This window comes from Gastrolobium bilobum, unplaced genomic scaffold, assembly GCF_033153095.1.
Source record: "Gastrolobium bilobum isolate Gb01-03AN ecotype WA unplaced genomic scaffold, APGP_CSIRO_Gbil_v1 utg7242, whole genome shotgun sequence".
Taxonomy (NCBI): Eukaryota; Viridiplantae; Streptophyta; class Magnoliopsida; order Fabales; family Fabaceae; genus Gastrolobium; species Gastrolobium bilobum.
The window spans coordinates 258,062-329,067 of NW_026898428.1; the positions used below are offsets into that span (position 1 = coordinate 258,062).

Consider the following 71,006-nt stretch of genomic DNA (forward strand, 5'->3'; position numbering starts at 1 on the left):
CTGTTGAGTACATATATAATTGGGAAAAAGAAGTATCATTTTAAAGGACACAAGTTTGTGTCATTTTAAGTGATTTACACAAGATATGACCTGTCATACTTTGTGTAAGTTACTAAAAAAACACAATTTGTATTCTTTTAAATGACACACTAAGCCCATTATAAATTTATAAGAGAAACATTAAGAATTCTATAATGACAGTGTAGAATTCTTAATCCATAGCTAATATAGGGTATTGGTGAATGCAGTCAGCCCATGGGCCGTTCCTTGACTCACCAACTATAGGCCTAATACACTGCAAAATTATGCTGTTGCATTTGGGCCCACTTCCCATTCCCAGTTGCCAAATGTTGTCACCCTTCTGCACTCTTTCCTTGGCTTCCAAGTAAGCTAGTTCATACCACAGTGATGAAGAAGACTGGTTTCCAAACCTGTGCAGTGTCATCAAAGCAGGTTCAATGTCTCTCTCTGAAAGCTTCAACCCTTTCCCTACTTCTCTTATCACTGGCCTCCCTGAACAAGGCAAGCAGAAGTGTTGTATCACTGTCTTAAAATTTGGAACGTAAATTCCCTCAGACTTTATGAACCTCTTCTTGATCACAGAAACCCCATACCAAAACTTCTCTGAAAGAGGCAAAATTTCATTACCCAGAATGGAGATGTTTGCACGGAGGGTTTCACCAGCTACCTGAAGTAAGTCCCTCTTGAGTGTCACCCCAAGTTTTCCATCTGAATCTTCTTCCATAATGGCAGACAAATAAGCTTTGTCTTCAAAGGCTCTCTGTGTTCTGAGTGTCCTAATTAGCCTGTATTTTGAAATTTTCTTTGCTTCTTTCTTGTTTGAGAGAAGCATTGCTGCACTTCCCATCCTAAAGAGACAGTTAATCAGCAACTTGGACCGTTCATTGCCTGAATACCAACCTGTTGACAAAATTTCTGTGCTAAGAACAATGGCATTAGAGTTCTTGTGAACTTTGAGAAGATTCTTTGCCAAATCAATACAGAGGGCACTTGCACTGCAACCCATTCCAGAGACATTATAGCTCTTAATGTCACTTCTCATAGAGTATTTGTTGATGACAATGGAGGTTAAAGAAGGTGAGGGACAAAAGCCACTACAGTTTAGGATAAGTATGTCAATATCTAGGGGTGAAATATTGGTTTTTGCAAAAAGATCGTCCAAGATAGGGAAGAGAACCATATGCACCTCCTTGATGGATTCAGTTTGATGGGTCTTTGGAGGAATGTAGTGTAAGGCAGGGGGGAGGCAAGTCTCTTCACTTTGTCCTGAAGAATGGAGAACTTTGGCCATGAAAGCTAGACTTTCACTGTCAAAAACTTCAAACAAGGAACAACTTTCCAGAAATGTTCCAAAAGGCACCCTGCAATAGCTTGGTGGTTTGAGACATGAGAAATCCACAAGGTGAATTGGAGAAGGCTTTGAGAGGAAGTGTTTCACAAGGAAACAAAGAAGGAAAGAACAAAGTAGCAGAAAATGGAACATCAGTTCACACTTTTGCAAAAGTAAGAAGGCTTCAGCACATGTTACAAGTATGAAGGTACAAGCCCATAGAAAATCAGAGAGTTTTGAAAGGAGATGGTTTGATAAGAGAGTGAATTGGTCAGGGGTGAGAGGAACATGGTTTTGCTTGGAAATGGCTTCCATTATATGATTATTGCAGCAGAGGAGTTGTGGTGGTATGTTTTAAGGTCTGCACAAGAAGTAGACCAATAAATAGAAGGTGTAAATAAGGGGGGGAACAATAAAATAAAGAGTGTTCCAAGGGAGATTTTTTTACCACTAGGTGTTGCAGTTGGCAGTTGAGGTTCACCAGCAGAGTTATTGGTCACATAGAAAGAACCAATTTTTATCCTTTCGTTTATTTTATTTATTGTATGTGGCCTGCGGTCATAATCCTAACCATTCTGTTTTGCCAATGGTCATGTCATATTATAAAAATTCCCAGTAAAAAATAAAAAACACCCCAACCCCATCCTTTCAGCTTCTTTTCATATTTTTATATGGTCATACTAGAAAAAAGTGTGACTGGTTCAATGTATAGATATTATTACGTCTTTAATAACGACAAACGAAGGGTCACTCCATCACTACATGGCAGGGAAGCACATGCAAAATAAAGAGAAATATATTTTTCTGTTTTATCTTTATTTACATAGTGTGTCAATTTTTCATTAATATCCTAATTAAGGAATATTCTAAAAAGACACTTTAAAAGAACAAAGTTATTATCAAGGACCTGGCTTTAGCAGGGTTTGTAATCCCAATTATCCGTATTGGACATAGAAGGGTGGTGGTTTTTAAGTTTAGTAACGATACATATATAAAGTTGTCCCATGTCACCAGATTCATTAATGGATTCGCTGACATTTTTTCAGCGAAGGGGTTTGCAGGGTAATAGAGTATAACAAATTATGGCAAATTCCAACAGATTGTTGACGTTGGGCTAAACTGAGTTATGGTTGAAGTTATTGCAGCTTATATCAATTTGTACCAATTTTACAACAAATGTATGAGCAAGACTTGGCCTTATATATAATTATAGAAGAAAGAAATCAGGACTTTAAATACGGAGTTCAATTAACGGGGCAACTGGTGTTTTCTTTTGATAAAATTTAGTAAACCCCTGGTCCCCCAACGTTATTGGTAGAGTTACAGGGAGGACGAAATCCTAAGCAGGAACAAGCGGAAAAAAAAAATTGTCACATTGTCTTGGAAATTTACTGGATAGTCTATACATTTCTGAATAGTTAATTTGGTCAAAGCATAACATTTGTTCCCCGTGGTAAAAGTTGGGTGTAGGAACATTGGCATTTTGACCATTTGAACGTTATTTTAAAAAAATAATAATAATATAATTCAATTCAAAACTGAAAAAATTACCAAAATAATGTAGTAAAATGAGTATTGTGAGGGTGTGTGACTGAGTCCTGCGCGGGATGAGTGTGCATTTAAGCATTAGTCGAATCAGCGACGTAAGTTAAATTAGTCATGGTGAACCAATTGCATATCTATCTCATGCGCCACTGGTTAAGATGACAAAGTATCCTCTCCCTTGAACAAAATTTCCTCACGGTTATACCGTAACAAAATAATCATGACTGATCTAGCTTGCGCTACTTAACCATCATTGATTCAACTAATGCCTAAACACGCAACAGTCTTTTGCGCGACTCAAACATGTATCCATTTTTACTATATTATTTTGATAATTATTTTCAGTCTTAAATTTATTTATTTTTTTAAAATGACATTACATGTGGGAGTCTGTCTTCTTCTTCTTCTTTTTTTGGTAAAAATGGAGTTGTCTTTTATTTGTTTGAAATTAAGTACAAACAGTCCGTAAACAGTCCAGAAAGGCTTACACACAGTGTTGTTAAATCTTACTCGGACATCGACCCGGTCGAGGTACTGGGTCACTGGTTGGACCGGTGGGTTACTGGTCTGACCGGTTGACCCGAATATATATAGATATATATAAATATGAACCATATAAATTCAATTATATTCTTCATATCTAAAATGAATTAAACAAGATTCACTAAATAAGCTAAAAAATATGAAACATAAATAAATAAAAGTGCATGCTATTACTATGTCAATTTAAATTGCAACTCAGAATCCCCATAAACATACCTCTCAATAACATTGAACTCATATTTTTCAAATTCAACTACATTAAAATGACATATGTCACATTCTCTAATTTATTATTCCACAAATTGCTTCAGTGTTGAAAACTAAGAGGTCATTGTAAAAGAGTATACTAACAAATAAAATTACAAAAAAAATTTAAAATAAGTATTACATTTTTTTTATAAGACGAAACAGTTTTGGTTTTTTTTTTTTAAAAAAAATGCATGACCCGACCGGGTCACCGGGTTTGTCCGGATTTTGACCGGGTTTGACCGGGTCAATGCATGACTGGTCTAATGCTTAACCCGAACCGGTCTGATGACCGGTTCACCGAGTTCCGGGTCGACCCGGCCGGGTCGGGCCGGGTTTTGCAACAGTGCTTACACATAATAAATAACGAGAAACATCAACTTATAGGTGTCCAAAAATAGCAAATTTTGCATTTGACCTACTTGCCACTAGTTGCTTGATTTCATACTATCGAGAATGTGGATCAATTGGTAAAAGATTGTTTCAGTTTAATCAGTGATTTTGAGTTCCGAGCACACAACTACCTTAAAAATTTGGTAGGAAAAGTTTTGTCAGCCTTGTAATCATGTTCGGTTTGACCAAATTAGTCAATTAATCAATGATATAACAAAAAACAAGTTGCTGGAATTTATTGAGTTATATGTTATAGATAATATGACTATTGGATGTTCATAACCCCAAATATGACGTTGGATATTTAATCCCCAATTATAACCATTGAAGAAGAGTAATTGGTCATTTATCTTAATGTAACTTTATCTTGTCTTGTGAGCCTATAAATAGACGCATATACAAAGCTTCATGGTATACTACAGCACAAGGAGAAGATATTTCACCAAATAATGGTAGCTCAATTGGCGCATGAGAACTGAGCAGGTGATGGTGGTTTGGTTTTCATGTTGGATCGGTCAAGTAACAAAACCGGTGCGACCTGACTGGTTTTTGAGAAAATCGGTGACCCGACCCGGCCATATAACCGGTTTGGTTTTCATGTTGGATCAGTCAAGTAACAAAATTGGTGCAACCCGGCCGATTTTTGAGAAAATCGGTGACCCGATCGGATAACCAGTGACCTGACTCGGTTCATAAAAAATTTTCAAAAAAAGTATCATAAAGGATAAATTTCTTTTAAATTCACAAATAAAATTTCACAACATTAATATTATCTTGGTTATGCACTATGCAATGAATTTTGATTCAAGTTATAGCTAGAGATGTCATTTACTGAACATGAAGCACCAGTATCACAAGCATTATATGTTTGTTTGATCTTTTTTTTTGGTAAATATGTTTGTTTGATCATTTGTTGGATAATAATGTGTGATTTATTATTTTTCATATTAAAATATTTAGAATTGGTACCTTTTTTATAGATATTTGAGTATGCTTATAAATTTTTTAATATAAATTATAGATTTACATATACTTACCAGGTCATGCGGTTGAACCAGTGACTGAGTACCTCGACCGGGTCAATAACTGGGCCAGATTTAATAACATTGGATGAGATCATATGTTCAATCCTCCTCAGTACCATCTTTGTGAGGAGTTTAAAGTCTTAATCCTGGACCTACCCCGAACATGATTGCCTCCCATGGAAGATATCTGTGATTTTCAAAAAAGAAGAAGAAGATATTTCCTTTCCTTTCTCTCTTATGTCTATATTTTCTTATAGTTATTCCTTCCTAGTTACTAACTTTACCATTGTTTATTTTTCTCCTTGTTACCTTTTTTTTACAATATTTCAATTAATTTATTATTTTTAATAAATTATTATCATTAAATATAAATACATCCCCATCAGACATAATGGGTGTAAATTTGTCTTTTATATATATATATATATATATATATATATATATATATATATATATATATATATATATATATATATAGATCAGAGTAAGATTTAAAAGTCTTACTCCTCATCCCAACCTTTGATTTCTGTTTATCCAACGGTTATAATTTAATAAGTTACAACAATTAATTAATTATTAATTTCAAATAAATGATAACCATTGGATGAACGGAAATCAAGGGCTGAGATGAGGAGTAAGACTTTTAAATCTTACACTGGAGTCAAATGATCTCTCCCATATATATATATATGACAGGGTTCTTTTAATTCCAGAGTAAGACTTAACTCAATCATTGTTGGATGGAATTCAATTGTTGTCATTTATAGTGTAATTACTAATTAATTAACTAATATAACTTTCTAAACTATAACCGTTAGATGGACAAAAATCATACAAGTCTTACTCTGGAGTCAAAATATCTTTCTCACACACACACACACACATATATTATAAAAAATAACTTTGGAGAGTTTTTTTTTTATACAATGATGACCTGAGGTTTGAACCTATAATCCTATACAAATTATCCAAATTATTCACTACTAGACCAATCTTAATGAAATTTATATAGTTAATATTAAGACTTTAACTTTTAAGTATATGTTCATTTTTTAATATTAAAGAGTTGGACTCTTGGTTGGCCCATCTATATATGGGGGATTACTTCTCTTATGTAATAGAAGAAAAAATTTCTCATGTTAAAAAACAAATAAAGTGAAGCTCACTAATTTTTAAAAAAGAAAAAAGATAGGCATATTTTTCGATGTGAGTGCAAAGATCAATTTTATATAACATGAGAGTATGATTTTTCTATATATATATATATATATATATATGGGGGTTATATATGTCAGGCGGGTCCAAGGGGAAGCCCGTGGCGGGGGCCACCACCAATGAGCTAAGGCTACACCAATCGTAGCAAGTGGATCCGACACCATGTCTCAACCCAAAACCTTAAGGCATTGGGTTCATGGGTCCCTTCCAATTATATACTCTTCACTTAGCTCATTACTAACCAATGTGAGACTCATCACACTTGAATATCCCAACAATCTCCCCCTCAAGTGTGAAACCCACCATTGGTATGCTCCCCCTCAACCGAGTACCTGAAGCGCAAAAAACTCGACCCGCCTCCTAGCCACCAGGCTAGCTCGAGCCCAACCCTGGCTCTGATACCAATGTCAGGCGGGTCCAGGGGGAAGCCCGTGGCAGGGGCCACCACCAATGAGCTAAGGCTACACCAACCGTAGCAAGTGGATATGACACCATGTCTCAACCCAAAACCTTAAGGCATTGGGTTCATGGGTCCCTTCAAATTATATACTCTTCACTTAGCTCATTACCAACCAATGTGGGACTCATCACACTTGAATATCCCAACAATATATCTCTTATGTAACAACATATGGATGTTTTTCCAGCAGACACAAAAAGCAATGGGCCCACTTGTGTTGAATTTTCTCTTTCCATTGCCTGTGATCCATACTTATGAATTGTCTCTGTAGCAAGAGATTTATAATTTTGCTGTAATAGAAGAATTATAAATCCACACACACACACACACACATATATATATATATATATATATATAAAAGGTTGGATCATTTGACACCGGTGTCAAATTTGAAATTTGACACCGGTGTCAAATTTGAAATTTGACACCTCATCTGAGAGCCGTTAGATAAAATAATATCAACGACTCTGATTTGTAAGCATGTGACACTATTGATCTTGTTTTATCTAACGGCTCTCAGATGAGGTGGCAAATTTCAAATTTGACACTGGTGTCAAAGGATCCTACATTCCTACCTATATATATAAGAAGGATTTAATGTTTTTACCGTGAATGTAGATAAGTTATCTACATTTGTTATTAAAATGACGTCGTTTCGGATTGAAAAATTAAAAAATTATAATGAAAAAGACTATTATAACCCTGAAATAAATTATAATTACAAAAATATATTGGTTTCTACCTTAAAATAATATCATTTTAGATGTAATATAGATAAATTATCTACATTAATGATAAAAAAAAGTGAACAGACAAAAGAAATGTATGACATGGGCATTTGGGCATTTTTTTATTTTTTTGGATAACATGCATTTGGGAGCTAGGCATTACTTGTATAAATGGACAGGCTTGGAACAAAAGACTGTATCAACCATGTGTAGTTGTGGACGCTTTTGGGATGCTGACCACTGGTTGGGACTTGTGATTATTCTTCACCTCCTGCGCCACTCGTACTATATATGCCTCCGCGTTTCTCCAAGGGGCCAGGGTCCAAGTTACCAATGAGTTTTTCATTTGAAAAAATTATTTTATGCAGAACTTTTACTTTCGTGCCATTATACTGTGAAATAATTACCAAATCAATACATAATTTTTTTTAAATCGTATACTTGAATAATTTATGCATATAATAATAATAAAGCCTGTAATATTATATGAGTTAAATGTTGACCAACACAAAAGTAACCTGAACATAAAATAAAAGTAACTGAAATGAAGATCTTACGTGGATAAGATAAAAAATAAAAATATTCGATTAAATATAGAAATAGTATTAGCGATTGAAAAGATGAGAGAACATAAATTAAGTTGGTTTGAGCTCATAATATGAAAATCCTTAGATGCTTTTTTAAGAACAAAATTTTATTACCAATAACTTGACAGAAAGAAAGAAGTTCACCGAAACTTACTTATGAAAATATAGTAAAATAAGACTAATGTAATGGGATATAAATTGACGGATATTATGTTTTAGAATGGATTTGAATAAAGCTATTAAAAATGTAGAATTAGACCTGTATTTTTTTATGCTCCGGAATCATACCATTTTTAGTCATTTTCTCATATAACTTCATTTATTTCTTACTTTTTTTCCCTTTCTATTTTTCATCTCTTATTTATTCATTTGTTTGTTTGTTTATTTTTTTCCTCTTATTTATTTTTTATTTCCTTTATTTTTATTTTTACTTTTGTTTCTTATGTATTTTTTTCTTTTATTTATATTTATTTTCAATTTATTTTATTCTATTTTTTTAAATTGTTAATTCTTATTTTTATTCTATTTTATTTTATTCTATTGTTAATATTATATGAAATATTAACCGAGGAACGTTAGTTATGTACTTTGGACTGTAGTTATACAGGCAAAAAAATTAATATATTATTATCCACAAAAAAATTAATATATTAATATTTAAATAACCAAATTATGAAAACATAGCAGTTTGGAATCAATTTACGAATTTATTGCACTCAGTCTCATCTAAATAAGGCAAGACTACTCCCGCCCAAAATGGGCGGGACCCCTTACAAGAACTTGCCCAAATAAGACGATACCAGTCTTGCCTAATTTGGGCGAGACCCAACACCATTCACGTGTTGACAGGTGACACAAAAAATCAATAATTTGATCGTAAAATTTTGGAAGGCCATAACTTTGGACTCGAATATTCAAATCAAGTATTTTTTTATTCCATACAACATTTCGAGATTTAAGCAATGACATCTCATTGAAAAAGATTTAGTCACAAATTATTTGGGGTGTCCTCGTACTTTTGTCCTTTTTCTTCATAAAACCAAGGGGAGAATTAATTAATATCAATGCCATTGTCAACACAAGGTTGAATTGGCATGAGAAAAGTGACAAAATCTAAACTTTTTTTTTTTTTTTTTTTTTGTAATAAAATCTAAACCTTTTTACTTATACAATTATATGAACTTTTTACTCTCCATGCATGCTAGAACTTTAAGTACGATTCGCAAGGGATGCATAGAATCTAGAAACAAGGCCAAACAAAGCAACAACCATCAAGAAATTTAAAACCATTAAGATAAGGGAAATTCCCTCTCGAATTTTGCGAACAACAACCTCCTATTATAAACTCATTAATTTTTGGGGGAAAACTTTTTTTATTTTACATAAATAAAAACCTTATCTCCTGTTGAAACAAAATAGTGGGACCATTGTTTTTAAAAAATAATAAAAAATAAAAATAAATTTGACACGTAGTTTCATGTATCAGTAGGAAAAAACTCTTATCACATGTGGCTGAAGACAATCATTGCCCTAATTTTTGTGCATTGTTTTCTTTTTAAAATGCTGGTCCCCACCGTTTGCTGTCTTTGTAGGAAATAAGGAACTTCTCCTATTGCAATATATATATATATATATATATATATGAGGTAAGATTCTTTGACACCAGTGTCAAATTTTAAATTTGACACCTTATCTTATAGCCGTTAGATCAAAAAATATCAACGACTCTGATTTGTAAACATGTGACTCCATTGATATTTTTTGATCTAACGGCTATAAGATGAGGTGTCAAATTTAAAATTTGACACCGGTGTCAAATGATCCTACCTATATATATATATATATATATATATATATATATATATATAAACAACTTAGCTGTGTTTTGAATTCTTTAATATAAAAATTTGTGTGCCTTCGTATTTTAAACTTACGTCCTTATGCATTGCTTAGGTTCATTTTCTTATTGCGTAGATCGCGAAATGTTATATGAAATCAAAAAAAAAAGTACCTGATTTGGACACCCAGTAAAAAATTATGGCCTTTTAAAGTTTTATAGTCAAATTATTGACTTTTTGTGCCACGTGTCACCACTAAATGGTGCTGGGTCTCGCCCAAATTAGACCAGACTGGTCTCGCCTTATTTGGGCTAGTTCTTGCAGGGGTCCTACCCATTTTCAGCGGGAGTGATCTTGCTCATTTTGGACGTGTTTGAGTGCAATAGATAAATTGGTTTCAAACTACTATGTTGTCGTAATTTTTTATTTAAATAATAATATATTATTATTTTTTGCCTAGTTATACATGTATATTATAAAGAAAACTGGGAATGTAAGTTTTACTAAAATTGACTTTTATTGCGATGTAAAAGTACATGTTACAAACCATGAAATCAACCTAACCAATATAGGGTATTAAGTTATCCTTACAAAATACAACTACTACAGACAAAATATAATTTGGTAGGTAGTATAGATTTTCACAAATAAATAAAAATGTAGAAGTTATTGGATAATACTTTTGCCTTAGGCACACATAGCATCTACTTTAGCCTCTGTTCTCCACATATGAAAATACACATTTAATTAGTTATTTATCTTAGTAAAGATAACAATTAAACCCTAAACCCTAATGATAATTGAATATTGTTATCAATTAAATATATACATAATACATGTATAATATTTATCGCATATATGATATTATTCACTTATACGTTACTATACACATATATGATAATTATAAATTATAGAAAAATAAATTACTGAAATATAAATTGCGAAATTATAAATTAATAAATAAATATATTTCTGTATTTTATTTTTAGAGGGTGGAAATATATATAATAGAAATATAAATTGATTAAGTATGATTTTTCCAAAAGTAAATTTTTGTAATATGAATTCCTGTAATATAAATTGCGAAAATTATAAATTATTAAAATAAATAACATACAAGAAATAGAAATGCGATGTCTCATGGAGAACGGTTAGGAGGAGAATTAAGAAAAAGAAAAGTAAAACATGATAATAAAACAACACTTCCATAATGTTTATATTTTTTTTTTTGGTAGAACCATAATGTTTATATTTTAAAAGAAAAGAAGATAACTTCTCCCTTAATATTTACTTTTATATTTTCTTATTATCAAGTTTTCTCACTTCATTTATTTTCTTTTTTTTTTTCTTTATCTCCTTTAGTAGAGTTTTCTCTAAATTTTCCAATACCCTAATTGATCTCTCTTAATTTTGAAGTAATGGCTAATGACTCCTATAGCCTCTATTTATATAAAAATATATTATTATGAAAATGATAAATTTAATATTAGAACAATATAATATTATTCATCTAGTAATTATTAAATAAGATATTCTCATTGTGGAATATCCTGGAACTTGGTTTGTTAACAATTTATTTATAATTGGATTAAGATTTTTAAAGTGTTATTTATAATAATTTATGATGAATTATATATTTTAGAGTGTTATTTATAATAATTTATGATTGAATTATTATTATTATTTTAGGGAGTTACATTATTTATATTTTTTTAATTTTATTTCGCCCCTTAATTTTTTATACTGTTCGTTTAGGCTAATCAACCACCTATCCTAGTTAATTTGGGTTAAAGATATTGTTATCCACGAACAATTCAGTATTTTATAGCTTCAAAATAAACCAAATCTCATGCAATAGTAATGTTGCCTCCATTCGTAATTGCATTAATTAATTGCATATAAGGTTCTATTTAAGTTTTCAAATTCTTAAGTTTGAGTTACGGAATAGGATATAGACCGAGGTTTTCTGTCGGGGACCTAGGTACACATAGTGATTGCTCTGTTATAGGGTTTTACTTGCAATGATTTTCTTTAATGCTATATGAAGCTGAAAAAGTGGAAACGTCCATGGTCACAAATCTTTTATCATTCTTCACCTTCGTTATTTTAGAAAGAACCTAGTCACGAACAACAACCATTAACAATTTTTAAGATCCTTGGTCAAAGCAACGCATTTACATTTGTTCCACATGGCAGAAGTTTTATGTAGGAACACAGCATTTTTTTTTTTTTTTTTTGATAACAGCAACACAGCATTTTTAGATGGGGAGACTCTCTTTTATTTGTTTGAATTTACATCGTAGTAAATAGTAATGGTAACGATGATAGTGGAGTTAAATACAAACAGTCAGTGGACGAGAAATAAGGAGAAATATCAACTTATACGTGTATAAAAAAAATTGCAACTTCATTTACAATGTATTGAGTTATATTAATTAATTAGTTATTAAATCTTAATAAATTACAGTAATTAATTATGAATAAATTGACATCGGGTATACACGTTCTTAGAATTACATTCGTATAAGTTATCCTTGTTATATAATCATAATAATAATAGCAATAATAATATAAAAAATATAACTTCGTATATTTTAATTTCTTAGGCTATGAAGATTTAACAGTTAAGTATATATTAAAATTTTAATATTAAAGGCTTGGACTCTTGGTAGGCCCATCTATATTTATAACCAGACGGGCATTTAAGCGACCAGCTCGGCACTATATGCCTCCTCGTTTCCTCCAGGGTCCAAGTTGCCAATGGGTTTTTCATATGAAACAAATGTTATTTTATGCATTATTCTACACTTACACATAACTTTTACTAAGTTGCCATTACAGTGTGAAAAAAATTCTCAAATCAATAACTATATAGTTATAAAAAATATTTATCAACTCTATACAAAATAAATTTGTGCTTCGTATTTTTTCCCGTTATATATATAAATTTATCATAAACTTTTTCAAAAACATAAATATGAATAATTCATGTATAGACTAATAAGAAGACCTGCAATATTATATAAAACTGAATGTTGACAAATACACACCAATATGAGCATAAAATGAGAATAAGTAAAATGAGGATATTAAAGTGGATAAGTGGTCATACAAAGATTAATAATATAAGAAGTGAAGATATTGAAATAATATTGGTGGTTGAAAAGATGAGAAAATAAAAATTTAGGTGATTTGAACACATAATGTGAAGATTCCTAAATACTTGGTAAGAATAAAAAATTGTTACTGAGAGCTTGACAACAAGAGGAATACGTCAATCAAAACTTATTTGGAAGTAAAACAAAACTTAATGGAATGAGATATAAATTGGCTAGCCGTGTGTCTTGGGATAGATGGAAGGAAAATTAATAAATTGTTGAGGGTTAGATCCCTTTTTTTCATATGCAATAATCTCTTTTTAGTTTCTTTTCCCCAATATCTCCCTTTTTTTTCTTATTTTTTCCTCTCCATTTTTTTATTTTGTTTATTTATTTATTTGTCTTTTTTCTTTATTTTTCATTCTTTATCTCTCTTATTTCTTATTTATCTTTATCTCTCTCTTTTCTTTTTCTTTGCTTTATGTCATTACTTCTATGTATAAAAAAAATTTCTTTTTCTTTTTAAATTTTTAATAATTATTTTTAATTTCAAGTGTTATTTACATTTTTAATTTTTTTTTCATGTTTTTCATTTGGATTCATCTAATACCTATCTCAAATAATTTGAAATAAAGATGATATTAATATTAACGTGGGACGTAATTAGTACTTGCACGCATAGTGAGTTTTTGCGTAAAGCCCCGTGTGGAGTGGGAATCCTAGAATATGATGATCCAACTTGGTTTCATCCAAATCGGATTTCGTGGATTCTTGCAATGTGTTTCAACAATTTCTTGCTCTGTTTTAGTGAGAAGATAAAACTGTAAAAAAATCATTTCAACCTAAAAATTTAAGTTGTTGGGTGATGTTACATTAATAGTTTTATATATCTCTAATACGCTTCTTAAGAAGAGAATCCATTGAACTTGAAAGATGAATGATGTATCAGGCTCAACCTATTTATACTAAAAAATTTCACAAAGAAAATGGGAGACGACGAGAATCGAACATAGGACACCGATACTCTGATACTATGTAAATAATCATTTCAACTCAAAAACTTGCAAAACGACCATACTAGCAATATTTAAAAAATGTATCTCCAACTCAAAATATTTTTGAAATGTATAACTAAACTAAGGCACAAGACCGTCCATAAACACAACATTGTCCATGCCTTTCTTGTAGTAAACAGGATTGTTCATGCCTTTGTTCTTTGAGTATAATATATAAAGGAAAAAGAAGAATAATGTTGTAGGAAAATTGTTAGGTTGTATTGTAGAGATAGGGATTGTGGGACCCACACTTGTTTTCAAAAAACAAAACAAGTGTGGGTCCCACAATCTCTATCTCTACAACATAACCTAACAACTTTCCTACAACATTATACTTCTATTTCCCAATATATAATCTGCTGTCTTTGTTTTCTGCCTTCTCTCTTTCTATTTTTCAATGAATTTTTTCTTTATTAAATATAAAAATAAAAAATATTAAAGAATAAAAAGATAAAATACTATATTTATCTTTTTTTCAAGCCTATTTTATTTCCCTACTTACATATAAATAGATCATAATCTTAATTAATAAGGAGAGAAGAGAAATAAAATAAAATAAATTACAATAGTAATCGAGCGGTATGAGAAAAAATACAATAAATACAAAAAATAAGTAGATATAATATATTTTTTTTTTCAAAAATAAAATTGTAAAGGTCAAAAATCACCTTATTTAAGTGAGACATATGAAGACACATGTATCTGAGTTTCCAATCTCGATATTGGGTCCATTCATCTTGCATAATATAATTGACATGTTCAATATCTATAATTAAGTAATTGTAATGAAACATTAATTGCTTGTATGTTACCTGATATTTATGTCGCTATGCTTTTTGTGATAAGGATTTGTTGTATTAAAGTTAACATGCCATAGTAAGCCTTTGAGGATTAGGAGTGGATAATCCCTCAGAATCAGTTGTTAATGTTGGTCAAAAAAAAAAAAAAAGCAAATATTTTTATAGCCAAATATTGTCCTAGTTGAAATGAATTGCCCGAGTTGGAGTTGAAGTTGAGAGCAGACCTGATGCGTGTTGTGATAGTAAAATAACTTAGAAAGAGGAAGGGGATAAATTCTTTTATTCTCGTCAATTTTACTAGTGAGACCTATACGTTGGAAATAAGCTCACACAAATCTTGTCACTTTATGTGGCGGGACCTCACTATGTCAGACCAATACCGTTAACCAAGGTGGCAGGTTCGGGTTCATTAGTATGTGTGGCACAAGTGGCATACGAGTCAACTACCATGACGGGAGTGATGACCAAATTCTCGTCATATATTTTGACGTGTTTGATTGCCTTAGTTTGATTATACATTTCAAAAATACTTTCAGTTGGAAATACATTTCTAAAATATTGTTAGTATGATTGTTTTGCCCCCAAAAACTACATTAATAATTTTGTGTATCTCTGACAAAAACATTTTTATGATGGAACCTAGTGATAACACAACAACCATATGTTCAGTAAATAGTTTCAAGCACTAATTTAATGTCAACGACAACTTTCGAATTTACATAAGAAAACAAAAGCTACGTATAGAAGCAGACCTTTACCTCTTGGGGAAAACAAAAATCAACCCGTGAATGATTGGAGCTCATCTATGGTATAGCGATGACGAAAAAGTAACAACAGAACAAAATGCAAATCCGAGTGTTATCTTTAATTCTCGTGTACTTTTGCTCCCTTTTGAAATCCTGGTCCTGCCTCTACTCTCCATCAACAAAAAAAACCAAACCAAACACCGTTTCCATTTCCTCTACACGAGTATATATGTATATATAAACAAATAGAGAGAGAGAGAGAGAACAAGTAGAAGCACAATCAAGAGCTAGCTAGCATCATGGGTAGGCTGCGGTGCTCTTCTTTCTTAATTTCATTGCTATTCCAACTAGTCAGATTATGCATTTCTGGGCGTGAGCAAGTAGCAACACCCCCACTGCCAATTCTCCCACTCCCAACATATTCCCAGTTGAAATGGCAACAGAGGGAGATCATAATGTTCCTCCATTTTGGTGTTAACACATTCACTGACAAAGAATGGGGCAATGGCCGTGAAAACCCAGCAATATTCAATCCCACAGGGCTCAACACCACCCAGTGGGCCACTGTGGCAGCAGATGCAGGAATTTCATTGATGATATTAACTGCAAAACACCATGATGGGTTTTGCCTCTGGCCTTCTAAGTACACTAAACATTCTGTCATTGGGAGCCCCTGGAAAGGTGGTAAAGGTGATGTTGTTCAAGAGTTTGTGAATGCAGCTACTGATAAAGGCATAGATGTAGGGATCTATCTTTCACCATGGGATAGACATGAGCCTAGATATGGCCATGATTTGCTTTACAATGAATACTACTTGGCTCAACTTCAAGAGCTGCTCAATAAGTGAGTTCCCATTTTGTTCAGTTTCTATTTTTTGTTTTGTAATTGCTTTGTTAGTTACTTTGTTTGATGTAATTGCCTTAACCTTATCTTGTGCATTTTTTAGATATCAAAATGTTAGAGAAATTTGGTTTGATGGAGCAAAGGATCCCAAGACAAAAAATGTGTCCTACTACTTTTCAGATTGGTTTTCTATGGTGAAGGAGTTGCAGAGTTCCATCAACATCTTCTCTGATGCTGGTCCAGATGTTAGATGGGTGGGAGATGAAAAAGGATATGCAGCGGACACATGTTGGTCTACCATTAATCGAACCTCTCTATCAATTGGAAATTCAACTATCAAGGAGTAAGTTCTGCTTTTAAGCAAAGCACACGAAAAAAGGTGTCACATTTTCACATTACTTGTTGCACTGAACTCTCTAGTGATCTAGAAATGATAAGGTAGGAAAGTTGAAGTTTGAGTGCTGGCTTGACTTCATTAGTCAAAAAGTGCATGCTTTCCCCCAGAAAAGAAAAAGTAAAGAAACAGCATTCTTTTGTGAACTTTCCTGTCTCTATCAAAAGTGGGTACTAATTAACTCAACCAGCCAAAGCAAGAATAATGGGGTCTTGGTTGTCATAATGCTGAAATCATTTTATTTTAATATTTTTGAACATGAAATCATTTTTTAATGACACTCAACTTGTGCATGAAACTAACAAAAAAATTAGTGGAACCGGAATCAAATCTCTCAAAGTTCCAAACCAATTATCAGTTCCATTATATCATGGAGAATTACAATTTTTTCTTATGCTTAAAGAGTTACTTGATGGGTTGATTTAACCAGCATGGAGACTTGGTTATCACCATGCAGGTATCTGAACACTGGTGATCGGAGAGGGACAGATTGGCTACCAGCAGAATGTGATGTTTCAATTCGAAAGGGTTGGTTTTGGCATAAGTCAGAATCGCCAAAAAAGCTAAGTGAGCTACTTGATATTTATTACAATTCCGTAGGGAGAAATTGTGTGTTACTTCTCAATGTACCTCCTAATACAATTGGCCTTATATCTGATACTGATGCTCATGTATTGAAAGAATTAAGAAGTGCAGTTAACACAATTTTTCATCAGAATCTGGCTGAAGGTTGTTATGTTAAAGTTAGTAGCCAAAGAGGGGGAAATGGGGGAGGTTTTGGACCAGAAAACATGCTAGATAGTGACCACTTGTGGTCATACTGGGCCCCAAGGGAAGATGCTGATGAAAAGGACCATTGGATTGAAATTTGGAGCAAGGATGGGAGTACTTTAAGATTCAATGTGATTAGAATACAAGAAGCAATTGGACTTGGTCAAAGGATCGAACAACATGAAATCTATGTTGATGGTAAACTGATCATCCAAGGGACAACAGTGGGTTACAAGCGACTTCACAGGCTTGATGGGGATGTGGTCCATGCCCATGTTGTGAGGATTAGAATCACTAAGGCAAAAGTAGTGCCTCTTATTTCTTCTGTTGGTCTCCATTTTGATCCTTTCTGGCACTCAAGGTTTACTGTGACCTGAAGTGTGCTACATTTGAGAAATGGAGCATAATTGTAGCCTATCATGTAAAAAATAATGAAATCTTGTTCTTTAGTGGAGAACAAAAATAAATAAATTTACTTACTATAATCTCTCCATCCAATGTTTTCATTGCTTTATCTTAATGATAAACTAAATTAAAATTTGAGTATTCACATGTGTGCATATGTTGCTTTGTATCATCTTATCAAATAAACCTTTACTCATGTTAACTTGTGCCGTAGAATTCTTTTTGTGGGTGAACACTCAAGAACTTCTTTTGCTTTGTCGAGATACGCTCGTTCGTCTGAATGTTTGAATTCTCAAGATTTTCACATAAAAATAATTTATCGATTATATATTAATGAATTACCTACCTATTATACTTAGGTTGAATGTACTAAATTTAAGTGAGAATTTTCCAAACTTATAACCAATTCTCATAATTTTTTAAATTTTGTTAATTTTATAATTATATCTTTTTTATTTCCTCCTCAATTTAATTTTTTTTTGGCAAGGCATTTTCTAGTTTTCATTTTTGTTTTCTCTCAATATTATGTCCTTCTCAACTTTTGATCAATCGTGTTAACACTTAACTCTTTATCATAAAAGAACAGATGCTGCACAAGAGAGGGATCGAGTCCGAGACAAAATGAAAAAAAAGTCCTAGAAATATGATGGAAAGTGCATCCCAGTGTGGAAGTAGGCTGAAGGAACAAATAGCCCAATCCATAACTCCACGGGCCCTTATAATCGAATACAAGTTAATATAAGAAAATCGCTTTATATATATAATATTTTTCAACGTATTGTTTTAACACCGTTAAAAAAAGAAATACAAATACTACCAAAAAAAGAAAAAAGAAAAAAGAAAAAAGAAAAAAGAAATAGACGTGTCATATTATATATATAATTCTTTTTCTTACATATTCAAAAAGGTATGAGATTCACTTCAATTTTTTCTCTTATTCTATATAGTGAAACTCACAATGTTTATGTGTCTAAGACATAACGAAATCGCTTTAATATTTTTCTCAAAATCTAAACGTATTATTTTAATACTATTAAAAAAAGAGAAAAGAAGTGTCATGTTACATGATATAATTTCTTTTTCCTACACAAATAGGTATGTGACCCACTCTGATTTTTTTCTTTTATTCTATAGTGGGACCCACAATATATATATATATATATATATATATATATATATATATATATATATAAATGACATGACACAAAAAATATCATCCAACGTTATATTCATAAAACCTTTAAAAAAAATGTCATCATGGGCTCATCATTCTATTCCATCTTAGCCTCATTTATTGCTCTTTTCTAAATCACTTAATAATTTATCATTTAATATTTCAAACGTTTATTATAAATCAAACTGTGAAAATTCACCATATAATCCATACACATTAGATAGTATAGCAACTAAAACTTGATAATTGAGTATAGTTCATGATATAAGAAATTTTCACATTCATTAGATAATAATTGATATAGAAATATAAAATTTCCAAATAGTTAATAGTCCTATAGTAGTCCATATTTTTTCTTTTCTTTTATTTTCTTAAAAAGAAAACTACCAATGTTCTCTTGCAGAATTAAAAATTTACATATATAACAGGTATCTATATAACGTTATTAAAAAAAAAAAAAAACTAATAATGTTCGAAGCAATATAGAATTATTAGAAAGTATGACTGCTCCAAAATAAATTCTTATCAATTTTGACATAATTAGACGCATGAATTAAGTTTATATTACTAATCTATTTTGAAGTCATGCGCTATCCATATATTCTAGGCAAGGGTATGTCTTTGTAAGACCATTATTTCCCTCTCTGAGAAGCATAGACATGAAGGCCACCATCAATTTGTAGAGTGAGTGAGGTTTTGTATTTTACAGATTTATTTTGCTCTGCCAGTTTGAAGCTGTGGCTACCTAAAAGGATTGCAGAAAACATCTTCATCTGTCTGTATGCAAACTCCTTTCCCAGGCAAATTCTTGGACCCGCCTGTGTTACACAACATTAGATTGAGACTTTAAGTACTATAAAGATATAGAAAACAAAATGTACTGGAATGAAATTGTTGTTGACTTACCTGGTTTATTTTGGTTACATGCATAAACAAAAACAAAAATGTTTCCTACCTGGAAAGCTGTGAACTTAAAAGGACTTTCTTTTTGGAAAATTCCATTTTCATCAAGCCATCTCTGAGGCCTGAATTTTTCAGCATCTTCACCCCACAAGAATTTCATCCTTCCCATTACATATGGTAGGAATGACACAAGATCACCTTTCTTGACACTAAATCCATCTGGCCACGTGTCATCTGAAAAACAAAACTTTCCTTCCTATAACAACAACATAAAATTGGTTAGAGAATCAAACACTCATCACAAAACTGATGCATATATTTCAATCTATGTTAATGTAAATTTATATATTACCACTGGAACTGCTGGGTGGAGCCTGAGTGTTTCTGTCAAAGCTGCATGCAGATACTGCATCTTTTCAAGGTTTTCTTCAGTTACACTAGCTGCAAGTTCATCAACTGTTGATCCATCTGCTACTCTTGTTGCCTCCCTTATTTCTTGTGCAATCTTCTCCTGCACATGAGGATGCTTGCAGAGTTGGTATAGGAACCAAGAAAGAGTAATTGCTGTTGTATCTTTCCCTGCAATTATAAAACTCAAGATAATGTCTTTAAGATACTTTGGATCTGTCTCTTTCAATTCTATAAACCTTGACAAAATGTCTCCTTTCATCCCCTGTAAAATATAAAAGTTTCCAATTTAATTAGTACTAATTCTACACAATTAAGAACAGTAAGCAATAATTTTAGTAATTGTGCGCACAGGAGAATTATCTTGTAGCTTTTGGGCTTGCTCAATCTTGCTTCTGATTAGTTTATTCACATATTCATCAATCACTCTTAGACTTTTACTAAGTACTGCTTCCGATCCAATGTTCAGGAACCGTTGTAACCTCCAGAGAAAGTTAAAATACCGAAACATGATAGCAGCACTTGCTTCATCAAAAGCATTTGAGAACTGTGTGCCTTCTTTATAGGTTCCACACATGGTGTCTAGTTCTACACCAAGGACAACCTTGAATACAGAATCTAGAGCTGATTTCATGAACAGATCCTACCAATAAGCAATATGCAGATGAGACCAAGATTGTGATTATGAAGGAACAGATGAATTTTCTGTATTTCACTAAATAACATCTTCTTACCTGCAGCTCAATAATATTGTTTGAGATTGCAGCTTCAGAAATTATCCCTGCAAGTTTTACTGCATTGGATTTGAACACTGAACTGCTGAATTCTCTTAATAGCTTGGTTGAGAATTGATAGCTTGCTGCCTTCCTCTGATGTCGCCACTTCTCTCCATCCACTGTGAAAATGCCATCTCCTAGAAGATCTGTCAAGACACTGTGGTGATACCAACCCTGCAACGGACGAAGGAGGAGGAGTCTTAAATATACTTATATATATCTACGACAAAAACACTTTTGCAGAAACTACTGTAGCGGCACAATAGCGTCGCGATTCAGCCGCAATAGCGGCCGCTACATCCGCTACACTTCGACTGACTGTCGCAGCGCGATCTGTGGCGGCCGACAGCTATACCGCAAAGCAACTCCGCTATAGCGCACTAAAGCGGGGCTATTCACAAGTATGCTTGAACCTACAACTCTAACACAAATAAAACAACTAATGGATTCAACAGACATGAACATTTAAACAATTTCTGCAACCAAACCTTGGATTTCTACTACAGAATTTACAGCTTATGAGATAGCAATTGAAGAAAGGTAGATCATTAATTCATGTAGTACCTTGCCATAGTTTCCAAAGTTTGTGACCAGGATATGCTCAATATTAACAGGGTCTGCAGTGTAAACCTCACTTCTGATGAAGCTAAGCAACCTGTAAGTTTTCCTATGGCTGGTAAGGTTGGTCATGTAGTCAAGCAGCCTATGAAAGTTGAAGAGTTGGTGCAAGACAGTGCCAGCAACTGGGTGATATCTTCTTTTCCTGTCAGAAAATCTACCCCCATGGATTTTGATAATAAAAGCAGATAAAATTACAGCTATTAGTATTGGAAAGAGAGGTTTCAGAGCAAAGAGCAAATCTGTGAACTTCATTGCTAGGGAAAGCTGAACTTTGTGATTAACAGAATACTGGATACAAAGAAAAATGCATATATGACATTGAGCTATTGGGAAAAAAAAAATTCCAATTTCAATAAAAATTCATAAACAAAGGTGATTTGGTAAACTGCTATTAAAGATAAGTTATAAAAAAAGATGATTTTGTTTTATTTATTTATGGCAATTTTTTAATTATTTATGACAATAACTTCTATCCAATTGGAAATATTCAGAGAAGAAACAGGGAGCCACAAATAATAGAACCCCGACAACACCGATAGTTAGAAAATAAGCCAATTATCTGGAAGGAGGAAGTATGTCACTTACACAAAATCTTGTAAATAAAATAGAACTTTGTAACCAAAAAAATAAATAAAAATTAAATAGAACTTATAGAATGTTAGATGAAATTTCAAGTCACAGTGTTCTTTTGGAGAGTTAGTTTAGATTTATTTTTTTTGGATGAATCATATATTCACATTAAGGTGAAACTAACTCTCTCAAAATAAATTTTTTGTATGCATAAGAACTTGAACCAAATACCTTACATAATAAGCGAAATCAAAATATATTATTTGAACCAACCCATTTGGTGACTTAATTTAGATTATGATGACAGTGAACAATGCCTTTTGCTCCTACTACGGTTACATCTTTTTTACATGATATCGTAGATTTATTGAGAATATTTTTATTTTTTTCCTCCATAAATGTTTTTTTTGCCAGTGATAATTAAGGCATGTTTTGGCGTGACGTATAAGGTCTGATAGTATAAACTTATACTACACGTTATGTCATTTTTCAGTTGTTTGGTATGACAATCGTATAGTATAAGTTTATACAGCACGATCTCTTAATACATCAAAACGACATATAACTTAATTCGGCCTAAGGGGCAGGGATAAGGCCTGATAAGAGGTTGGTGTATTAACATCGTTGACCAGTGTAATTCTCAAGAATTAATATATTATTTTAATATTAATATATTAAAATAGAAATTAATTTTACAATATATTAATTTTTAAAATATTGAATATTTTTATTTTTATAAAAATTTATGTTTGACACACTGGTTAATAAATTTTTATAAAAATTAATCATATGACATTTTTTGAAGAATTATATAAATTCTTTATTAAAGGATATTTTTATTAAAAATATTTATTTTTATCCAATATAGTATGATACACTGCATTACCAAATACTAGATGATATTATCTTATACAAGATATTATTTTATATAATACCGTGTCAAATGCTGGATAGTATTAAAATTCAATCAGGTCTTATACTATCAGATTATATCATATACTATACAGCAAACATGCCCTTAAAGTATTGACTTGAAATACAAAGCAGTTGAAGATAAACCTACAAGCTAATTGGGATTTGCCCCGTTGTTAAAAAGACAAGAAAAAAGCATACTACTATCAAAATACATAAAACTTTGAGTCAGTTCTATATAGAAAAAAAATCTCTGTTTCCTTTTTTTGCCATTGTCGTACATATAAAAATCTAACGTTACACTTTCCAGTCGAAAAAAAATAAAAAAAAATGAAAGCGTTATCAATAAGAAAGCAATAAAACGAAAAAGGAGACCTATTATACCCTAACGTTATATTGAACCCATTTGAGCTAATGTGCCAAACACACAGCATATGAGCCAAACATCAAAATATTCTTCAGGCACAACACAAGTAATGTAGTCAGTCATCTCCACATTGAACAAAGTGAACACACTCAACTCCCTATTTATCAGCTTCACCACCTCTTTCCACCCCAGTTGCCACGACCTCTCCCACCACCATTGGAAAGCCTATCATTTGAAAATCTACCATTCCTGCCACCACCTCTTCCCCCTGAAAACCTGTTCCCCCCACTTCTATTACCAAACCCACCACCGTCACCAAATCTGGCTCCTCTTGATTGATCTTTTTGTTGCAAACGTGGCAATGCTTTTAACAGCTCTAAACTTACATTCGAGGCATTTTCCTGACCTGAAGGACAGATATGATTAAATCTAAAATAGCTATACGTAGAAATGTAGACCATACTATTGACAATAGTTAAAGCTTGAAAGATAATAATTTAAATGTGCTCACAATTCATGTACCCAAAAAAAAAAAAAAAATGTGCTCAAAATTCCAAATTAAATGTTATGTAGAATTTAAATGTGTTCAAAATCACATTTCTCTCCGTCCCTTCCGTTTTCATATTTAAAAGAAATTTTCTTTTTAAATGTGCTCAAAATTCCAAATCAACAGTTAAGTAGAATTATACCAGCAAGATAAGTATCTAAATCTTCAGCTGGCACATCAAAAACAACACCATTTCCATCTGCAGTGAGGGTAAGACCTTTCACAGCCTCAACCTTTTCTTCAGACAAAAATCTCCTCAAGACTCCATACGCAAAACTAACAATAGCCAATGAAAGAACAAGTTGAAAATATTCATTCAAGTTATGTTCATCTGTGGTGAGTTAGTAACTCTGTTTACACCAAAAAATCTGTCTACACCAAAAAATTAACTTATTCAGATAATCAGATTGTTTGTGTTTCTTGTGTTATCATAGTTATAAACTGATGAAAAATAATCCTCATCTGCATTAATTTGAATGCCTGATTTCTTAAGTTTCTACTTTCTAGATATTGATTCAAAACAATATGTAAATGCCATAATTTGTAATCATGGTTTATTGTAAAGTTCTCACGATGGAGTGAAGATAGGTTTCCCAATCTCAAGAAGTAATGTAACATAGTTCTCCATGGAAGTGAGAAGTGATCTTTTCTTTATCTCAGTATAACCCTGCACATTACATGATAAGCCAAAACTTTTCCAGCTTAGAAAAAATAATTAAAGATGAAGGATTTGACATATTAAAAAAATGTAAGGAAAAAAAAACAAATAGAGAAAATGTTGAAGAACATTGACTCACAACAGCCTTGGCAAGAGCCTTTGCAAGTAATTCAACGACTGATAAACCAGAGTTGTTCAATAGCTCCTCAGCAGCAGACTTGAATGCAGGAACCACACTGCATTTATGACATTTATTAACTGCAAAAGACAGCATTAAACACTAGTAGCAAATAACAAGCATAGCATACCTATCAGACACTTGGGTAATCATTTCAGCAGCTTCCCCACCAAGAGCTTTGGCTATATCATCGGGCTGAGGGGCAGATACATGTTCAAATTTTACACCCGATTCTCTTTCTATTCTAGATATAGTTGACTTTCTTGGATCATAAAGCATAACAGCAACTCCAGTATTACCTGAAAATAAAAAACCAAACCCAGGTGTAACCTCAATATGACAATGCCATTGTAAACCAATGGAAAATTCCCATAGATACCTGCTCTTCCTGTGCGCCCAGAGCGATGGATATAGGCTTCTACATCCCGTGGGGGTTCACACTAATTCAAATACAAATATCAGCATACCAGGTTGTGTCTAACATAAGAATGATCCAATCCAGTTTGTTGTATGTATATGCATAAAAAATACCTGGATAATTAACTGAACATCATTAATATCCAAACCTCGAGCAGCCACATTTGTGGCAACTAATGTCATGAACTTCCCAGACCTGAAGCCAGACAATGTAACCTGCAAGGGACAGGAAACAAAAAGAAGCAAAAATGGCACACACTATAATTAAAACAAATTGTGAGAAAGAAAACACATCAGTCCATAAGAATATCAAAATTTCAAGTAATGGATCACAAGACAGTTACTACACAAAAATTCATGTAAAAGCTCACCTCACGTTGTGCCTGCTGTATGTCACCATGGAGAGCTCTTGCTCCAGGCAACAACTCTGAAAGCTGAGAAGCGGATTCCTTTGTCTCAGTAAATATAATAGTGCGGCCTCCACTGAAACAGAACCATGCATCAAACAATGAAGATTAAAACTCAATGGACTCTAAATAGATATCATATGTGAATACAAATCACAAATTGAATAATAAAAGTCACCTGCTATAGCAACAAATAACGTCTGGAATAAGCTGGGACCTGGCAGAACTAGTACAGGGAAGAACAATATGCCTAACATTGGTGCTGGCCTTCATTTTTGTATTTCCAACAAGGTCAGCAGTTTTCTTATCTGTCTTCAGAAATTGTGCAGCAATCTAGCGAGAATAGAAATCATATAAGGTTAAAGACCATAAATAAAACATCTAGTCAGCCTAAACAAGAAATTATTACATAGAAGCATACATGTTTAACCCAATCTGGCAAAGTAGCACTGAAAAGAAGTGTCTGAACTTTACTAACATTTTCTACTTTACCTGCAAAGATCAAATAAGAGACCATTGTGATACTGAAAACATCTTATCATCCAACATACTGCATGAACACAAAACCTTGGGTAATCCCAATTGCAAAGCATCATGCTCTAGAAAATGTGAAGAAACAGTTTGAAACAATCTTACCGTTTGACAAAAATTTAGTATTATCAAATTGCAATATTTCTCAATTTATCAGAATCAGAAAACTTGCGGAAAAGAAAATAGAGCTGCCACTAACTCAGTGCTATATTGAGAAAGCATAGTCAAAGGTATAAAGCAAATAAATAAATTGAGCATGTGAACAATAACAGCAGGGGATGTGCTAAGGAAGCATAAAGAACACTGTCCACTTTAATTCAAGAGTCAAATAAAGTGAACTCTAACATGAAGATGTATTTTTACAAAAAGATGACAACCTTCCAAATCATTCTCAACTCTAACCAGACACTAAACTAGAATTAACTAAAACAAGATCAATAGTTGAGAAGGTAAGGAGTAAATAGTTCACAATGAGTTGAACACATAATTGATGCAAAAATTGACACTTAAAAGCATCCCATGCACTAAAAAAAAAAAATGCACCACACATACTTAGAATCAGTTCAACATCTTCAACAAAACCCATCCTCAGCATCTCATCTGCTTCATCAAGGACACGAAACTTTAGTTGGCTCAGGTCAATATTTTCCCTCTCTAAATGATCCTGCACCAATATATGCAACATGAAAATCATTAAATATTGTCTTAAACACAAAAAGTAAAGCCTCTGCCAATCTACCTTTACAATTAATACTCATACCAAGAAATAAAATAGCAGCTACATGCAATAAATTAGTATTACTGTAATTACCTTTATGCGGCCTGGAGTGCCAATAACAATATCAACGCCTCTTTTAAGCTTAACTTCTTGACCTTGATATGGAGCTCCACCATATAAACAACAAGAAGTCAATCCCATTGCCCCACCATAAACTTCAAAATCAGCATGCACCTAATACACAAGACTCCACGGTAAAAATAATACACATAAAGGGAAGAATAAAATAAACCCTACAATTACAAGGGAAAATACTCCCGGAACCAGCTCATGCATATTATACCTGACAAGCCAATTCCCTAGTAGGTAAAAGAACAAGAACGCTAGGAGGCCTCCCATAGCCAGTTTTTCTTGATGCTTTTGCAGGGCCATTTGTTAAAGACTCTAGTATGGGCAACACGAAGGCCAGAGTTTTACCCTGCATTTCCCCCAAAGCAGACAATTGGAATAAAAAAAAGCCTTCAGATCAGTCAAAAGCAGCATAGTATACATCCATTTTTTATTTTTATTTTCTTTAAACTGTTAGCTGCAGGATACAGCAATTACAAAACTAATTATGCAGCCATAATCACACTTGTCTAATGAAAGACTAATTATGCATTTCCAAATACAATTCCTCAGGTCACAAAAGACAAGCATTGCACCACACCCGTTGATTAAAAAGACAATTCAGATTCAACACTAGAAAACAATGCATCTTCAATGATGATAGACACAAAAAAAGAAGAAGGAAAGGAATAGTAAGAATAGATAGAGACCTGACCAGTGCGAGCCCGACCAACCAAATCAGAACCATCAAGAATGGTATTGAAAGTCATAGCCTGAATGGGAAACAGCGATTCAATTCCCTTTTCCTTCAACTTCTCCCTCAACGGCTCCGATATCCTGAATTTCGAAACGGCATTGGGATCCTCCTTCTTCTCAACCTCTTCCATCAACAAAGATTCCTCTAACTTGGCCTTTTTCTTCTCCTTCTTCTTTTTCTTCTTCTTGTTATCCTCCTCTCTTGAACCTTCGGGCTCAACCAGCTCAGAACTATTCTCTTCATCCCCATCGGCGGTCATCATCACCTCTAAATCTGAAGCCTTACGCTTCTTCTTCTTTTTCTTCTTCCCCGACACCCCATCTTCGTCGGGATCGGGGGAGTTCAGATTGCTTCCAAGTTTGGAGCTTTTCTTGCTAATAATGGATACTTCGGGTTCAATAAGTGATGGGTTCTTGGCCTTCTTGTTTTTCTTTTCCTTCTTATCTTTGGGAGTGGCATCAGCATCAGAGAGAGAAAGAGAAGGCATGGCGGCAAGGGTACACTAGAGAGAGAGAGAGAGAGAGAGAGAGAGAGAGAGAGAGAGAGAGAGATTTTCTCCTGCTTGGAAGGGAGGGTTATGGTAGCGACTAGTGAGTGGCATAAACGAGAGAAGAAAGAGGAGTGAGCAGCGTCGCGGTTTTCGGTTTTATAGTTTTGGCGGTAAGAAACATTCTTAGCCTGAAACTTCCTCAAACCTTATTCTTATTTTTTGACAATTTTTGCTAAACCTTCGTTCGTTCTTTAATTCTCAAACTCTCACCTTTTACTTCATTAACAAATATTAATAACCCCTCCCCTCCCCTTTTTGTCTGTATATGAAGATTCCTGAGTTTTTTGAAGAAGAATAATTTATTCAACAAATGATAATCATACTGTTCAAGATTGTTCATTTGCGGTTCAAGATTGTTAAAAAACTTGAAAACAAAAAATGACTATTTTTCTACAGATTGTTCAAGATTCAATTGAGCGGTGGGTGCCTCGGAATTAATCAAAAATACTTTTCTGATTTTACATATATAATTTAAATTAAAACACATTGTTTTTATTTTGACATGTTAATTAAATTATTTTAGGATATAAAAAATAATTATCATTATTATTTTTTATTTTTTAATAAAAGAACTTTTAATTTCTACTTAATTACATTTTAATAAATTTATTAAAGACATCATAAATCAACTAAAATATTTATTTATTTAATATTATATTATATTTTTAAAAAATTAACTCATTTTATACTTCTATTATTGATATAAAGCGTATTACATGTTTTTTGAAGGGAAAAGTATTTATCAAAATGACACAATTTTGTGTCATTTTTAATAAATCTATGTTGTTTTGATATTTTTTTTTATATATCTTTCATGGAAATGTATGTTTCTTTTTAAATTTATTAAAAAATAAATACACTTAAATTTCTATTTCAAAAAATGAAAATTTGAAAGATTAAAAAATTTAAAATTCAAGAAAGATATAATAAAAAAATATTTATTAATAAAAATATTAAAATAAAAAAAATTGCCATGTGATGATATTAGTAAATGAACTTCTTCTTCTTTTTTAGTATATGGAGAGGGCAGAACTCATTATTCCATAGGTTTAGCTAGACATTCCATGGATTTAGCTAGGCAAGCCTGAATTCGAGTGACCGTATTGGACTTTCAGGCAAACTTACTCTTAGAGGTAAGTGTAGTGACAGCTATAGCTGAGCCACTTTCTATGATCACTTTGTATCCTTTTGTCCAAACAAATTAAAGACCCTTTAAGATGTCCCATAATTCAGCATGATAAGCATTGCATGTTCTTGTTCTCCACGCATAGGCTGCAATCCGTTGGCCTTGATCACCTCTGCAAATCCCTCCACAGATTCCAGACCTGGGTTGCCCTTTGCTGCGCCATCGTGTTCACCTTAACCCACCCTAGTGTGCCATGTGATCCATGCCTCGATCGTGTTTAGTTACCTGACCTTAGTTAGGAGCCTGTGATGCAAAAGCCTTATTGTTGTTGAGCACTAAACCGAGAATGTGCTTCTTGGAGTGATGCTTGTTGCTCGGATTCCCTCCATGAGTAATGTCATTTCATCAATTCCACAATTACCAGCAATTTATCATAAATAGAGAGTCCCATTTTAATCCATTAGCGCTTTCTCCATCCCAATATAAGTTAAACTGCACCCATTCACTGTCATTTTTATTGAAAAACTAATGTGTTTCCATTGGTGAAATCAACCTCAGCCAAAGCTCGCGAACCAGCTCACAATCTCTAAAGAGCATGCATAGTGGATTCAATATGAGTGCTGCATAAAGGATTCTCTCTTTATTTGCTTAACGTAATTGATGAAAAGTTTGAGCCCTACCGGTTGGTCAAAACGAAACTGAATAACATCTTGAAGTTGGAGATTATTTAAGGCTAGAATTTTCCTACAACTAATGTCAGAACAATACTCCTATTGATTCCATTTAAGTCAAAATTCATTTCAATTTTACTTCCCACGATGAAACATTAATTGTTCAGCAAAAATCAATTTGCCATAATTTATCAGGGTCTTCATTTTGTAATATCAACCTCAAACCCTTCTTTAATAGGGCCCCCTCCTTGTTCAAACATTAAACTGATCATAAAGCAGACAAGAATTAAAAAACAAAAAAGGTCATATGATTAGTACTAAGTTTAATGGCTACAAGTTACAGGAAAAACAGAAAGATGAAAAGTACATAAACTTACAACCAAAAACTAAGAACAAATCCTAGAACCATACATATAAGCCATTTCTGAGTAGATACATGGCGCGAAGAAGATGCGTCATTGCACAAATTAAACCCGTACCACTTATCTCTGGGGATGAATTTTTTGTAATAGAAAGTAACAGGCCTGCCATTATAACTACTGATTTTCACAGTGTCAGGTTTCCAACCGTCTGATCCAGATCTATATAGGTACACATAACATATCTGATATGCACATGGACCACTTATCTGAAATGTATCTGAAGAACACCTCTCAAATCTACGGGAAGATGGTTTATCCAGTCTTGGTGCGTATATCTGATATGTGAAAGGGAAAAAGCAATGAATTTCCAATCGTTCAAAACAAAGCTTCCTTAATTAGTCGGATGTATAAATAAATTGAGGCATTTTCTGTCAGATTCTGAGTCTGTTCTATGCAATTCACAAACATGTATTAAAATTAGTGTTTTGGACAGATCACACTGGAAGCTCATTATTCAGCCAAGACACCTTATACATTTATCTTTGCAGATACAGTCATTACCCATTTGACCAAAGGTGAGCAAGGTTTTATTCTTAATGCTTATAAACTATAAAAAGCTTTGCCGGTTAGACACTCCAACTTAATCTTACTGGAGAGCTACCCAACGAAAAAGCAGTCTATGTTAGGCTGTTAACCTTTCTACACATAAATATAGAATCAATTAGTGCACTTTAGGGCCTATAAGAGAGTGCTATAGAACAAATCTAAGAAGGACCTGACAAAATATCTAGAAATGGTATTCCAGCAACTCTTCCAGCAAAAAAAAATAATAATAATAATAAAAATAAAATGAGAGAAAGTTAGCATGCAACAAAAATGAACTCCAACAAAATACTGAATTTCCATGACCTAAGTTCAATTTCAATTGTGGGTTTGTTCATAATTCCTCAATAACCAATATGTTTCAGAAAATTTAACTGAAAATTCCATCTTGAACCAAATAAACGTATTTCAATCCTTATTCTGACAATCTCTTCCACTGAAAAAGCAATAAAGAAATGGAGTGATTCAATGAAGGAAAAGGCAGAACCTGATTGCCATAAGCATCCCCAAAAGCAATACCAATCCGATCTCTTGTATACGTAGGAGACGAACAACTAGTAGAGATAATCACCTTGTAAGAACAAGTGCCCACGTTCTTCAGCTATTTAAGAAACAATTACAAAAATAAGAAAAAATAAGCCTTTACCTTCATATCATGCACAAAAGTAGCACTAAGAAATTTTTTGAAAGAAAAATAGGAAAAGGGTTTCTATTTTTTTTTTATTTTGGTTCATCAGAACAGAAGCACCAGTTAGCAGTACCTGGATATAGCTAATATTGAAGGACTCAGCAGCATGAGGCTGTAGAGGAGCAGATTGGGACTCTGAGACTGAGAGGGTCAATCCAGAGCCCAATATGATCAAAAGAAGAACCTGTTTGGTCATTTTTTTTCCTTCCAAGAAAGCTGAAACTTTAGCCAACAGAATTTAACAGAAGGAACAGAGTGGAGTTCTTGAGGAAAGGAAAAATGGGGTGTGATGTGAACTCAAATGTATTTGATGCCCTCAGTTAACATTTGACCTTTTTCTGTCTGTTTGCTTTGTAATGTAAGTATGCAGTTTACGATAGATTCTTATGTGCTTAGGTCGAGGTAAGAAGGGCCAATGTGTCTTTATGATAATTTGCTTGAGTTGTACGAGTATGTATTATTTTTAAAGTAAAGTGTCATGGCCACAAAAAAAATTATAAGTACCAAATCGTCGAATGAAAGTTACCAATTTCAAATTTCAAATTAACGTTCACACTCAAATGAATCCATATGCTAAATTAATAAAGGAAGGGCTTGTACAAAAAAATAAATAAATAAATAAAGGAAGGGAGACTAGGAATAAAACAAAGGAAAGAAAGACACGTAATCTTGGCTTGAACATTTTTTTTAAAGAAAAAAACAAAGCTTGAAATAAAGACACGTGTAGGAAGACGCTATGCCATATTGGATAGGGAGGTATATACGGATATTGAGAAACTTCGAGGATTGTTTTTGGGCTTTAACTTTTCACATGTTCTAGGATTGTAGGAGAGAAAAAAAGTAGAGAGAAGTTAAATGTGGGTCCCATATTTTATATTAAAAAAGAAAAGAAAAATTATTTAGCACGGAAAACGAATTTGTGTAGGAAAATGAGATTACCTCATGTGACATGAGAGTATTATTTCCCTTGTTTTTGCTATAAATATTGAAGGGCTTTATTACTCTTCTGTTACAGGTAAAATGTTGTCTCCTACAACGAACAAGCGACGTCGTCTCACTTGATTTTAATTTCTCGTTTTTTCATCTCTGCCTCCATTCATTTTCATTTTTTATTCTCATTAGACAGTAAAAAATATCTTCTTGTTTCTCTTCTGAGATTATCTTTCTATCATCAAAGAATCAAGATCAAGCAACTTCTTGTTGTTTGAATACTTGTAATAAAGCTTATGAGGACATAAACTAAACCCTAACCCTAATCCTAGCAAGCAGAAGCAGAGGAATATGACGCAGAAGACGAATCTTTTCAAGGGTCAAGCGAAGAAGAAATCAATTCCTCCTGATCGTCATGGGAAAGTCCCTCTTACTCACAAAGGTAGTTCATTCTCCCACTTTTAATTTTCAGCAAGTACAAGATCTTTTGTAATGATTTGTTACCCTTTTTCTCCCCGCAGGAAAGAGATTCGTGAAGCCATCCAAGGTTACAAAGGATATGGATGCTGATCGGGTAATTACCTTTGTTTATCTCTAATTCTCACTCGCTTTGACCCTTTTGGGGTGTTTTTCAGTTCTGAATTGGATATTTCAATTCATCTTCGTGCTGGGAATGTTGAGCAACAAATTATGGTTATTGAGTGAACAACATTTTATCTTTTTTTGTTGTTGGTTTTTCATAATTGTTCTATTTTTTTTCTCAATGATCATTAAATCGATGAAATAAGAATTGGTAATTATTTTTATTTGAATTTTTTTTGTAGCATCCAAGTCTGTAAAGTGGTACATTTATATAACAAAAAGGCATTTGAAGTTGCCATAGCCTTATTGGGGGGTTTGGGATATAGTAGTTGCCATAGCCTTATTTCTTTTTTTTTTTGGTAAGCTGCCATAGCCTTATTTCATTTTTGAAGTAACTGGGAAAGTTTTACCTATTCAACAAAAAGGCATTTGTTCCTATTTAGCCCAAACATGTCTTACATTTCATATCCTAATTTGTTGTTTGTCTTTTTTTTTTTTCTGATACTTAATTTGTTGTTTGTCTTAATATACAGATAAAATGGTACCCTTATCAACTTGATCCTAATTCCCCTAAAGAAGGCATTGACAAGAGGGATTATTACAAAAGAAAGTTCTGATCTCAATCAGAAAGGATGGAAGCTCGGATGTCGGAGGTTTTCATTTTGTTAATCACTCTTTGAATCACATTTGTTATCATTGGTTGAATACTTGAATTTTCTACATTTCATCCCACCAATGAATTTTGAGCAAGTCATTGTATGAATTTGGTATTTGGCAGGTCTTCAGGATTGTCGGTGTGGAATATAGTTTGTTAGGACTCAAGTAAGATTAGGAATAATTTTTTTTTTTTTTGGTTTCAGGAATGACTTTTCAATTCTTCAATGGACAAACACCTATAATCATCATTGAAATGAACCAATTTAAAAGAGTGAAGAATTCTGAAGGAGAGTTGTCTGAGGTTCAACTAATCAAGGAGGGATGTCCATCAGTATGGATTTCAGTAGTTGTATTATTTTAATTTTTGACGAATCAAGGATCCTCAATATTCACTTGACACATCATGATATTTTTTCACATTGTAATGGTTGAATATATCATTTTTTACTCACTGCTTGGAGAATATTAAAACTACAAACAGATTTCTTCAATGAAAGTGGGTCTTCATTCCTTTAATTTTTCTTTTTTTCTTTTTTTTCTTCATTTTCATTGCTGATTTTTTTCTTTTATTAAATGAATGTCTGTAGGTATTACTAAAACATGATCCCCATGGACTCAAAATGGTTACTTCCCAAGGAACTGAAGGTTTTCAACACTGAAAATGATGATGTGTTAATTATTCATTCTGTTATTTTCTACCTCTAATTTTGTAACTCTTATTACTTTTCTGCAAATTTTGTACTGCAAGTTGGCCCGTGAGCAAGTTGAAAAGGCAATTGTCAATGGATCACGTCCTATAGCATTACCAAATTCTCATACTCAACCCTCTACGACTCTTGTGATTGAAGCAATACCTAGCGCAGATAATTCATCTTTAATTGGTCAAGGTGTGGGAAGTGGATGAAGTCGAGGAACCTGTAAATGCTCTCACACCATCAGATGGTAGTGTAGGAAGTGACAGAGCTTTTGTTACTGATGTTAATGCTGCTAGAACAGCAATGTAATTATTTAATGCCTTTTTTGGGCTAAACAAATGTATGATGGGGCACCTGTAAATGTATAATGAGGCACCTGTAAATGTATGATGATGTTTGTAATTGTATTACACTGTTACTCATTATGGGCATAATAAATAGCAATTACAGTTTGAGCAATTACAATTTGAGCAGCTCCATTCATTTCTAACTTTGATAGATTACATTGATGTATGCAAGTTCTTTTGTACAAATCAAAATCAGCAATTGACTTTACAAATGATTACCATATATGATCAAAGTCACAAAAAACTCATCCCTTTACATTTGATCTCCAAATCTAAATGGAGTCACAAAAAATTCATCTCTTTATACCTGCTCACGATGATTGTATATACACAAAAAAACTTCACATATATTTGAAACCCACAGTGCTTTTGGTATTTACTTCACCAACCAACATTGCCCTACAAAAAATATTGTGAAATTCTGGTATTGTCCATATACAAAAGAAACCAACAGGGCCCCAAAATATGTCCTGAAAAATAAATGAAAAAATATTAAGTACAAATATACATTGAAATATTATAGTTAAAAATATAACCATGAAAATTGTTCATCAAAAATAAGTTCTTACCAAAATAAAACCATGAAAATATATGCAATCACTAGTATTCTTTTTGCTTCTCTCTTGCAACATCCATCTACAAATGAAACTTCACAAATTTTTCATCAAGTTTAAAGAGGAAATCACAAACATAAATAGCAAATTTAAAAATGAGTACCTTTTGCATCTGACAACCTGATTTATTATGACCCTTCCTTGACAATAACTACAAGTTTTTTGTTGTTTTGCTGACAACTCCATGCTTGATTTTATTCGTGAAGCAATCCTTGGACGACCCTTAGTTTTGACTGGTTGAGTGGGATCACGCACATCATCAATGAGTAAAGCTTGTGGAATTGTTTGGGCATTTAGTTCATCTTCACCTCTCTTTCTTTTTCTTTCCAAATGTTGTTGTAGAAATTCAGCAACCATAGCATCAAACCTTCTAATCTCAAAAATAGAATCTCTTGCTTCAGAAATAGCCATAGTGCACTTCAACTGAATCGACCACAAAGATAATGCACTAATTTCATTAGTATTTGTTTCATCATGAATGGATACAAGATTTTCAGCCTTATACTTGCATTCATGGTCCATCTAGACAAGATATATTTTTCAGGAAGGGTCATTATTTGTTTCTTCTTCATAATGTATAGAATATGTTTACACAAAATCCCCATAGTCTCAAACTTTGCACACGAACAATGAGCTGTGAAGCTTTCCGTCAAATGATACTCTACAATTGCCCACCATTCCTTATCAACTTCTGGAGATCCCACCCGATATGTGATAAAGTTTTCGTTCATTGCAATCTTTTCATGAAAACAATTATGCATGACAGCCTTCCACTCTTTTTTGAAGATTTCAAATAATTTTCTTGTGTACCATTCTCCAGCTATTGCTTCAATAGGATGATTAGTCTCCAAAACTGCTTTTGTATTTCTAGTTTTGAAATCCTCATCTTCCTCTGCATCCCTCCTAGATTTGATTGCTTTGTCATATTGGATAACAAAGTCATTTAACATTGTGTTAGAGTTGACATATCCATCAAAAAATGCATTGATGCTCTCACTTCGGCCACTTGTGGTCATTCCGGCAAAAAATGTATCTTTCAAGTATGCCTTTGCCCAATGATGACGTGAAGCATACATGTTAGCCAGCCAGCTATTTGCTTTAATAACATATTTAGTCCTCAATATTTCCCATTTGCACTCAAACTCATCAATGTTTCGGCTTTTATACCACGCACGAAAGTCAACATCAAAACTATCTTTAAATTGTGCTCGTAGTGCTTGACTGTGCTCCATAACATGTTTCTTTATATGCCATGCGCAAAAACGATGTCGTGCTCCTGGAAATATCTTGGCAATTGCTTTTCCCATAGCTTTGTCTTGATCAGTGATAATAGCAACAGGAGACTTGTCAAACATACAAATTCGAAATTGTTCAAACAACCATGTAAATGTTGCCTCCGTTTCATCTTCTAACAAAGCGGCAGCAAATAAAGTTGTTTGCCCATGGTGATTAACCCCCACAAAAGGGGCAAAAGGAAATTTGAACTTGTTTGTTTTGTAAGTCACGTCAAATACAAGGACTTCACCAAAATAAGCATATGCAGCTCTTGACCTACCATCTGCCCAGAATATGCTTCTTAGCGTTCCATCTTCTGCCAAATGCATATCAAAATAAAAAGCTCCATCAACCATGGACTTTTTCTGAAAGTGTTTGATGATGCCCTGACATTCTCGCCCCACATTATTCCTTCGCTGGCTAGATATAATATTGTTTATTTGAACAGGAGTAAGGTTAACCTCTTTGTCCATAGCACTCACAACCTTTGAGATTTTCGAAGATGTTAAACCCTCTTGATAAAGCTTAGAAACAACAGATTTTGTCAAATCCGAGCGTCTAAATTCATTCTGAGAAAGAAACTTCTTCACCTTTGTTGGAGTGTTAATCAATGGATGATTGTGTGTATCATTGAACTTCTCCACTTTCCATAGGCCATCCACCAACTTTACTTGTAACATCGCCAAACAATTAGTCCTTGAATCCCTTCACCTTTTGACATTGTCAACATCAACTCTTTTATCATCTAGTCTCTTGACACCTTGCTTTGAGCACACATAATTCCACCTATATACTTGTTTTGTAATTGCATTCTTGTTATGGTATTGCTTACGTATTCCGAATCCCTTACCTTTTGCGTAAGCATTATAAAAAGCATAGGCTTCTTATGATGTCTCAAAAACTCTAGTTAAAATAGGGGTCTTCATTAATTCAGTATCAACATGTCCCACAATTTCATATGCATTATCTTCCCCGCATTCACCATCTTTGATTGCCATGATTTCACTCAGATCGTCTTCTCTAAATTCATTAGTGTCTTTCTCCAAATCAACAATATCATCTACACATACTAAACTTTCACTTGCATCAATGTCTTCAATAGTTACAATTTGAGAGTGATCCATCATGAAGAAAAATTTTGAATCTGCAAAATATTATAATTCAAGAGAGAAGATTGAATTTTGATGCATGAAAAATCATAGTTTTTATAATTTTTGTGTTAAATATAAAAATTTAAAAAACTCTTATAGTTTCCTTTATTCGTGAAACATGTTACTCTTTTCATCTTACATATTGCAGCATTAAATTTGATAAATGACATGATTGAATTTTAGTGTGAGCTTGAGTGTGAGTAGAGAGGTGTGTAGAGAGAATGGGACAAAGCACTTCACCTAAAAAAGATGCTTTCACCAAAAGAAATCAGTGAACCACCCTAAAAAAATTAATTTTTCTTCTCTATATTTTTCTGTTCAAATAGACAAATTCCTCAGTTTCACACAAAAACACCTAATTTTTTTTTCAAGTTTTCCAAAAAAATGAGAGAGAACCCAAAAAAATAAAGCATTTTCCCATATGATATTCAAGTACAAGAAAATACAGCACCAAACAAAACAAAGCAATGCAAGTTGAAAACTTTGAACATACCCTCAACACCCAGAGAAGAAATTTGAGCAAAGCCCAGTGACACTTCACTTCTCTACTCTTTCTTCCTCCTTCAAAAACATTCCTTTGATTCCCCTCTTCAACACACCTTAATTTTCAGCAACTTGTGGTAGTCGTAGGAATAGTTCCCTAAGCCCTGCCATGATAATGAAACATGAAAATGAATGGAGACAGAGCATCAATAACTTGGCAAAAAGGTAAGCGAGCATGGGGAGAGATTTACCAACTAGGAGAATAACAGCATGGCTAGGGCGATAGTTGGAGGAAGAAACAAGTGATGATGGAGCATTTGGGTCTCAGCGCATAGAGTGACTTTCATTTCCCTCCACCAAACTCCCTCTGCCTTTAGCTTACTGTCATACATTGGTTTTGCAAAACAAAAATAAAAGAAAGCTAGAGAAATTAAAATCAAATAAAACGACGTCGTTAGTTTATTGCAGAAGACAATATTTTACCTATAACAGAAGAGTAATAAAACCCATAAATATTTGGTTATTTATTTAGTCAGCTGATTTAAACCTTTTTGTATGATATTGTTATTTACCCTCCGACCTTTTATTAATGAAAAGTATTAACGAGTTTAGTATATTTGAGGGGAGTTTGGTTGAGGAGAAAATTTTTGAATACTAGAAAAATGTAATTAATAGAGAAATGATTGAGAAGTGAGTTTGGTAGAAAAATGTAAAAAAAGTTGTTTGATTAGAAAAAAAATTTACCGGGCAAATTAGGTAAGATTTATAAAATCTATGTTTGGTTTGAGGTAAAATACAGATGGAAAAATAAATGGCAATTACTAAAATATCCCTGTTTTTAAATTTTTTGAATCACCTACCCTTTATAACGTACTGGCTCTGGAATTGCAACAACTTTAATTCTTAGTAACTATCCTGTGCTGGCATGCAGAAGTAAATCACAAGTTCTTGGATGCTGGTATCAATCGATTTAAAGGTGAGAACAAATTCTTGTGCATTGGTTCTAAGTTCTAACTAGTCACTACGGTGTAAGGAAACCTTTGATTTTAAGAAATAAGTTATGCTATTCTCATGTAGTTTTCCCCATCTTTGTGCAGCAAATTTACACCATGGTGTCAAGAAAGGTAAAATGACCATGTAAATTTTTTGTAATTGACTGTCATGGTTGTATGCTATCCAAACATTACGATATTAGAAAACTGTTGGGTTTTGATGTCTCGATGGGCTGTTTTACAGTATGTTTTCTTAATTGTTGATCTCAATCTCGAAAATTATTTTCCACCTATTGTATTCCAAAAAGATGAGGATATTTTAGTCTAAATCTATTTCTCTTTCTTCCTTATTTAGCTAGACAACCACAAATACTACCTCACAATTGTCTTTCTAAACAGTGATTTTTACTTGCAATTTTCAAATGCTATGCAAATGTGATGCCTAGGTAAATATTGCAATTCTCTCTACCAAACATGGTTTACACCATTTCCCAACATCAGATACATAGGAAAATATTTGGAAACCTTGAACCAAACATCACCTGAATTCTGATTCATCAAATCAGTTATGTACTTGTGCGGTTTATAGAGCTTATCCACCGCTTCTAGAGTCAGCGGGTGAATTTGACCCATAGTAAGGGTTGTAAAATCTTTACCTTGAGCAAACGTCATCCTGTTTAATTCAGGTTGAATCTCTTTAGGAAGAGAAGTCAGATAGGTGTTCTTTAGGCTTGGATTATTATATTCAATCAACAAGTAGAATTTTTGCATAATTCTTTTAAAAAGTATTTAATAATTTCACCAAAATTCTTTTACACACATAAACTCTAGTGAAATAATATCTATCAAGTTCATTCTAGTGAAAATTTTATATATTTATTCACTAAATCCCTATCCACTTATGTATTTGTGAAATTAGTATATGAAATAGGTATACGTAAACTTAATAAATAACTTTTATAAGAGGGAGCGGATTAATTATGATCATTTATGAAAGATGGAGCCCTCAAGATTTATTATGTGCTCTTTTTTCTTTTACTAATTTTTTTTTCCAGAGATTTTTAATAAGGCATTTTGTGTGATGTTTTGGTAGATTGGAAAAACTTCAAAAACCCCTGAAAGTTTCGTCAGAATCACTTACCCCCTCTCCGAAATTTTTAATCATTTACACCCATACTTAGTTTTGTTTTTATCATTTACCCCCCTAACTTGATTTTCCATTCAAAATTAAGGTTAACAGAGTTAATTTTTAAAAAAATTACCAAAACTATCCTTAAAAAGAAAGAATTAACCCCTGCATTAACTGAACCTTACTGCTGGCAAGAGATAGTCATTGAGGAGTAGAGTCGCCGCTGCGAGCCTGACCGCATGGGTGAGATGCCGATCACAAGAAGCTCTGGAGCCCTTTGCAAGCTGTGTGTTTCTGGTCTTCAGATAGAGAAAATATTCACTTGCATTGCAGAAAAGTAAACAGAATGCAAGATTTCAATTTACATGGCCCGGTTATTTGGTGTTTACTGCATATAGGAAGAATCTTAAGATTAAATACTTCACTGGTTAAATATTTCAATTCTCTTTTTTGTTTGCTATTCCAAAAAGATGATCCATTTATTCATTTGCTTATTTATAGAGCCATGCAAGAATCTGCTCTCTTTTTTTAGAATGAAATATAGGTCTGGAACTTAATGGAATCGATTTGTATTTGTTAAAGAAAATATGTCCCAAATATTAACCTTATTCAATTATACCAATCTATAATTCAATTATACCCACGTTACGAGAGTGCACGAATGTCTCCCTATATCTAACACTGCAAAGAGGCAGCTTGCCCTCATCGGAAATTAAATTTTACAAACTTATCTTATCTTAGATTTATTTATTGGTGTAACAGATATGTTATTATTTGAGCGATGGTGAAAGCAAGCACTAAACGTTGAGTTCGAATGATATTTTCTGAATCTACTGTTTCATTGTATTCTTTGAAGAAGACCAGTGAATTATTTGTGTTCTATTACATTTTATCTTCAGTACTCAAAAAATTTCATTCCATCAACAAAGGTCCATTAAGGCTCCACTCCATGACTATCTCTTGCCAGCATTAAGGTCCATTAGTGCAAGGGTTAATTTTTTGTTTTGTTTTAAGGATAGTTTTGGTATTTTTAAAAAAAGTTAACTCTTTAACTTTAATTTTGGATGGAAAATCAAGTTAGGGGGTAAGTGATAAAAAAAAAATTTAAATAGGGGTGTAAATGATTAAAAATTTCAGGGAAGGGGTAAGTGATTATGACGAAACTTTTAAGGTAGTGTTTGGTAGAAGATTTATTTTGGGATTGATGGGAAAATGTAAGTGGATATTGAAAAATACCACGTTTGGTTCAGGTTTTTGAAAAAAATACTAGGCAAATAGGATAGATGAGGAAATGACCTTTGTGTTGATTTTTAGATGAAATTCACTGTTACAGAATACCACTTGAGATGGGGTATTTTGAGATAACTGGAGAAGTGAAAAAAATAGGTGCGAAGTTTCTCCCGAACATAGATTTTGCAAATTTAAATAAATTTCTCTGGCAATATTTCGGTCAACCAAACAACTTTTTTTAGATTTTTCTACCAAACTCACTTTCCAACTATTTCCCTAGTAATTACATTTTCCTAGTATACAAAAATTTTCTCCTCAATCAAACGCCCCCTAAGAGGTTTTTTTGAAGTTTTCCCTATTTTTTTTCCCTTCATTGGGTTTCTAGCTAGATTTTAATAAAGTATGAACTTAGTGCATTAATATCCGAGAGGAAGCTTTGTAAATGGATGTTATTTATCTAATTGAATGGACATCAGTACAATTTATTATGAGATAGCCATTATGGGAAATTATAACTTTTGCTCTATTTCCTTAGCTTCAAGAGTAGTTATATGGCTCAATTGAGGGGAGTTATACACACTGCATTTTTTCTTTCTCTTTTTAGCAAGTTTTTATCCCATTGAATTTGTTTTATAAACGTTTTTAATGAGACAGTGTAAGTTATTATATAATAAAATATTGTAGGTAATATTATATTCTTTTTTCTACATTAAGTTTTGAGTAAATACCTTTTTCGGTCTTCAGAAAATTTTACGATGCCCGTTTAGTCCCTAATAAATAAAAAGGCTATTCGTGATTTCTAAAAAATTCAAAGTGAACCTATTTTAGTCCTTTTGAGGGACTAATATAGGTTTTTTTAAAATTTATAAGAGACCACGATTTTAACTAAACGGGTCTATTTTGAATTTTTTAAGAATTACGAATAGCCTTTTTATTTGCTAGGGACTAAAGCGGGTATAATGAAATTTGCTAAGGATCAAAAAAAATATTTACGCTTAAGTATTTTCCAATTAGGTTTTCTCAGCAAGGTTTTAACGAGGAATATTTTATGTATAGTCACAAGGAAAGTGTTATAAAATATTTGTGCATGACCTTTCATATACTTTATGACTTGTGTCATGTACCATATACTTACCGCTATAATGGTAGTTTAAAATGAAATTATTCCCTATTCATATTTAAAGGAAATAACTTCTATGAAAATTGAGGTTCTTTTATTGAACACAGAACTTAGTGATATTCTCATATTTTTCCAAGAGCACGTACTTTAATCTTTTTATTTTCTTTCTACATTTTCATTTTTTTCTCTCATATTTCAAATTGATCTTATAACAATATCAATGTATTATTAAAATGGAAAACTATTATTTAAAGGGATTAATACTCTCAGTGCAGTTTCTATTAGGAGTGTGCAAAATAACCAAAAAAACTGAACCAAACTGCACTTAAAATAACCAGTTTTTAAACACCAGTTCATGAACCGAACCGATTTTTAAAGAATCAGTTTATAAATCAAACCAATTTTTAGAACCAGTTTAAGAACCGAACCGTTTTCGAACCGAACTGAACCAAATTATTTTTTATAACTTTATTTTTTAAATTTTAATTTTTTTTTCCTTTTCAAAATAAGGTTGACCCGAACTGGTTCCGAATCGAACCAAACCGTTTTCAACCGACCTGAACCACTTCCGAACCAAACCATTTTCGAACCGAATTATTTAAACCAATTCGATTCGGTTTTTCAAAAAAATCGATTCAGGTCGACCCATGCATATCCCTAATTTCTACTGATACACTAGATCCTTGATCTTTTCTTTTATTTGTTGAGAAAGAAATCAGAGCCGTAATAAGAGCCTGATTTGCTTCTTAACCTAGACTATCATTTTGCCTTTGATGATATTTTTCTTGTTAACACTGAATAGGAAAAAAAAAATTTTTTTTTTTTTTTGGACCTAGAGGAATGAAACCTTTGAGTGAAAATATAAGTTAATATTCTCGTGTGAAATAATATCAGATTAGGTTAATTAAAAATAAAAGAGGCATTCTAAATCTCATAAGATCACTTACCAATTTCTCCTATCCCGTGGGATTCACATAATCAGATATGACGAGAAAATCGAAGAAAATAAAATCGGATTTAAATCAAAATCAATACAAAAAAAAAAGTTCAGCGAAAATACTTCATATATAATATTTCGTGATTGATTATTTTCTTAACAGAGGAACAATTAAGAGTTATTTAAAGGGTCTAAGGTGGTCTAGCCATGAAAGCGGTTACAGACGTAAATGAAGTAAGCATGTGGATAGACAGGAGACAACATATGTTGAGGGATATCTTCACAATGCCATCACAATATCTTTATATATTTCCGCCAGAGGCAAGGAGTAATACAGCTTTTAAAAGAATTTGACGTTTCTTACAATGGATGACGTACTTTAAAAAAAAAAAAAAAAAAAAAAAACAATAGAGTTGAAATTATTAATGAAAAAAGTAATGCTTTATTTTATATTATGGATAAAATTCATATACATGTATAAAACTACGATTTTAATAAAATATATTATCTTAAAATTTTAATCAAATATGATTATACATTTTTCTTTCTTTCAAATATGGCTCTCGTTTTATAGGATCAAACTACTTCTAAAGAAGGTTAGAATTTCGGTATGTTATAAAAAGATGAGAAATATTACTCTCCTTTTACATGAGGTAACTTATCTCATTTTCTCTCATTTCGATTTTCGCATCCCACTTTTTTTTTCCTTGTAATGATGGGACCCGCCTATTTTTTCTCTACCACATAAGATAGTTATCTTATGTGGGAGGAGATTAATAAAATCCTTAAAAAAGATATGCTAGTTTTACCATTTGGACCTAGCGGTGGCCAAAAATTCCTCCACAGGGGTTTGCAGATTTTCTACTCAATGCTTTGGACTTTGAATCGCTTATAGTTTTAACATGAATAAAATGGTGTTTATTTTTTTATTGATTAACAAAATGGTGCTTAGAATTTATATTGAGTATATGTTGCTTTACGATCAAGGACCTGCTTAGATGACAGGACAAAGAGAACAAAACAGGACAGATTATGATATTGTATCCGGTATTTGGTTAATAAACGAAATGCATTTGTCATGTTCTATAATAAATGACTAGTTGTCATGTTAAGAAAAAAACAAATTACATAATATTAAAAAAGTGAGATAGCACAGTATTCAATGAATTTAACTTGTCTTTTTTTTAACATAACAACTATTCATTTGTCATGTAACATGACAAATGCATTTTCCATAAACATAATATGATAAGCTTGTTTTACTGACTTATTTTATCTTGGAGATAAGTTATCTTAATGAATGACTTAGTTATAAATGGATATGATAAGATTAACAAATGTCACATCCTTCTCATCTTAAATGTAGCCATATGTTTTTTTCTTACGAACTTTTGTTAAGCACGTAAGAATAAGCTCTTGTCATCCAAAAGCAACAAGTGTCGTCATCTCTAGTTAACAACCACCTATACCATCCATTGTCGGCCGCCACCAACTATCACTACCGTCACTGGCTACCGCTACCCCAACCACCACCACCATTGATTTGTTCTCATGATTGTCACCGATTAGAGTCATCACTGTCATCACAATCATTAGTTAACCACCACAATTGTCACTTGTTATCGTTGGCGCTGTCACAACCACTTCAACCAGCAATCTCTACATACCACCACTGCACCAACCATCGATCACCAATATAGATAATTAATTTAAAATTTTATTTAGTGAGATGTAATTTTTAAAAAAATATAATTGTAAGTTATTTATATATTTTATTTAAAATTGTGACTTTTAACAAATTTTAATATATATTTTATTGGTAAACATAAATTTTAATAATTTTAAAAAAGAACTGATGTGTAAATAACTAAAAAAAATTAAAAATCAATTTTAAAAAATCATATAAAATTATGTTAAAAATAATGTATTTAATTATTTATATTATATCATGACACTATATAGTTCACCTCAAACACTGAATAAGATAACATTAACATATCTGATAATTTATGTAATCCACATCAGATATGGCATGACATATAAGTTTATTAGACCCATATTATTTCCTACTTTTATGCAACCATCTTATCTTATTTTGTCCAATCATATTGTATTATGTTCACCAAACCAAACATACCTTAAGAGTTAACACGAAGGATAAAAAGTTGAGTTGGAAAAAAATTTGATAGAAAAAAATGAAAACTAAAAAAAGCCTTGTACGCAAAAATTAAATTGAGGAGGAGGAAATAAAAAAGATATAATATTAAAATTTTCAAATTTTAAAAATTATGATAATTGATTATAAGATTGGAAAATTCTGACAGATTTAGCATATTCAAATTAAGTATAATAGGTCAATATTTTATTAATTTATAACGGATGAGTGATTTACGACTCATTGATCAAATTATAATGATATTATATGTGAGCTTATCCTCATTTATTGTTTCTTTTTCAAATTCAATCTTACCTCCTCAATAATAATAAATTGTTCTACCATTAATTAGTTTACTATTTAATTATAAGTTAGTCAGAAGATACTTATGATGCACCAAAGATTTATCCCAACTTTTGTCCATGACCCTAGAATTTGACTAGTATCGTTATTATTATGATTATTTTAACTTGACAAGTCTACTTTTTTAGTTATACTTTTTTAAATATAATGATAGCGCTGACAGTGGAGGTTTGAACTTACAATCTTATAAAACCCTTATTATTTTTCCATTTCGAATGTCTTTAACATGTCTATTTTGACACCATCAAATTAACAGATAAATTTATATTATGAGAGATTTCTTGAGAATTCAAACACTCAAGAGACAAGTGTATCTCGATAAAGACAAAGAAGTTCTTGTGTGTCCACCCAAAATAAAGAAAAATTCTTCGGCACATGTTAATATTAGTTTCTTTAATAAGATAATACAAAACAACATATGTGATGGACTACAATTATGCTCCATTTCTCAAATGTAGCACACTTCAGGACACAGTAAACCTTGAGTGCCAGAAAGGATCAAAATGGAGACCAACAGAAGAAATAAGAGGCACTGCTCTTGCCTTAGTGATTCTCATCCTCACAACATGGGCATGCACCACATCCCCATCAAGCCTGTGGAGTCGCTTGTAACCCACTGTTGTCCCTTGGATGACCAGTTTACCATCAACATAGATTTCATGCCGTTCGATCCTTTGACCAAGTCCAATTGCTTCTTGTATACTAATCACATTGAATCTTAAACTACTCCCATCCTTGCTCCAAATTTCAATCCAATGGTCCTTTTCATCAGCATCTTCCTTTGGGGCCCAGTATGACCACAAGTGGTCACTATCTAGCATGTTTTCTGGTCCAAAACCTCCCCCATTGCCCCCTCTTTGGCTACTAACTTTAACATAACAACCTTCAGCCAGATTCTGATGAAAAATTGTGTTAACTGCACTTCTTAATTCTTTCAATACATGAGCGTCAGTATCAGATATAAGGCCAGTTGTATTAGGAGGTACATTGAGAAGTAACACACAATTTCTCCCTACAGAATTGTAATAAATATCAAGTAGCTCACTTAGCTTTTTTGGCGATTCTGACTTATGCCAAAACCAACCCTTTCGAATTGAAACATCACATTCTGCTGGTAGCCAATCTGTCCCTCTCCGATCACCAGTGTTCAGATACCTGCATGGTGATAACCAAGTGTCCATGCTGGTTAAATCAACCCATCAAGTAACTCTTTAAGCATAAGAAAAAATTGTAATTCTCCAATATATAATGGAACTGATAATTGGTTTGGATCTCTGAGAGATTTGATACCGGTTCCACTAATTTTTTTGTAAGTTTCATGCACAAATTGAGTGTCATTAAAAATTGATTTCAGCATTATGACAACCAAGTTAGGTAACCCGCATTATTCTTGCTTTGGCTGGTTGAGTTAATTAGTACCCACTACAGGAAGGTTCACAAAAGAATGCTGTTTCTTTACTTTTTCTTTTATGGGGGAAAGCATGCACTTTTTGATAATGAAGTTAAGCCAGCACTCAAACTTCACCTTTCCTACCTTATCATTTCTAGATCACTAGAGAGTTCAGTGCAACAAGAAATGTGAAAATGTGACACCTTTTTTCGTGTGCTTTGCTTAAAAGCAGAACTTACTCGATGATAGTTGAATTTCCAATTGATAGAGAGGTTCGATTAATGGTAGACCAACATGTGTCCGCTGCATATCCTTTTTCCTCTCCCACCCATCTAACATCTGGACCAGCATCAGAGAAGATGTTGATGGAACTCTGCAACTCCTTCACCATAGAAAACCAATCTGAAAAGTAGTAGGACACATTTTTTGTCTTGGGATCCTTTGCTCCATCAAACCAAATTTCTCTAACATTTTGATATCTAAAAAATGCACAACATAAGGTTAAGGCAATTACATCAAACAAAGTAACTAACAAAGCAATTACAAAACAAAAAATAGAAACTGAACAAAATGGGAACTCACTTATTGAGCAGCTCTTGGAGTTGAGCCAAGTAGTATTCATTGTAAAGCAAATCATGGCCATATCTAGCCTCATGTCTATCCCATGGTGAAAGATAAATCCCTACATCTATGCCTTTATCAGTGGCTGCATTCACAAACTCTTGAACAACATCACCTTTACCACCTTTCCAGGGGCTTCCAATGACAGAATGTTCGGTGTACTTAGAAGGCCAGAGGCAAAACCCATCATGGTGTTTTGCAGTAAATATCATCAACGAAATTCCTGCCTCTGCTGCCACAGTGGCCCACTGGGTGGTGTTGAGCCCTGTGGGATTGAATATTGCTGGGTTTTCATGGCCATTGCCCCATTCTTTGTCAGTGAATGTGTTAACACCAAAATGGAGGAACATTATGATCTCCCTCTGTTGCCATTTCAACTGGGAATATGATGGGAGTGGGAGAACTGGCAATGGGGGTGTTGGTACTTGCTCACGCCCAGAAATGCAGAATCTGACTAGTTGGAATATTAGTGCGATTAAGAAAGAAGAGCACCACAGCCTACCCATGATACTCTTGATTCTTCTTCTACTTTGTTGCCTTTCTATCTGTTATATACTTGTGTACATGGTCATGGAGACCGAACAGAATGGATGTCTAAATGGGGTTTGGTTTTCTTTATTCAAGGAAAATCCACCTGAATTGCATTTTGTTCGGTTACTGCTTTTCTTGGTTGTCATCGTCATAGCATAAAAGCATTCAAATCATTCAAAGTGTTTACTTCAAGGGTTTTTAATCTCATGCAATAATAGCATACAAGTTCTTTTATATTATAGAGATAATTATTATCAGACCCATTCACTTATAAAAAAAATTAAAAATATGAAAATCGATGTATGTGTAATAGAGAAAAATACTTTCCTATAATATAAGAGTATATTTTCCTTTAATTTAAAGAGTTGACTTTGGCGATTCAATTACTTTACTATTTTTTTAAAGAATTTTTTTTTAATTATTTTTTTGAAAAATATTTTAAACTAATGTGATTAATCTTGCACATTGATCAAACGGGACAAGTTCTGCATATCAACCGTACATAACTTTTTTAAGTCACACATGTTTACTGTACAAGACTTAGAGCAGGTTTGGTACCTTTCTTATTTAAGCTAAAATTAGAAAAAAAAAGTTTTAAAATAAAGCTAAAAATTGTTTGACTATTATATAGAATTTTATCTTAATAGTTATTAAGAGCTTTCGACATTTTGACTTTTTTTATTATAAAAAAAATCTTTTTAGTATAAGAGTTTTTATAAAAATATGTTTGGCCTAACTTTTACTTATAAGAAGAAGAGAAGCTAAAAAAAAGACCTCTCAAACACGCACTTAGATCCTGTTTTACACCTCTCTTTTTTAATCTAAAAGATACTTTTAAGGTAAAGTAAAAAAAAAAAAAAGCTGCTTAGTGATTGTATAAAGTTGTTATAATATAATTTATTATTAGAATAAATTAATAGAGTAAGGATAAAATTTATAAATACAAGTTTCAAATAAAGGTAAAACTGTAAAATAAATATGAGTTGTCAAAAAAACTGGAATACATCTTAAAAAAAGCTCTTTTGGGATCTTTTAGCTAAACTTGTGCTTTTAAAGAGAAGAGAAACTAAAAATAAAACATATCAATAACGCACCTAGTCTTAGCATAGAACGTACGGGACTTATTGGGACTTATTACAAATATACGAGAATTTGACTAGTTTGACCATCAAACTCGTTGTCAGTGGCATAACAAAACTCGCTGACAGTTATAAGTTATAACGTATAATGAGTTTGGAGAGTGACATTTTGGCAAATTTTCTGACCCCCGTGGCATGCAAGCAAATTTTTCTAAAGAAGATAGCACTACAGTCATTGTCCCAAAAAATTTATTGTATCTTTTTTTTTTTAATAATAAACATGTACTTAAAAGAAAATTTTATTTTAAAAAAAAAAATAGTTTTATGAAAATTATCACTTGTAGTGATAAACAAATGTGATGTGAGTTATATATATATATATAAGAAGCATGATATTCTTACGCCGGTATAAGAGTTAGAAGTCGTATACTCAATATTGATCATTGATTCACTTGTATTCAATGGTTCAAATTACTAAAAAAATAGAACCATTAGATATTAGTGGGATCAAAGGTCAAGATTGAGAGTGTAACTTACACTAGTGTAAAATGATCATGTATAATTAACAATTTATAAACACATGATAAATAAATTGGATCACATTGTGGTTTACATAAGTAATAACACTATCATAAATGATAGGGTTACAAAGAGGACACTAAGGATCTTAAAAATGTTAATGGTTAGTGTATTGTGTCGTGACTAGGTTATATCTAAAATAACAAGGGAAAAATGTGTGTCATTTTAAAGGATGTAAAGTTATGTCATTTTAAGTGAAAGAAAAAGATAGATAATAAAGAGGGAGAGTGGATAAAAATAAATAAATAAATATGTGGATCGCACCTCCTTGTGAGAGTGATATGACATAAGTTGTGTCATTTAAAATGACAAACACTTTTTCTAAATAACAAAGATGAATGACAAAAGATCTGTAACCATGAATGTTTTCACTTTTTCAGCTTCAAATAATATTAAAGAAAATCATTGCAAGTAAAACCCAATAACAGAGCAATCATTATATGGTTGTTTTCTGGCTCAAGTTGCATTCAAGTAAAATTTTTAAAAATAACATCCCAAAAAAGTTAAAGAAAACTAAACAAAAAGTCCTAATCAAAGGTAATAAAAATAATTTAATAATCATATAATTAACAAACAAATTCGCTACATTCAACACACATATGGTTGTTTTTCTTTAAGTGTTGTCCGTTTGATATGTTTAATAAATAATTTGAAGCACTAATTAATGTTCGTGACAACTTTCGAATTCACATAAGAACGTGAAAGCTACTTATAGAAGCAGACCTTTACCTCTTTTACAAAAAAAAAAAAAAAAATCAACCAAAGAATAATTGGAATGTATCTATGGTATAATGATGACAAACAAGTAACAATCCAACGAATTGCAAATCAGAGTGTACTCTTTACTTCCCGCATACTTTTCCCCCATCTTGAATTTTTTTTGTCCTGGCTCTATTCTTATGAACAACTAAAAAAACCAACAATCCAAACACCATTTAGAAATCCATTCTCTTCCATTTCCACAATCATACACAGGAGTATATAACAACAAAGAGAGAGGGAATAAGTAGAAGCACAATCAAGAGCATCATGGGTAGGTTGTGGTGTTCTTCTTTCTTGGTTAGACTATTATTCCAACTAGTTAGATTCTACAATTCTTTGGGTGAGCAAGTAGCAACACACTCATTGCCAATTCTACCATTCCAACATAATCTCAGTTGCAATGGCGACAAAAGGAGATCATAATATGGGACATTGGTTGTACTGTCACTTTTAAAATAAAAAAAAATTGCCTACATAGCATCAAGAGGGAACGGAAAATTTACCAAACTGTCATGGCTCCAAACTCACTGGCAGTTATAACGAGTATGGTTTGCCACATGCCACTGACAGTGTGTTTGGTGGCCTCAGGCAATGTGCCACATGGCATAACCACACTTGTGATAGATGTAACGAGTTTGAAGGCGTGCCAGTTTGCCAAATTTTTTGGCCCCCGAGGCATGCAAGCAATTTTTTTTTAAAGGTGGCAATGCAATCAATGCCCCGAAAAATTATTGTATCTTCTACTTTTAAATAATAAACATGTACATAAAATAAAATTTTATTATTTTTAAAAATTAATAGTTTTATTAAAATTATCACTTACAATGATATCCCAAAAAATTATTGTATCTTCCATTTTTTAATAACAAACATGTACTTAGAAGAAAATTTTATTATTATTAAAAGTAATAGTTTTATGAAAATTATCACTTATAGTGGTGAACACATGTGATATGAGTTACTGTGATATATGTGTGCGTATGTGCGTGTTAGCCGTCTTACATTCTATTTTCTTTCGATTAAATGCTAAATTTATGTTTAGAAGATAAGTTAAATTTAATTAATGACAACAGAGACGTAAAGGGAATTTCGTTGGCATGTAAAAGCTTAAGGTTATTTAATTTGAAATGTTATTGTAAAATCAATTAATAATTTACAAACATGTGATAAATAAACTGGACCACATTGTGGTTTACGTAGGCAATCCCACTATCATAATTGACAGGGTTACAAAGATAACACCAAGGATCTTACACATGTTAATGGTTGTTGTGTCGTGACTAGGTTGCATCTAAAATAACAAAGGGAAATGACAAAAGATCTATGACCATAAGTGTTTTAATTTTCTAGCATGTATGGTTTGTCACGTGGCACGAAATCTGAGGCTGCCAGTTTAGTGGTCAAACTAGTCAGACTGCTGTCAGTCCGAATGAAACTCGCTGACTCACTAAGAGTAGCACCAAGTTTAATGTGGCATAAATTTTTATAGTTTTATAGTAAAATTGTTGAACCATGGGTCATGAACAGTGTGATATTGAAGTTTTGATGATAACAAATTATCTACAAATACCCCACATAGCTCAACATGGATGCTCTCAATCGAAGCCATGGCAACAAGTCCTAAATAGTACTAGAAGACCAAAGCAAAGTGCAAAATTGATAAGATACTCAAATGTGCAAAGTCAAGCCGAAGTCAAAGGTTTTCTAGTTAGAAGAAGTGCTACAAGGCTTAAATCATGAAGACTATTGATGACAAAAAAGTCTCAATGCTCTTAGTGTCTGTAATAAGTTTTTAGAGTCATAGAAACTTTAAGATTGAGTTTATTAAGCTTTATCTTAAGAATGGCATAAAATAGTCATAAAGCATTAGTGACATATACACTTAGATCATGCGTACAAGACCATACACACATGAAGAGTTATTTTACAAGTGTGAGACATGATCATATATATGCTAGATGTCACTAGAAATTATTTAGAAGTCACTAAGATTCAATTAGATTGAAAAACTAGTAGAAAAATAGGTTTCTAATATTAAATAATTGAATACTTTTTTAGAGTAATCGATTACCTGGGTTCTTTAAAGAAGTAATTGATTACCTGAAATCTTTGAAAAAGTAATCGATTACCCCACGAAAAATAATCAATTACTATCTGATATAAATGTCTTGAAGCTTAAGTAATTTGAACATTAAGATGTCCAACGGCTAGTAACTCGATAGGACACCTATATAAAATATTTTTTGGGTTTCTGAATAAGGATTATAAAAGAAAAACAGCAAAACACATAGAATTCAGATTGAACCCTCATTTCGACTATTTTTGTATATCTTTGAGAAGGAACTTAATTACTCTCTTGTTTCTTAATCTTTTTAACAATTCTGAACATGGGGAGGCTACCCTACATCTATTTGAATGAATTTAATTGTTGTAGATATTTGTGAGACAAGTGGAGTGATTCTAAGGGTCTTAGGTTAAGTGTGACCAAGGTGTGATAATAGACTTGTAAATCAGTTTTTCAGTTGCCGTTTGAAAGCTAGAACATAGTGAAACAGATCAACCTCGGTCTGGATGTAGCTCTCAAGTGGTTAGAGAGTGAAACGTGATATATTTTGATGTGATTCTTCTTTTACCTTATCTCTTTAATTTCAATGCTTATAACTTATTTTCTGGATTATATATGTTACATTGAATCTGTTTAAGGTCTGGGAATTATTTGTTTTCAGTTTGGTTTCGTTCTTGTATAGTTTCTTGAAAAGGGCTTGAATTATAGTGATTTTCTTCACTTTTCATTTCTAATTTTGATTTTGTTTTTAATCTTCTGAATTTTTTTTTGTTAAAAAAACCTCTGAATTAAATATTGTGTAATATGTTTTAATTTTATTTTTGTGTTAGAAAAATGTTGAAAATCTTTGAATTTCGTTCTTGTTGAAGCTCTAACAAAAAGGTTATTGGTTTTCATTGTTCCTTAAATAAGAAGTAACATACAATTCACCCCCTATTGTGTAATTGTTTAGCCATCTTTTATTTTGAAAAACTTCATAAAGCCATAACTTTTGGCTCCGGTGTCCAAATCAGGTGCTTTTTATTTTATTCCACCCAAATTTTCAAAAACTAAATGTTTTGCAGTAAAATATTCCAAATTTTGTACCATATTAAACTTGTTGCTACTCCCAACTAGTTTCCAAAACTCGCCGACGGTTATAAACAATGTTATAAAACCCGGACCGAACTGGTCGGGTTAACCCGAAAACCGGTAAACCGGTCATGTAACCGGTCCGGGTAACACAAAAGATCATATATGTAAACCAACCGGTGAAACCCGTCTGACTCAGCCGAGTTTTGTTAAAACCGATGACTCATTGGTTCACCGAGTCAAACCGGTATGGTGTTTCACTTTTTTTCTTGGTTTATTCTGGCCTTTTGCCCAGCTACTAAAAAATGAAGAAGGAGAAAAAAATTGCATTGAGATGAAGAGTCAGACAGAGAAGAGGTGAAACGAAGAAAGAGAAAAGAAGGGTGTGAAATAAAGAGAAAAAATAATGAGAAAATAAAGAGACAAAGATAGAAAGACAACAATCCACGGTCTGAGGAAAAGACGAAGCTTCTCTCAGCGCCTTTCTTGGGTCACTCCAACTAAACTGCAATCATGGTGGTGGATGAAATGCATTCGAAGCATCCACCTGTAGTTCATAAGTTAGCTAAGAAATTACTCAGCTAAAAAACATTAGCTGGGTTATGTCTAGTTTCACCCCTAAATCTAATCACTCCAGAGATAAAAAAGACAGCATATTGAACATTAAGAGTCTCGAGAAAGTCATTTTAAAAAAGCTTCAGAGGATCGTGACAAAAACTAATAAGTTTGTAATTTTATTAATATCTTATTTTAGTTTTAAAATTTAAAATTAATTTTAAAATTTATACTTTCAATTGGGCTTTTATTGATATCGCAAGTCCAATACACTTTTTTTAGGCTGATGTTGCCTCAAATTTTATATTATATTATATAATATTATATTATGTATATAATTTATTTATTTTAAATTTTTAATAAAACATAAATAAATAATATAATATGAATTATTAAGTTATATTATATTTATTTTTTAGAATTTTTGTACAAATATTATGTATATACATATATATATATATATATATATATATATATATATATATATATATAACAAATCGGTTCAAGCAGTTGAACCAGTGACCCACTGATTGAACCAGTGACCCAATGACCCAGTATCATGATCAAGTCAATTATCGGGCTGGGTTTTATAACATTGGTTATAACGAGTTTGGAGAGTCATAGTTTGGCAAATTTTCTGGCCCCCGTGGCATGCAAGCAAATTTTTTTAAAGAAGATAGCAGTATAGTCAATGTTCTGAACAGTTTATTGTATCTTCGAATTTTTTAATAATAAGCATGTACTTAAAAGAAAATTTTATTTTTTTAAAAAAGTATAGTTTTATGAAAATTTGTTTTATGAAAATTATCACTTATAGTGATAAACACATGTGATATGCGTTTTATATATATAAGGAGAGAGAAGGGGGACAGGATATTCTTACACCGGTATAAGAGTTAGAAGTCTTACACTCAATATTGATCATTGATCCACTTGTATTCAACGATTCATATTACTAAAAAATTAGAACCATTAGATATAAGTGGGATTAACGGTCAAGATTGAGAATGCAACAAAGAATTCGCATAAGAACATGAAAGCTACGTATAGAAGTATACCTTTACCTCTTCTTCATAGAAAAATCAAACCGTGAATGATTAGAATGCATCTTCGGTATAGCAATAACAAATGAGTAACAATCTAACAAAATTCAAATTAAAGTGTAATCTTTACATTATGCATACTTTTGCTCCATATTGAAGTGTTAGTCCTAGCTCTATTCCCCATACACAAAAAAAAAAAAACACCATTCAAAAATTCATTCTCTTCAATTTCTATGACCATACACATGGGTATATAACAACAGAGAGAGGGAACAAGTATAAGCACGATCAAGAGCTTCATGGGTAGGCTTTGGTGCTCTTATTTCCTGATTACACTATTTTTCCAGCTAGTTAGATTCTGTGATACTTGGTGTGAGCAAGTTACAACACCCTCATTTCCAATTCTCCCTCTCCCAACATAATCTCAGTTGAAATGGCAACAAAAGGATATCATAATGTGGGACATTGACCATACTGCCCCTTTTTTTAAAAAAAATATTGCCTGAATATCGGGGGCGTTAGAAACTGCTAAATTTATATTTTGAAGATAAGTTAAATTTAATTAATGACAACAAAGACGTAATGGGAATTTCGTTGGTATGTAAAGGTGTGAGGCTATTTAATTTGAAATTCTATTATAAATTCAATTAATAATTTATAAACAAATGATCAATAAACTGGACCACATTGTGGTTCACGTAGGCAATGAAACTATCATAAATGACAGGGTTTCAAAGAAGACACCAACGATCTTAAAAGTGTTAATGGTTGTTGTGTCATGACTAGGTTCAGTCTAAAATAACAAAGGTGAATGACAAAACATCTGTGACCATGAATGTTTTCACTTTGTAGTGAGTATGGTTTTCCACATGGCACAAAACCTGAGGCCACCTAATTTGCTACCATTGATGTCGAGTTTGGTAGTCAAACCAGTCAAACTGTTGTCAGGAAGTCTGAAAATCCCTGGAAGTAGCAGCGAGTTTAATGTGGCATAAATTTTTGTAGTTTTACTGCAAAACTTCAAAAGGCCATTACTTTTGGTTCGGGTGTCTAAATAAGGTGCTTTTTTTTATTCCACCCAAATTTTCAAGAGCTACACGTTTTCTAGTAAAATATCCCAAGTTTTGTTCCACATTAAACTCGCTGCTACACCCAGCGAGTTTCTAACTACTTGACAATAGTCTGACTGGTTTGACCACCAAACTCGCTGTCTCTGGCAACCAGTTTAGTGACCTTAGGCAATGTGTCACGTGGCATAACGAAACTCGCTAACAATTATAATGAGTTTGGAGTTTTGGCAATTTGCCAAATTTTCTGGCCCCTATGATCTTTAGGCACTTTTTTTTTAAAAAAAGGTGGAAGTACGATCAATTTAAAAATTAAAGAAAATTAAACACAAAGTCCTTATCAAAGGTAATAAAAATAATTCTATAATCATATAATTAACAAAAAAAATCCCCACATACGATAGACAATATGGTTGTTTTTCTTTAAGTGCTGCCTATTTCATATGTTCAATAAATAGTTTGAAGCATTAATTTAATGTCCGTGACAACTTTTGAATTCACATAAGAACATGAAAGTTACGTATAGAAATAGACCTTTACCTATTCAGAATAGAAAAATCAACCTGTGAATGATTGAAATGCATCTATGGTATAGTGATGACAAACAAGTAACAATCTAACAAAATGTAAATCAGAGTGTAATCTTTACTTCCCGTGTACTTTTACTCCATCTTGAAGTTTTGGTCCTGCCTTTTTTCTCCATCAACAGAAAAAAAAACACTATTTAGAAATATATTCTCTTCCATTTCCATAACCATATACACTACTATATAACAACAAAGAGAGATGGAACAAGTAGAAGCACAGTCAAGAGCATCATGGATAAGTTGTGGGGCTCTTCTTTCTTGATTACACTATTAATCCAGCTAGTTAGATTTTTTAATTCTTGGCGTGAGCAAGTAGAAACACCCTCATTGCGAATTCTCCCACTCCCAATATAATCCTGGTCGAAATGACGATAAAAGGTTATTATAATGTGGTACATTGACTTTACTGCCACCTTTTTTTAAAAAAAAGTGCCTAAATGCCACGCGAGCCAGAAAAGTTGCCAAACTGTCATGGCTCCAAACTCGCTGGCAGTTGTAGCAAGTATGGTTTGCCACATGGCACGAAACCTGAGTCCACCAAACTCGCTGCCACTAACGGCGAGTTTGGTGATCAAACCAGTCATATTTCTGTCAGGCAGTCTGAAACTCGCTGGGAGTAGCAGCGAGTTTAATGTGGCACAAATTTTAGTAGTTTTAACGTAAAACTTTTGAATGTCATAACTTTTGGCTCGGATGTCCGAATCAGGTGCTTTTTTTTTATTCCACGTAATTGTTAGGGAGCTATGCACTTTTCAAAGTTTTACAATAAAATATCCTAAATTTTGAATCACATTAAACTCGCTACTTCTCCTAGCGAGTTTTATATTGTGTGACAGCAGTGTGTCTAGTCAGACAATAAGTTTGGTGCCTCAGGCATGTCACATGGCATAACATATAGTTAAAGCTTTTTGAAGTACGCAAGTACCCCACTCTCGTCAACAAATGTCGCATTATGCATGTTCCAAAACAAAAACATTTATTTTGGAAGAGGAAAAAGGAAGGGGAGATCTCAAACAAAAATAAGAGGTTCAAAAATAATATTTTTTTCTAAAAGAAAAAAAGTTTGGATTGGGTCATAGAATGGTAATTGTGCTAAGTGTGGAAAGCCTCACCAAAATAAACCCTGTCTAATAAGTCATAACATTTGCTTCATTTGCGTGAACCTCAAGCATAGTGCTAGAGAATGCTCACGATGAAGAAAATACAACTCACCTGATTATAAACCACAAGAGTGCAATTCATCTTAGCACAACCATAAAACTAGAGGGAGAGTTTTTACTCTCAATGAAAATCAAACCACTAAATCAAATAATCAATTAAGTTTCCCTCACTTTTTTTTGGTACAAAGTTTCTCTTCATTTTCCCCAGGTAAAAATATACGAAAAGTTACTGAGGGTAAAAATGTAAAAATGTAGAAGATGGAACAATGAAAAGTTAAAGCTTTTGAACATTTTAAAAGATGAAAGAAGTTGATTGAAAATAATATAAGACACGTCTTAAACTATTATGATTAGTTGACGAAATGAAATCTATTAAATCACTTCTTAAGCGGTGAAGTGGCTTTACCAACTTTAGCCATTGGTAATCCAACAAAATTTCATTATGCTACACACATGGAATGATCCCTCTTGATAATGCATCTCACTCTTCATGCTAGCGGCATGAGCAACAGACTGGGAGGCAACTAATATGAACACATACTCTCATGATATAGGGTCCAACTCATTTATGGCCCAAGAAGCTCAATAACAATGACTTAAGAAGTAAGGAAACACATCCATCGTACAACTGTGACAATAGCAACTCAAAGTTCCTCAGCATCCCTAACTGTCAATGGCTAAAGGACAAACATGTGATTTTAGCTACCTATAAATAGACATCCCGCTTTGATCAAATAAAACAAGCAAAGCTTTCCAGCACCAGCGCAACAATTCCGCAGGAGTATCCCATGACAAAGATTACTCTGTTGCACACTCATCACAGACCCAAATAGAACCAGGTTTAACAGTGTGTGATCAAATTCAATACCTCTTAGACATATCATGATCTATGATCTGAGAATAAAAAAATAAAACAATTGTATTGCAGAAATTATCCTAAACATCAAAACTGAAATTCCGCATTATCTTAACCTGACAAAAAAAAAATTACTCGGGCAAATAAAAGCTGCAATTAAGTAACAAGCATCATTTTTTTCTAAATTCTAATGCAACCATTACCTATATAAATGCATCAGATAAGCACACAAACCTATCCTTAACTATGTTTAATAATTATTTTTTCATTTTTGTATAAATTTAAAGATTATAACCTGAATAATAAGATAGGAATATTGATATGTGAGTCATACTTATTTTTGTTTTACAATTCCTCTCTTGAATTTAGATTTCCTTTAATTGCTTCAATTAAAGTCTAGTACTCTAACTTTACTATTATATTATTACTACAGTAAAATAATTAAACATCAATTAAAACTACTTTTCACCATCCTTATAACTTGTAAAATCGAATTTACCATATCCTAAAAATATATTATATTGTAAAATACTAGTATTTATTTTATTCAAATGCATTTTCCTATTTTTACTTAAGAATTATTGTATCATATATTGCTAATGTCATATAAATATATACTAAAAACTATATATATAGTTATTGCCTTATAAAATAAGCAAAAGTTTAAATTTGTTTATGTAAAAAAATAAGTGATACATATATAAAAATAAATAAACTAGACTTATAATTTGCTTATGTGACTAATTATGTGGGTTCTTTCTAGTCTGACATAAATTAATAAATTTTAATTACTCCTGTAAAAAGGATTAAAATATATACTGATTATGTTGAATAATTATTATTTTTCATTTTTATATGAATGTAAAGAATATAACCTCAATAATAAGATTGGCCTAATCATATATGAGACATACATGATTTTTTATTTTATTTTTGCATTTAATTCCTAAAAAATTTCATTTTAAAAGTTTAAAATAAAAAAAAAAATAACTAGAGGATGAAGAAGAAAGAAAGCTTGAAAGATACAAAGGATAGAGAATCAAAACTCAAATAAATGAAAACTTAAATAAGTTATTGGCATAACAATTGAACTAAAAGCGAAGTAGCATTTGAAATAAAATGTGATGGTAAAAGTAGTAGAATTGGTATATTATAATGGGTTTTATAAGAGTTATGTGGTAAGAAAAGTGATTGTGTTATGTTATAGAAATTCGTTTTGCGTGCCGAAGTTTTTTTTTTTTTGCTGTGAGCCCCACAAAATGTTGTGTGTGTAGAAAACTTTTTGTGATCATATTAAATGATAGATGATAAATCCTATTATAATATGAGTTTGGTGTTTGTCATTTAAAAAGATAGACACAGGCAAAAGTGCATTACAAGATTTGAACTCTTGCACTCTTGTTACATATCTACAATACTATCAATTGACAAATCTTAAAGAGATTACAATTTTTCCTTAATAAACTTCTGCTTGAGTTTAATAAGGAAATCTAACCATTAAAACAAACAAATAAAGGTTTGATAGATTTATTAAACTTGCCCAAAATCCCACACAAGAAACAGACTAATACAGTGTCACTTTCATCACCATGATTTGTTTTACTTTTGCGTGTCCATACTATGATGATTCCATCATCCTAAAAGAGCCCCCATGGAAATAATGGAAAGGTTACGTGAATTGCTTTTCGTTTATTTTTCTAATGAACTTTAGTAATCCTACAGGCTACAGGTCTTAAACAATCGAGTTGTGTATATTTAATAGCACTTTATTCTTACATATTGGCAGCTTGTTTAATAAGGGGGCAGAGGACAAATAGACTGGAGATTCCACCCATTTTTTATGCTTCATTTATTAACCCCTTGAAGGCCCACAAAGCCACTACAGAAATTGAAAAGATTCCCCAATTATCTGAACTCTGAAGGCATCGTCTTTCAAGACACTTTCTTTCAAATTGGAGGGCACACATTTTAACATTTCGATGTTCATATACACTACAGTATGTATTTATTCTACAAATCCAAGCAGATCATAACAGTGACATGGTGAATAGAGGTTGGAAAAATCATGTTCCATAGGATTAGCAATTGAGTCTTGCTCAATCTACATACGGGCACCCAAATGTCCCAAGTACAATTCCCTTTTAAGCTACACCGTTCTTTCCTCACAAAAATAATAGTATTAGATAATAATATATACAAGACGTAGTTTTTATAAAGCATTTTATTTTGTGATGCTCTGTCGGTTTCTCCCATCCAACGAATGCCCAGAGAAGTATAAATAAACCCTGAAGCAGCAGTCCAAGGTTGCGTGGTGAAAGATATGGCAAACTACCAAGTACCAACTATTATTTAAAAGTCTGTCAAGTAGTTAGAAGTGTTTATTAGATCAGATTTACAACGGGTCAGAAATCCAGATAAGTAATTGGTATGTTCACCGGAATAAACTGGACTAACTAGAAAAATTAACATTTTATATTGCAATTGATAAAAATAAAAATCCTAAAAAGTAACAATTATATTTTTATTTTAACCCAACAACTAACACTAAAACCAAATTAAGGATATGTTTATTCCTAAACTGAACCCATAAATACCCTGCGAGTAACCCTCACAAAACCCATTTGCCCATTTTATTTATTTATTTATTTATTTGCTCAACCTTCTCTGTAAATATTCTACTCCAACAAATATCAATAGCCATAAGTGTATAATTCATCATATTACAAAGAATCACAAAATATAAATATGGTACATCCCATTGTACATCTATAAGTAAATCCTGGAAAAAACAAAAAGTGAAAAAAACCTCTATTCTCCCAAATTTGCCTGAAACAAATATGTTATATTTTTATTTATTTATCTCTTCAAAATCTAACTCCATGCATTTTATTCCCCATCTTATTTCCACTTATTAAACCCTGATTGTTCTTGATCCCTAAACCTTCTTAGGACCCCATCCATGGCAACATCAAAAGCATCCTTCGTACCTTGTAACCCTTGTTTAGGCCTTGAATAAACCAACCGTGGAATGTACTCAATCACTTTCTCCCTCATTTTCCTTACCTCCTCCTTGCTGTACCTCTCAAGAATGGCTTTCACCGATGTCCCATTTTTCACCGCGTTCCGGTCTATGTAAACCGAGTAACTCCCCGGTTCACCCGGCAAGAACCATTCATACTGAAAATACGCGGTTCGCCGCCAGAAAAAAACCGGGATCGAACCGGCCACCATGCAATCGAAAATCGACCGGCGCGTGAAGCTATCTCCTCTCGGCTGCAAGCAAAAATCCGAGTCGAGAAACGTTTCGAGGATCGCCGACGTGCCGTTCGAGCACCGTGTCCCGGCGCAGTTCACGGATCGGCACGACCCGCCCGAGGCGCGGCACTGACTCAGCAGAACTCCCCTGAAATCGTTGGGGAAAGCGCGACGCGGAGCGCCGGCGAAGCAGAAGAGCGCGGTGCGGCGGCGCTCGCGGACGAAGCTCTGCCAGCGAGAGACATCGGAGTGGGAACGGGGGTGAAATCCGGTGGGGTAGGGAACACCAATATCAAAATAGTCCCAGGGGTTACGCTCGATGAGAAGGCGCGTGATGTTTCTCATCCCTGGCTTGTAGATGCAGCTAGAACCCCAATCCTCGTTCTTGGAGCGGCGAAAATCCCATGTGATGCGCCCCATCGTAATGAAGTGATCCCAACCGTTGGATCTTCTGTATTGCGGTTGTTCCTGAACCCAGCGCAGCATCATGTCGCAGTGACGATCGCGATCCTCTGCGGTGGAGTTGAGCCACAGGTACTTCCCCACCGCGAGTCCAGCGTAAAATGGGATGTAGAACGCCGTAGCCGATTCTGGCTCCATGACTCTGCACTTATGGTTCAGCATGCGATTGTGGAAGATGATTTCGGAGACGAATTGGTCCGTCCAGTACCACGCCGGAAGCAGATCCTCCGGCACGATTCCGGCGAGCCCCGTTGCCATCTGGCCGTAGCCGTCGTTGGAGAGTGCGTCGCAGCGTGAGCTCCACGGGTTGAGATTGTCGCAATTGTCGAGGATTTCTTGATTGAAGGTTGTGGGAAGGTCGTAGACGAAAACCCTGCCGGACCCACATTCGTCCTGCTCAATTGGAGAAGATTCCTGAACGGTGCCGTTTTCACTGTTTGATGTTTCGACGAAGGCGTTTTGAGCAGGGGGGAGGCTGCGGTGGGTGATGGAAATTGAAGCTGGGAAGCTGCGGAGGTTGCAGAGGATGAGGATCTGGACGAAGATGACGGTAAAAAGAATCCATGTGCGAGGGTTTTGAGGGGAGAAAAGGGGTCCGAGTAAGGCTGTGAGGGAGGTTTTGTGGTCGGAGAGTTTTCTGAATTGTTGGGGTTCCGGCGAGGGGTTAACTGATTTGGGAAGCATGAGAAAGAGGATGAATTCACGGATTTTCCGGCGAAATTGAACCGGAAAAAAATGTAACGATTATGGCGTGGGAGTGTGTGGAAAGTGTTGGACTTAAAGCTTGTATTGTATTGTATTGTATTGTATGGAGATGGCGGATGTGGGGATAGAAAAAGAGATGATGGGGACTGACACGTGTCCAGTGGCTCCACCGGCTGCAGGGGAACCGACAGAGGATACAGTAATTAAGGGACGCGTGGCACTATTTGTAGCGACTGTTATGCCTCAATGTTGGCTCTGTAATTTATCTGGTGGCTTTATCGAGTGTATCAACTATCAAGTGATATTCATTTTTTCCTGCTTTAAAAACGCAAATCAGTTTCTCCTTTTATTTTTCCCACAATTTCTTTATAAATGCTTTTAAAATAATAATTTCAAAATTAAAAAGTAAAAAATTTATTTAATTAAAAATATATTATCATCTTAAGTTCTTAACCTATTGAAATTTAAAAATATATATATTCCAACTTAATTACTTTAAAAATGATATCAAGAATATTTTTTCTTGTAGTTATGATATGCAATCATGTATTTCTTTTTTATTGCATATGGAAATGGCAGCAAACACAACCAATCTTGCAAGGAGAAATGTCTTTCAACTGATCTACTAAAAAAAATTCCATGATTGCTAAAAAAATTCTTGTTTTTCTAAGCAATTGTATTACTTCTTCCTCTTACGCTTTGGAAAACGTATATTTTTTTTCTATTTTAAAAATATATAAAATATTAATAATAATTAATTTTATTATTAACTCTTTTTATACTTAGTGACTAAAATGATGAGATAAATCATTAATTAATTAAAAATGTTTTGAATATTTTGTTAAAAAAATAATTTAATCAAATTTAATTCTATTTATAATTAAAATTCTTTCACAGAGTGTTTTTTGCTATATATAATAATTTAAATATAACTATTTTAAATTGAAGAAAGTAATAAATAATGAACTGCAAGTAATGAAATATATCTGTGTTTATACTTCAGTCATATAATTTGGCCAAAGAACTTTTTATTTTGCCTTTTTTTATGTACCTCATTTAAATTAATTATTATTACATAAAGATAAGTTAAGGAATATTTAAAATGAGATTGTTATATTGACTACCATTTAATTTTGCTCCACTTATTACCTTTATTTTTTACTGTTTGATTTTATTTAAATTAGCAGTTTCAAACACTTTAAAATTAAACAAAAATAATCAATTACTCCGGCAGGTTCCTTATTTTGTTTATACTTACAACAAAATTTAAAAAATATTATTATTACATTCCCCTCCAATGTTATTAAACTCGCCAGTTGGGATACTAGATTAATAGATCACTAATTTAATTGGTGGGTTACTGATTAAACTGAATTTATATTAAAATATGTAACAATTATATTAAAAGATGCATTTTGACTAATAATTAATTGTAGCCTAAAGGTAAGTGTTGCATGGTGCATCAACTGCAAACTTAAGTTTTTTGTTATAATTGTTTATTTTTTGAATTTTTTAATATTTGAAACAATTAATTTGAATCCATTCAAAAGAATAATAAAGATAGAAAAATAAAAGTGATAGATATATAACCACGCCTTTAAAAATAAGTGTAACTATTTACAAAAAAAAAAAAAAATAAGTGTAACTAAATATGAAGAAATATTTAAAGATTTATATATGACTGACAAAATGTTTTACAGTTTATTTTTTAATAAAAAATCTGAAATCATTAATTAATAATGATAAATTTAGGGGGTAAAATGTTGAACAACAAAATGGAGAATCTATTTGTACTAGTATAAAAATTTTGTGAGTTACACGCCATAGAAGATACATTGATGTTTATTTAATCATTAGTAAATTAATTAGCAAGAATAACAATAAAAATATGCTAATAAATACCGCTAATTTGTTGGTAGATAGGACCGTTATTTTAGTATATATGAACTTTGTTTTTTAATGAAAAATTAATTTCAAATACAAACATTAGAATTAAATTGAAAACGTAATCTTTAGAATATAATATTTAATTTCTAAACAAAATATGCATAGCTGATTTCAGTAGAGCATAAAATATTTAAAATTAACAAAATATGCATAATTAATTAGATAAATACAAATTTTCAACAAAAATGTAAGAATACTATACAAAAAAAATCAAAAGATTAAATTACTTTTAAGAATATGTATTATAATTTAACATACAAAAGTGGATAGCTCCTTCCATCTAAATTGTATGGTTGTCAGTCAGAGCTATGTGATATACACATGACTACTTGCTTATTGACAAATATGCACCTAGTATTTGTTTTATTCGTAACCATTTATTATTTATGATCTTTATTTCTTACCGGAACTCGGTTTGGATACTTCTAGGAGACAATAGAGGATGTTTAGTATCATTTGACAACGATATATATATATATATATATATATATATATATATATATATATATATATCAAAAAAAAATAATCTAGTACGAAGAGATATATATAATTAACTATCAAATAAAAAATAATCTAGTACGAAGAGATATAGTTATAAATAAATAAAGAGTTGACCGGCAATATTATTTATTAATATTTTGAAGTAATATGTCATTCGAATCTTATGATAAAATATAAATTAATAAAAAAATCATTGTAACAGTCACAAAAAAATTATACAGTTCGGGGACTGATTACATACGGTCAAGTTCAAGAAGAATATGAATAGGTTCCCTTTTTTCCTTTTAATTTATTTTCGTCTTGAACTGTGAACTATTGCGAAGGATTATTTTCATAAAAAAAGAATGTGAAGGAAAATAATGTGTAAAATTGAAATAAATGGTTCGACTAGTATTGGAAAGGAAACCGAGGTGGCGAGGTCACATGTGATCACGTTATCATTCCAAACAAAACGCGTTTAAATGCAGTGGCGAGGTTAATATTAAGTACTTTGTCTTTGTTGGACCATCAAGATTCGTGAAGTGTGTGTGTTTTCAATTAACCATGTCTTTTTTGTAGTTTGCGTTTAAATGTCTTGCCACGTGCACCGTTATAATGACACGGACAAGGACAGCAACAGGAACCCTATTTTAAAACGAAGTCGTTTTATAGTTATTATTTCAAATATGATCTGATGTATTTATATTTTTAATATAATATCCCCTACTTTTAATAAATTTCAAAATATATGTGTTAGTATTAAATAATTTTTAAAATTTGTTTTGTTAAAAAATTGTAAAAGATTTAATTTATATTTATCTCATTTTGTATAAAATAACTAAATTTTTTACACACGTAAAATATGGATGAGTCACACTTCTTCTTCTTCTTTTCTTTTTATCTATGGATCTCACTTGCAATTTTGTTTTTACAACATAAGAAAATTATTTTTCAATAACAATAAAAAATTTCCTAAAAGATTTATGGGGTTTTAAAATACTTTTATTTTTATAAAAATGTAACATTTTCGTTCATCATCATAAAACTACTGTATTATTATCTTCATTTCCATAAAGCTTGACACAATCGCGCCGTAATAGTTGTGACTTGTGAGTTCTTGTTATAAGCGCTGTGACCGCTGGCCATGCCATCAATATCATGATGCATTGATATGTGTGACGGTGTCATGATGCATTGATATGTGTGACGGTGACATCGGCACCAAACGGGCAACAACGGACAATGTTGGTGTCTCATTTCTCTGTGAGGGAAGATGCACGCCGACAATGTAATAACTTATCATGTGTTACATGGAATAATACAAAAAAGTGTCTATTTTTTTTTTTGAGTTACCCAATCTTAATTATCTTCTTTGAGACGAGTTGGTTCCCTCCGGTATCTTCACGAGCTTCGACTCTTTGAATCGGCTATGGGACTAATCCGGAATGCGGGGAACAGTGATGACTAAAGGTTCAGCCCCCTCCCCAAGAATGCATTCAGCTGGAATCAAACACATATTCAACCCCACTAACTCAGCGTCAAGTTACCAACTGAGCTGCACTCATTGGGTAAAAAAAAAAAAAAAAGGGGTCTATTTTATTTATAATTAATACTATATACATAATAATTTTATTCATAATTAATTTTGTATAATTATTAATATGAAATAATAACTTTAGTTAAAATTTAGAAATAATAAAATTATTCTTAATAATTTATATGAGAAAAGCGATATTTAAATAGAGTGTTTATATATTGCATAATCGTTATTTGGTTTACATTTTATTTTTGGTATGTTAGATTTTTTATAATTATTACAGTATGCAATCAATTATATTTATTTTCTTGTTTTATTAAAAGTGAGTTAAATTAAATTCATATGAAGTGCATTATAAAGCCCAGTTAATTGAGCGATTTTTTTTGCTTGGGCTTGAATATCTGTAAATTAATTAGTGTGGATAATAGTATAAGTTTAATCTATAAGCTCGTGATAGAAAAGAAATTATGATTAATAAGTTTAGTTAAATCTCTTCTACATTTATAGAATGTTGAAAAACAGTCGCTCCAAAACTTGTCAATCAAAAATTGTAAACAAGAAATAATGTGAATTGCATAAAAAAATCCTAGTCTTTCAATATTGCAGGAAAATCAAAGCTAGTAAGAAGTCTTTCAAAAAATCAAGAATTATGTCTTCAATAAAAAAGCCTAAAGCCTTATTAGTATTATAATTTCATATAATCATGTTTTATGATTTCTTACACAATCTCATGAAATTTGCTTAAACAATGTACCCCTAATTTTATTGAATTTTCCATCAATTGAAGTTGCTTTCGTATATATGCACAGCTTTTAGTTCAAACATGGAAGCGTTCAAGTGTACGCTGGCAGTAAGGTGGAAACCATGTGTATATCTTGAGTTGGACTATAACCCCACAATTTGAATGTCAATAAACATTATTAATAAACTTTTTGTTAAAAAATAACACCAGTAAATACAGATGAATGCCATTACCGTCATCGATAGTTTTTCCCTCAATATGAGGTTTTTATATATACAAAAGTGGTTCAACAACTTTCAAATAATAACAAGCTGATCTAATCTTAATTATATACAACAAATCTGATCTAATCAAATCTCCTATTCAAATAAATTGTAACAGCCTAACAACTCATAACAATAACTTAGTAAATTGCAAGAGCCTAACAACTCATAACAGTAACTTGAAATTTAAATTACACAATTCAACATTCCCCTCAAGTTGGTGCAAAGATGTCAATCATGCCCAACTTGTCTATTGTTTCTTGAAACACTCTTATAGATCCGGCCTTTGTCAGCACAACTACAAGTTGATTCTAAGAATTAATGAATGGAAAATGGATTGTACCTTCGTCCAGTTTCTCCTTTATAAAATGTCTGTCAACTTCAACATGTTTTGTTCTGTCATGTTGGATAGGATTATGTGTAATCTCTATGGCAGCCTTGTTGTCACAATATAGACTCATAGTTTGATTTTGAAATAGACCCAAATCTTGCAGGACCCTTTTTATCCAGAGCAACTCACAGACTCCTTGTGTCATTCCTCTATACTCGGCTTCTGCACTTGATCTAGCAACCACCTTTTGTTTCTTACTCTTCCAAGTGACTAAATTCCCTTCCACAAATGTAAAATATCCTGAGGTTGACTGCCTAGTTGTTTTATCCCCTGCCCAATCCGACTCACAATAGCCTTCAATAGAGGTTGTGTTGGTTTTTGCAAACAGCAAACCTCTGCCAACTGTCCCCTTTAAATACCTCAGGATCTGAAACACTGCATCCATATGATCAACACTAGGAGAATGCATAAATCTGCTTACTACACTTACCGCATAGGAAATGTCTGGCCGAGTGTGAGATAGATAGATTAGTCTCCCTACTAACCTTTGGTACCTTCCAATATCAGTAGCTATTTGGTCAGGATAAATTCCTAGCATGTGATTCATTTCCATAGGAGTTCCTGTTGGTTTATAATTCAGCATCCTCGTCTCTGTTAACAGGTCCAGAATGTATTTTTTTTGACAAAGGGATATTCCTTGTTTTGATCTTGAAATTTCAATTCCCAGAAAGTATTTGAGTTCTCCTAAGCTTTTCATTTCAAACTCAGTGCTCAAGTATGTTTCTAATTTCTCCATTTCTTCTAAGTCGTCTCCGGTGAGCACCATGTCATCTACATATACTATTAGAGCAGTAATCCTTTCCTTTTTTCGCTTGATAAATAAAGTGTGGTCAGCATTGCTTTGGCTGCAACCAAAATTCTTCATGGCTATTGAAAATCTCCCAAACCATGCTCTAGGAGATTATTTAAGGCCATACAATGCCTTTTTCAATCTGCATACCTTTGTTTCATTATTGGGTTCTATGCTGATTCCAGGTGGTATATACATATACACTTCTTCCTTAAGATCCCCATTTAGAAATGCATTCTTGACGTCAAACTGTTTGAGTGGCCAATCTCTGTTTGCCGCAAGAGAAATGAGTATTCTGATAGTATTCAACTT

The 71,006-nt window shown here is 32.6% G+C and overlaps 9 protein-coding genes across 9 annotated transcripts; 2 read left to right on the forward strand and 7 right to left on the reverse strand.

The window, feature by feature from the left end:
• Positions 1–211: 211 nt before the first annotated feature.
• Positions 212–1,666, reverse strand: LOC133316229 (3-ketoacyl-CoA synthase 6-like). The gene has a single exon (XM_061517954.1). The coding sequence runs from the start codon at positions 1,664–1,666 to the stop codon at positions 212–214; it is 1,455 nt and encodes a 484-aa protein (XP_061373938.1).
• A 14,263-nt stretch (positions 1,667–15,929) lies between these two features.
• On the forward strand, positions 15,930–18,050 carry LOC133316265 (alpha-L-fucosidase 1-like). The gene is made up of 3 exons (XM_061517995.1): positions 15,930–16,474; positions 16,578–16,817; positions 17,326–18,050. Exons 1-3 carry the CDS (start codon positions 15,930–15,932, stop codon positions 18,014–18,016), a joined length of 1,476 nt encoding a protein of 491 aa, XP_061373979.1. The 3' UTR covers positions 18,017–18,050.
• Positions 18,051–19,647: 1,597 nt separating this feature from the next.
• LOC133316248 (cytochrome P450 704C1-like) lies at positions 19,648–22,260 on the reverse strand. Its single transcript, XM_061517975.1, has 6 exons — positions 21,870–22,260; positions 21,264–21,479; positions 20,882–21,172; positions 20,474–20,794; positions 20,174–20,377; positions 19,648–20,036 (listed from the first exon to the last, which is right to left on the reverse strand). The coding sequence occupies exons 1-6, from the start codon at positions 22,176–22,178 to the stop codon at positions 19,851–19,853; spliced, it is 1,527 nt and encodes a 508-aa protein (XP_061373959.1). The 5' UTR covers positions 22,179–22,260; the 3' UTR covers positions 19,648–19,850.
• A 1,444-nt stretch (positions 22,261–23,704) lies between these two features.
• LOC133316239 (DEAD-box ATP-dependent RNA helicase 7-like) lies at positions 23,705–28,583 on the reverse strand. The gene is made up of 14 exons (XM_061517965.1): positions 28,050–28,583; positions 27,575–27,709; positions 27,325–27,465; positions 27,066–27,177; positions 26,404–26,474; positions 26,161–26,315; positions 25,947–26,058; positions 25,690–25,791; positions 25,538–25,598; positions 25,289–25,457; positions 25,120–25,216; positions 24,895–24,989; positions 24,465–24,598; positions 23,705–24,181 (listed from the first exon to the last, which is right to left on the reverse strand). Exons 1-14 carry the CDS (start codon positions 28,581–28,583, stop codon positions 23,946–23,948), a joined length of 2,154 nt encoding a protein of 717 aa, XP_061373949.1. The 3' UTR covers positions 23,705–23,945.
• Positions 28,584–30,671: 2,088 nt separating this feature from the next.
• Positions 30,672–32,460, reverse strand: LOC133316242 (embryo-specific protein ATS3B). Its single transcript, XM_061517968.1, has 3 exons — positions 32,170–32,460; positions 31,896–32,009; positions 30,672–31,140 (listed from the first exon to the last, which is right to left on the reverse strand). Exons 1-3 carry the CDS (start codon positions 32,290–32,292, stop codon positions 30,817–30,819), a joined length of 561 nt encoding a protein of 186 aa, XP_061373952.1. The 5' UTR covers positions 32,293–32,460; the 3' UTR covers positions 30,672–30,816.
• A 651-nt stretch (positions 32,461–33,111) lies between these two features.
• LOC133316243 (uncharacterized) lies at positions 33,112–35,411 on the forward strand. Its single transcript, XM_061517969.1, has 3 exons — positions 33,112–33,468; positions 33,548–33,600; positions 34,142–35,411. Exons 1-3 carry the CDS (start codon positions 33,378–33,380, stop codon positions 34,223–34,225), a joined length of 228 nt encoding a protein of 75 aa, XP_061373953.1. The 5' UTR covers positions 33,112–33,377; the 3' UTR covers positions 34,226–35,411.
• Positions 35,140–37,876, reverse strand: LOC133316259 (protein FAR1-RELATED SEQUENCE 5-like). Its single transcript, XM_061517989.1, has 3 exons — positions 36,587–37,876; positions 36,025–36,443; positions 35,140–35,314 (listed from the first exon to the last, which is right to left on the reverse strand). Exons 1-3 carry the CDS (start codon positions 37,874–37,876, stop codon positions 35,140–35,142), a joined length of 1,884 nt encoding a protein of 627 aa, XP_061373973.1.
• Positions 37,877–47,220: 9,344 nt separating this feature from the next.
• LOC133316241 (alpha-L-fucosidase 1-like) lies at positions 47,221–49,273 on the reverse strand. Its single transcript, XM_061517967.1, has 3 exons — positions 48,729–49,273; positions 48,386–48,625; positions 47,221–47,911 (listed from the first exon to the last, which is right to left on the reverse strand). The coding sequence occupies exons 1-3, from the start codon at positions 49,271–49,273 to the stop codon at positions 47,221–47,223; spliced, it is 1,476 nt and encodes a 491-aa protein (XP_061373951.1).
• Positions 49,274–62,662: 13,389 nt separating this feature from the next.
• LOC133316240 (xyloglucan galactosyltransferase XLT2) lies at positions 62,663–64,781 on the reverse strand. Its single transcript, XM_061517966.1, has one exon. The coding sequence runs from the start codon at positions 64,521–64,523 to the stop codon at positions 63,021–63,023; it is 1,503 nt and encodes a 500-aa protein (XP_061373950.1). The 5' UTR covers positions 64,524–64,781; the 3' UTR covers positions 62,663–63,020.
• Between the last annotated feature and the right edge of the window lie 6,225 nt (positions 64,782–71,006).

Bases quoted from the DNA above. Each gene is read 5' to 3' on its own strand.
- LOC133316243 (XM_061517969.1), top strand. From the start codon at position 33,378: ATGACGCAGAAGACGAATCTTTTCAAGGGTCAAGCGAAGAAGAAATCA. The intron at 33,469-33,547 runs GTAGTTCATTCT...TTCTCCCCGCAG, and splicing joins AGTCCCTCTTACTCACAAAG to GAAAGAGATTCGTGAAGCCA. The intron at 33,601-34,141 runs GTAATTACCTTT...CTTAATATACAG, and splicing joins AGGATATGGATGCTGATCGG to ATAAAATGGTACCCTTATCA.
- LOC133316265 (XM_061517995.1), top strand. From the start codon at position 15,930: ATGGGTAGGCTGCGGTGCTCTTCTTTCTTAATTTCATTGCTATTCCAA. The intron at 16,475-16,577 runs GTGAGTTCCCAT...TGCATTTTTTAG, and splicing joins CTTCAAGAGCTGCTCAATAA to ATATCAAAATGTTAGAGAAA. The intron at 16,818-17,325 runs GTAAGTTCTGCT...ATCACCATGCAG, and splicing joins GGAAATTCAACTATCAAGGA to GTATCTGAACACTGGTGATC.
- LOC133316259 (XM_061517989.1), bottom strand. From the start codon at position 37,876: ATGTTACAAGTAAAGTTGGTGGATGGCCTATGGAAAGTGGAGAAGTTC. The intron at 36,444-36,586 runs GTAGAGTATCAT...TATCTTGTCTAG, and splicing joins ATAAGGAATGGTGGGCAATT to ATGGACCATGAATGCAAGTA. The intron at 35,315-36,024 runs GTACTCATTTTT...ATACATTTACAG, and splicing joins CAGGTTGTCAGATGCAAAAG to GTGCCCCATCATACATTTGT.
- LOC133316248 (XM_061517975.1), bottom strand. From the start codon at position 22,178: ATGAAGTTCACAGATTTGCTCTTTGCTCTGAAACCTCTCTTTCCAATA. The intron at 21,480-21,869 runs GTACTACATGAA...CGTCCGTTGCAG, and splicing joins ACTTTGGAAACTATGGCAAG to GGTTGGTATCACCACAGTGT. The intron at 20,037-20,173 runs GTAGGAAACATT...TGTGTAACACAG, and splicing joins TTAAGTTCACAGCTTTCCAG to GCGGGTCCAAGAATTTGCCT.
- LOC133316229 (XM_061517954.1), bottom strand. From the start codon at position 1,666: ATGGAAGCCATTTCCAAGCAAAACCATGTTCCTCTCACCCCTGACCAA.
- LOC133316240 (XM_061517966.1), bottom strand. From the start codon at position 64,523: ATGCTTCCCAAATCAGTTAACCCCTCGCCGGAACCCCAACAATTCAGA.
- LOC133316242 (XM_061517968.1), bottom strand. From the start codon at position 32,292: ATGACCAAACAGGTTCTTCTTTTGATCATATTGGGCTCTGGATTGACC. The intron at 32,010-32,169 runs GTACTGCTAACT...TTTCTTAAATAG, and splicing joins TCAATATTAGCTATATCCAG to CTGAAGAACGTGGGCACTTG. The intron at 31,141-31,895 runs GTTCTGCCTTTT...TTCACATATCAG, and splicing joins GGGATGCTTATGGCAATCAG to ATATACGCACCAAGACTGGA.
- LOC133316239 (XM_061517965.1), bottom strand. From the start codon at position 28,583: ATGCCTTCTCTTTCTCTCTCTGATGCTGATGCCACTCCCAAAGATAAG. The intron at 26,475-27,065 runs GTATGTGTGGTG...TGATCTTTGCAG, and splicing joins AGATGTTGAACTGATTCTAA to GTAAAGTAGAAAATGTTAGT. The intron at 25,458-25,537 runs GTATCTATGGGA...TTTTATTTTCAG, and splicing joins TGGGCGCACAGGAAGAGCAG to GTAATACTGGAGTTGCTGTT.
- LOC133316241 (XM_061517967.1), bottom strand. From the start codon at position 49,273: ATGGGTAGGCTGTGGTGCTCTTCTTTCTTAATCGCACTAATATTCCAA. The intron at 48,626-48,728 runs GTGAGTTCCCAT...TGCATTTTTTAG, and splicing joins CTCCAAGAGCTGCTCAATAA to ATATCAAAATGTTAGAGAAA. The intron at 47,912-48,385 runs GTAAGTTCTGCT...ATCACCATGCAG, and splicing joins GGAAATTCAACTATCATCGA to GTATCTGAACACTGGTGATC.